At 45.8% G+C, this 66,476-nt stretch overlaps 1 protein-coding gene across 1 annotated transcript; it reads left to right on the top strand.

Moving 5' to 3' along the window:
• The first annotated feature begins 22,455 nt into the window (after positions 1–22,455).
• LOC309554076 (nuclear factor interleukin-3-regulated protein-like) lies at positions 22,456–35,948 on the top strand. The gene is made up of 2 exons (XM_082255610.1): positions 22,456–22,592; positions 34,535–35,948. The coding sequence occupies exon 2, from the start codon at positions 34,881–34,883 to the stop codon at positions 35,922–35,924; it is 1,044 nt and encodes a 347-aa protein (XP_082111736.1). The 5' UTR covers positions 22,456–22,592; positions 34,535–34,880; the 3' UTR covers positions 35,925–35,948.
• Positions 35,949–66,476: the final 30,528 nt, after the last annotated feature.

The raw sequence follows: 66,476 nt of genomic DNA on the forward strand, positions 1-66,476 counted from the left end.
TGAATCGAAGGGGATAAGCTTTTGCAGTTGAATTATGTATTTCATCCCTCTATTATATCTGCACATTAGAGCATAAGCTCTGCAGCCCAGTATTTTATGTGCCTCTTTTAGTTTTGCACATTAGAGCATATGCTCTCCAACCCAGTGCACAATACATCTCTAGTATATATCTGTATATTACAACTTGAGCTATGCAATTCACTGTATTATGTGCCTCTATTATATACTGTATGTATACTAGAATATTTTCTGTGAAGTTCACAACACAATGTTCCTCTGGTATATCTGTATATAAGAGCATAATCTCTGCAGGATACTGTGCAATAAGGTTTTGCTATATCTGTATATTACAAAAAAGCACCCAGCCTAGTGTATAATGTATATCTGATAGACTGAACAGTATATGTACTGTATGTTAGAACATAGGCTTTACAGTGCACTTGCAATGTTCCTTTATTGTACTGTATCTGTATATTAGAGCATAAGCCCTACAGTCTACTGTACAATAAGCCTCTGATACATATATACACTCAGTGGCCACTTTATTAGGTACACCTTGCCAGTACTGGGTTGGACCCCCTTTTGCCTTCAGAACTGCCTTTATTCTTTGTGGCATAGATTTAACAAGGTGTTAGAAACATTCCTCAGAGATGGAGATCTGGTGAGTGTGGAGGCCATTAGAGTATAGTGACCTCATCGTCATGTTCAAGAAAGCAGTGGTGAGATGATTGGAGCTTTGTGACATGGTGCATTATCCTGCTGGAAGGAGCCATCAGAAGATGGGGACACTGTAGTCATAAAGAGATGGACATGGTCAGCAAAAATCCTCAGGTAGGCCGTGGTGTTTAAACGATTTGGTACTAAGGGGCCCAAAGTGTGCCAAGAAAACATCCCCCACACCATTACACCACCAGCCTGAACCATTGATACAAGGCTGGATGGATCCATGCTTTCATGTTTACTCCAAATTCTGACCCTACCATCTGAATGTCGCAGCTGAAATCGAGACTCATCAGACCATATAGCATCAAATCAAATAAACTCTTGGCATATTGATCTGGTTAGTTAAGTAGCAGAGGGGGTTGTTAATCAGTTTCAGCTGCTTTAGTTGTTAATGAAATTAGCAACAGGTGCACTGGATGGACAACAATGAGATACGTACCTCCAAAACAGGAATGGTTTTACAGGTGGAGGCCGCTGACATTTTTGTTTCCCTACTCATCTTTTCTGACAGTTTTTCACTAGTTTTGGCTAGGGTCAGTGTCACTACTGGTAGTATGAGGCCATACCTGGACCCTATAGAGGTTGCACAGGCAGTCCAACTCCTCCAGGATGGCACATCAATACGTGCCATTGCCAGAGGGTTTCCTGTGTCTCCCAGCACAGTCTCAAGAGCACAGAGGAGAATTCAGGAGACAGACAATTACTCTAGAAGAGCTGGACAGGGCCGTAGAAGGTCTTTAACCCATCAGCAGGACCGGTATCTGCTCCATTGTGCAAGGAGGAACAGGATGAGCACTGCCAGAGCCCTACAGAATGACCTCCAGTAGGCCACTGGTGTGAATGTCTCTGACCAAACAATCAGAAACAGATTCATGAGGGTGGCCTGAGGGCTCGACGTCCTCTAGTGGGTCCTGTGCTCACTGCTCGGCACTGTGGGAGCTCGATTGGCATTTGCCATTGAACACCAGAACTGGCAGGTACGCCTCTGGCACCCTTTGCTTTTCCCAGATGAGAGCAGGTTCACCCTGAGCACATGTGACAGACATGAAAGGGTCTGGAGAAGCCGTGGAGAACATTATGCTGCCTGTAACATCATTCAGCATGACCGGTTTGGTGGTGGGTCAGTGATGGCCTGGGGAGGCATATCCTTAGAGGGACACACAGAAAATGGAACCCTGACTGCCATTCGGTATCGGGATTAAATCCTTGGACACATTGTTAGACCCTACGCTGGTGTAGTGGGTCCTGGGTTCCTCCTGGTGCACGATAATGCCCGGCCTCATGTGGTGAGAGTATGCAGCCAGTTCCTGGAAGATGAAGTAATTGATACCATTCAATGGCCCCCAGGCTCGCCTGACCTAAATCCAATAGAATGCCACATTATGTTTCAGGCCCACTTGACACCAGCAGGTTGCACCTCAGTCTGTTTAGGAGCTCAGTGATGCCTTGGTCCAGATCTGGGAGGAATTAACCCAAAACACCATCCGTCATCTCATTAGGAGCATGCCCCGACATTGTCAGTCATGCATACAAGCATGTGGGGGCCATACAAACTACTGAGTACCATTCTGAGTTGCTGCAATGAAATTTCAACAAAATGGACTAGTCTGCTGCATCATTTTTTCACTTTGATTTTCGGGGGGTCTTTGAATTCAGCCCTCTGTAGGTTGATAATTTTCATATCCATCAAACGATGTGGCATCCTTTCCTTCCTAACACATTACCCAGTCCATATCAGTATAGATATCCAGCATAAGATTAATTTTTTTTGAGCAGTGTATATGCATACTGCATATATATGTTTTATATACTGTGTGTGTGTGTGTGTGTGTGTGTGTGTGTGTGTGTATATACTGTATGTATATATATATATATATATATATATATATATATATACAGTGGGTACGGAAAGTATTCAGACCCCCTTAAATTTTTCACTCTTTGTTATATTGCAGCCATTTGCTAAAATCATTTAAGTTCATTCTTCTTCCTCATGAATGTACACATAGCACCCCATACTGACAGAAAAACACAGAATTGTTGACATTGTTGCAAATTTATTAAAAAAGAAAAACTGAAATATCACATGGTCCTAAGTATTCAGACCCTTTGCTCAGTATTTAGTAGAAGCCCCCTTTTGATCTAATACAGCCAGGAGTCTTTTTGGGAAAGATGCAACAAGTCTTTCACACCTGGATTTGGGGATCCTCTGCCATTCCTCCTTGCAGATCCTCTCCAGTTCTGTCAGGTTGGATGGTAAACGTTGGTGGACAGCCATTTTTAGGTCTCTCCAGAGATGCTCAATTGGGTTAAAGTCAGGGCTCTGGCTGGGCCATTCAAGAACAGTCACGGAGTTGTTGTGAAGCCACTCCTTCGTTATTTTAGCTGTGTGCTTAGGGTCATTGTCTTGTTGGAAGGTAAACCTTCGGCCCAGTCTGAGGTCCAGAGCACTCTGGAGAAGGTTTTTGTCCAGGATATCCCTGTACTTGGCCGCATTCATCTTTCCCTCAATTGCAACCAGTCGTCCTGTCCCTGCAGCTGAAAAACACCCCCACAGCATGATGCTGCCACCACCATGCTTCACTGTTGGGACTGTATTGGACAGGTGATGAGCAGTGCCTGGTTTTCTCCACACATACCGCTTAGAATTAAGGCTAAAAAGTTATATTTTGGTCTCATCAGACCAGAGAATCTTATTTCTCACCATCTTGGAGTCCTTCAGGTGTTTTTTTAGCAAACTCCATGCGGGCTTTCATGTGTCTTACACTGAGGAGAGGCTTCCGTTGGGCCACTCTGCCATAAAGCCCCGACTGGTGGAGGGCTGCAGTGATGGTTGACTTTCTACAACTTTCTCCCATCTCCTGACTGCATCTCTGGAGCTCAGCCGCAGTGATCTTTGGGTTCTTCTTTACCTCTCTCACCAAGGCTCTTCTCCCCCGATAGCTCAGTTTGGCCGGACGGCCAGCTCTAGGAAGGGTTCTAGTCGTCCCAAACGTCTTCCATTTGAGGATTATGGAGGCCACTGTGCTCTTAGGAACCTTAAGTGCAGCAGAAATCTTTTTGAAACCTTGGCCAGATCTGTGCCTTTCCACGATTCTGTCTCTGAGCTCTTCAGGCAGTTCCTTTGACCTCATGATTCTCATTTGCTCTGACATACATTGTGATCTGGAAGGTCTTATATAGACAGGTGTGTGGCTTTCCTAATCAAGTCCAATCAGTATAATCAAACACAGCTGGACTCAAATGAAGGTGTAGAACCATCTCAAGGATGATCAGAAGAAATGGAAAGCACCTGAGTTAAATATATGAGTGTCACAGCAAAGGGTCTGAATACTTAGGACCATGTGATATTTCAGTTTTTGTTTTTTAATAAATCTGCAACAATGTCAACAATTCTGTGTTTTTCCGTCAATATGGGGAGCTGTGTGTACATTCATGAGGAAGAAGAATGAACTTAAATGATTTTAGCAAATGGCTGCAATATAACAAAGAGTGAAAAATTTAAGGGGGTCTGAATACTTTCCGTACCCACTGTATATATATATATATATATATATATATATATATATATATATAAATAAATGGGAGCAAGAGAAAGGGAAGGAAAGGACCATAAAACCTTGCTCCCCCGGCGCTCAAACTAATCAAAGCTAAAACTAAGCTGCTGCTATATAATAAAAAATATGCAGAAAGGTGTATACATTAAGTATTAAAGCGTATAGCTCTAAACCAGTCGTCGCTAAATGGCGGCCCGCGGTCCAGGAGCGGCCCGCACGATGCTTCCGCCCAGACCCGTCAGGCCGCCACTGTAAGTAGGCATTGGTTTGCTGGGACCGCGGGTGTCCCAACAACCAGTGACATTCCGTGTGTGCGCCCCGCCCCCTGCTTCTTTCTTCGGCTCCCTCCTAGCCAGCCGCGAGTTGGGCTGTGACATCATGTGCGGGCCCCGCCCCCCTGCTCCTAACTGCGGCTCCTGACTCTCACACTCAGCCTATCCGTGAGCTGGGGCGTGACATCACATGCACGCCCTGCCCCCCTGATGTTCGCTGCTCCTGGCTCCCGCATTTTCCTCTCCAAAAGGTATGTGGGGCACATTTTTATAAAATGCAGACTGATGGGCATATTTTGTTAAGGGGCACACATTTGTGTCCATTAGAGTGCCCCATAAAATAAAATATGCCTATTAGAGTGCCCCCTAACATAAAATGTGCCCATCAGCGTGCACCTTATTTTATGTTAAGGGTCACGCTCATGGGCAAATTTTATGTTAAGGGGCACTCTAATGGGCATATTTTATGTTAAGGGGCACTCTAATGGGCATATTTTATGTTAAGAGCAACGCTGATGGACACGTTTTGTTTTGCCCATCAGCGTGCCCCTTAACATAAAATGTTCCCATTAGAGTGCCCCCTAACATAAAATATGCCCATCAGAATGCCCCCTAACAAAATGTGCCCATCAAAGTGCCCCCTAACATAAAATGTGCCCATCAGAATGCCCCCTAACATAAAATGTGCCCATCAAAGTGCCCCCTAACATAAAATGTGCCCATCAGCGTGCCCCCTAACATAAAATGTGCCCATCAGCGTTCCCCTTATTTTATGTTAAGCGTCACGCTGATGGGCACATTTTATGCTAAGGGTCACGCTGATGGGCACATTTTATGCTAGGGGGCACGCTGATGGGCAAATTTTATGCTAAGGGTCACGCCGATGGGCACATTTTATGCTAAGGGGCACGCTGATGGGCAAATTTTATGCTAAGGGTCACGCTGATGGGCACATTTTATGTTAGGAGGCACTCTGATGGGCACATTTTATGTTAAGGGGCACTCTAATGGGCATATTTTATGTTAAGAGCAACACTGATGGACACGTTTTGTTTTGCCCATCAGTGTGCCCCCTAACAAAATGTGCCCATCAGAGTGCCCCCTAACATAAAATGTGCCCATCAGCGTGCCCCTTATTTTATGTTAAGGGCGACGCTGATGGGCAAATTTTATGCTAAGGGTCACGCTGATGGACACATTTTATGTTAAGGGGCACTCAAATAGGCACATTTTATGTTAAGAGCAACGCTGATGGACACGTTTTGTTTTGCCCATCTTTCTGAGTCATAGCACAGACTTCAGATTCGGACCTCGGCCCAAAGAAAATTTTACCGACCGGACCTCCTTGAATTTCAATTCATTACCCCTGCTCTAAACTATGACACACTAGCAACGCTATATAGTCCACAGAGCAAATTAACTTCAAATAAATATATGCAAGGGAGAAAAAAGTTCATGCATAAAGTCCCAATGACATCCAAAGAGATGCAAAGTCCCAAGAGTGTGAATCCTCAAAATTCGTCACCAATGGAAAAAACAGGGAACCTCCACCTCACCGCTGTGTACACCCCTATGGTAGGGAACTCACCAGATTGAAGCTGTTTATGCCCCAAACAAGATGGTACATAAGACCTCCCGATCACCTCCAAGGGTTAGATAGTGGCAAGAACTTCAAACAGGTAAGTAGGTATCTGCCAACCGATACTCTCCTCAGCATAGCAAACTGTGATGCATTTAAAATAATGGGGTCACATAGCGTAATCCTGCATAATGAACTGTATTTCCTCACACATAAAATCCCTCAAACATTGCACTTACAAACGTATGCATATAGAAAGCGTTGAACAAAAGATGAAAGACCTGCGTCCTGTAGCCGTTCCCCGTCCTGATGGCCCGCTGCTCGGTACCTAGCTGCGAGCCTCCGGGTCCGGCGTGTGATGTCAGCTTCCTACGTGACCGCGTGACCACGCCCTGACGCGTTTCGTCAGCAAATGACTTCAACCTAGGTTCAAAGATCTAAGACTTTTTCTATGTACACAAAAGGCTGATTTCTCTCAAATATTGTTCACAAATCTGTCTACTGTAAATCTGTGTTAGTGAGCACTTCTCCTTTGCAGAGATAATCCATCCAACTCACAGGTGAGACATATCAAGATGCTGATTAGACAGCATGATTATTGCACAGGTGTGCCTTAGGCTGGCCACAATAAAAGACCACTCTAAAATGTGCAGTTTTACTGTATTGGGGGGGGGGGTCCGGGGGGGTCCAAAACCAGTCAGTATCTGGTGTGACCACCATTTGCCTCACGCAGTGCAACACATCTCCTTGGCATAGAGTTGATCAGGTTGGTGATTGTGGCCTGTGGAATTTTGGTCCACTCTCCTTCAATGGCTGTGCAAAGTTACTGGATATTGGCAGGACCTGGAACACGTTGTCGTATACGCCTATCCAGAGCATCCCAAACATGCTCAATGGGTGACATGTCCGGTGAGTATGCTGGCCATACAAGAACTGGGATGTTTTCAGCTTCCAGGAATTGTGTACAGATCCTTGCAACTTGGGGCCATGCATTATCATGCTGCAACATGAGGTGATGGTCATGGATGAATGGCACAACAACGGGCCTCAGGATCTCGTCACAGTATATCTGCGCATTCAAAATGCCATCAATAAAATGCACCTGTGTTCGTTGTCCATAACATACGCCTGCCCATACCATAACCCCACCGCCACTATGGGCCACTCCATCCACAATGTTGATATCAGCAAACCGCTCACCCACACGACGCCATACACGCTGTCTGCCATCTGCCCTGTACAGTGAAAACCGGGATTCATCCGTGAAGAGAACACCTTTCCAAAGTGACATCACATCAAATGTGAGCATTTGCCCACTCAAGTCGGTTACAACGACGAACTGCAGTCAGGTCGAGACCTCGATGAGGATGACGAGCATGCAGCTGAGCTTCCCTGAGACGGTTTCTGACAGATTGTGCAGAAATTCTTTGGTTATGCAAACCTATTGTTGTAGCAGCTGTCCAGGTGGCTAATCTCAGACGGTCTTGGAGGTGAAGATGCTGGATGTGGAGGTCCTGGGCTGGTGTGGTTACACATGGTCTGCGGTTGTGAGGCTGGTTGGATGTCCTGCCAAATTCTCTGAAACTCCTTTAGAGATGGCTTATGGTAGAGAAATGAACATTCAATTCACAGGCAACAGCTCTGGTGGACATTCCTGCAGTCAGCATGCCAATTGCACGCACCCTCAAAACTTGCCACATCTGTGTGATTGTGCTGTGTGATAAAACTGCACATTTTAGAGTGGCCTTTTATTGTGGCCAGCCTAAGGCACACCTGTGCAATAATCATGTGGTCTAATTAGCATCTTGATATGTCTCACCTGTGAGGTGGATGGATTATATAATTCTGTTCAGTGTATATATATATATATATATATACACACAGTACATATGCAGTACATATACAGTTACGTGTGCGGCATTCCATTTTATCTGCATAAAGGAACATATACTCTGCAATCCTCTGCTCTATATTATATCTAGACAGACAACATACAAGAAAAATTGGGAAGGAGGGTACACCAAGTACTCTCTTTTTGCTCCAAAGTCTTTACTAGCGCCACATCCTTCATTGCAAGACACTGAAAAATACATCAAATCCCTAAAAGAAAAAAACTAATAGGACTATAGGCCCCTTTCACACGGGCTTTCTGATCCGATCCGCCTGTCAGTTTTTCGGATGCTCCATGTACCCCTATGAAGCGGCGGATGTCAGCGGAGACATCTCCTCTGACACCCGCTGCTATCCGATCCGATCCTGTCCGTGAAACCCTTTTTTCCATCCGCCTGGAAGATCGGATCAGATAGGATCGGATGAAAACGGACAGGCGGTCCGTTCTCTTCAGATCTCCCCATAGAAGACAGCGGGGATCTGAGAACTCCGTCTCTGCAAACAGAGCGGAGACGGAGCTGTCATCCGCCTGCTCAGTGGTTATTGGCAGATCGACCTCTCGCTGAGCAGAACAGACTCCGTCGGGCGCACCGCCCGTGTGAAAGGAGCCTTAGGGTACCACACCAAAAAAGTTATATTAAAACATTTTTTTTAATTTTACAAACAATAAAAAAAAGGTTAAAATGCAAAACGAAACACGTAGGTAACAATAGAGAAAACTGCCAAGACATATTTGTTATAAATAATATATTGTTATAAATAATAACTATGCCACCTCAGTGATCATAAGGGGCTTATTAAATAGATACCCCGTTGTGTTTCACAGGACAATGCCCGCTTCCTCAGAGAGAACTGGTATAATTTTCTAAGATTACAAACAGAGTAATGAGCATCATACCGTATCATACACATTAAATAGATAGCATAGTTGTATACCTGCTGAGAATGCTCAAACTGCATATATCTTGATCCCAAGTTCAAGGAACCGCGATTGCGGTGTATGAGAGGGACCCAGCCATGGATGTATTTTTCAGTATTTTACACAGAATCTGATCTTGGGACTTTTTTCGGAGGCTGCACTACGTATTTATTTTTTGCTTTTTCATACTAGAAGCTTGGCAGAGGCTTGGTATCTAGCTAATCTCAAGATTGTCTTCTATTGGTGCAAAGTGAACAATAACCATACTGTTGCATATTTATAAAACAAATTAAAATGTTTAATTACAGATTAAATATCACCACTCCCTCTAGAAGGAAGGATTTAGTGACTGATGACGGAATGAGGTCTGCAGTGTCAGACAGACACTAAAGCTCATGTTAATTTAAACCACTTAAGCCCCAGGCCTATTTTGGACACTAAAATTTTGGGGGGCTAAAATTTTTTATTTTTTTTCCTATTTATTTTATTTTTTGTTTTAATTTTAGCACAGGTGTTTAAAAAACAGGTACTCCTTATGGAGGGATCGAGGGTCTAAAAGACCCCAAAACCCTCCACTACACTTCCATGTATTCAAAACGCCGAAAACTGCATTTTTGAATACACTCACTTTTTGAATCTGCCGCCTTTAGCAGCTGAGTAACCCGGAAGTGACGTCATGGACGCTGCCTCCGGGTTATGTCATAGGAGACCCGATCGAAGCCGCATCTGGCTTAGATCGGGACTCCATCCAGCTGGCGGATGCGCCGGCTGGTTGCTCGGGTCTCCCGTTGGGACGGGAGACCCGGGCAGACCGTGGAAGGCAGGGGGGGGGGGATGTCCCCTCCCGCTCGCCATGGTAACGATCTAGCGGCTCCTGAGCCACATCGGTCGTTACTGCTGGAAAGCCGACCGCCGGCTCTAAACAACGGTACCTGGATGATGACTCTAGCTAGAGGCATCATCCCGGTATAGCCCCGCAAAGTCAGCAGACGTACGGGTACGTCACTTTGCGGTAAATGGTTAAAGGGAAACTCCAGTCAAAAATGAAATGTTTCCAATTAATATTATGTTAAATATCTTTATCTTTGATATTATTCATTTTCTGGCTGGCTGCTTGTGTAGCTTAGAAAGTCTTATCTAAGCTAAACAATCAGCTTCTTCCTGTGCTTCACCGACAACACTATCTCCTTATATCTGAATTTAATAAGCTGTTTTTCACTTCCTGAAAAGGTTGTCGGTCTTTCTTAGACAGGCAAGCCTAGACCTGCCCAGCCCCACCAACATCCATCCTATCCTTCACCATGATCTCCTCCTGTCTTCATTGCCTTGTTTAGGCCAGCAGTTTCCCCTGAGAGCGAGGGGGGGGGGGGGGGGGGTTATGTGACCGACACAATATATGAAAGAAATCAGGTACAAAGGAACGTTTTTGAAAGTTTAGAAAGATACAGATTCATTTCTATTGCTTATTACATGTGAGTAATGAGTTTTAGGCTCTGTTTCCACTAGTGCGACTTGTCATGGCCTTAAGCTCCCTTTCCACTAGTGCGACTAATCATGGACACCCGTTCCCATCTATGCCACTTTGAAAATCAGTGACTTTGAAAAGGTACCTGTACTACTTTGACGCTACTTTTATTGGGACTTTGATCCAGAGAGTGTAAAGTTGGATCAAAGTCGCATCAAAGTTGCACTCTAAATCACAATAGTGAAAACATAGACTTTGAGTGCAGCTTTGATCCACTTTTACACTCTCTGCATCAAAGTCGCATCAAAGTAGTGCAAGTACATTTTCAAAGCCGCTGATTTTCAAAGTCACATAGATGGGAACGGGGGAAATCAATGGGCTGTGACTTGTCATTTGGACTGTGTGTCCAAAGTCGCATGACAAGTCACACTAGTGGAAACGGAGCTTTAGTCTATGTTTTCACTATTGTGATTTAGAGTGCAACTTTGATTCTACTTTGATCCAACTTTACACTCTCTGCATCAAAGTTGCATCATAAGTCGTCACATCAAAAGTTGCATCAAAGTAGTGCAGGTACCTTTTTCAAGGTCGCTGATTTTCAAAGTCCCATATTTGGAAACGGGTGCCATTGATTGGTCACACTAGTGGAAACATAGACTTAGTGTGGTTGCCTGTACTATGATGATTGTAGACTGTGAGCTGAGACCCCAGAGCACTTCCAGCTACACTGACCCCCCACCGTGTCCAGCTTCCTTCTCCTATGGGAGTCTGCATCCAAAGCCCAGCACAGCTATACTGTATATAGGACGCCCCCCCCCCCCCAGCAAAGCTATACTGTATATGTGTGCCTCCCCCCAGCATAGCTATACTGTATATGTGCAGCTCCCCCCCAGCACAGCTAAACTGTATATGTGCCCCTCCCCCCAGCACAGCTATACTGTATATGTGCCCTCCCCCCCCAGCACAGCTAAACTGTATATGTGCCCCTCCCCCAAGCACAGCTATACTGTATATGTGCCCTCCCCCCCAGCACAGCTAAACTGTATATGTGCCCCTCCCCCGCAGCACAGCTATACTGTATATGTGCCCCTCCCCCCAGCACAGCTATACTGTATATGTGCCCCTCCCCCAAGCACAGCTATACTGTATATGTGCCCCTCCCCTCCCCCCAGCACAGCTATACTGTATATGTGCCCCCCCAGTACAGCTATACTGTATATGTGCCCCCCCAGTACAGCTATACTGTATATGTGCCCCTCCCCCCAGTACAGCTATACTGTATATGTGCCCCTCCCCCCAGTACAGCTATACTGTACATGTGCCCCTTCCCCCCAGTACAGCTATACTGTATATGTGCCCCTCCCCCCAGTACAGCTATACTGTATATGTGCCCCTCCCCCCAGTACAACTATACTGTATATGTGCCCCTCCCCCCAGCACAGTTATACTGTATATGTGCCCCTCCCCCCCAGTACAGCTATATTGTATATGTGCCCCTCCATCAAGCACAGCTATACTGTATATGTTCCCCTCCCCCCAGTACAGCTATACTGTATATGCAGTGGTGGGATTCAGCCGGTTCGCACCGGTTCCATAGAACCAGTTACTAACTTTCTGCAAGTTCGCAGAACCGGCTGTTCCCTCTGTCTAAGGACGTGCAGTACAATTGAATGTCCCCTGCTCAGCCAGCGCAGCCGCAGACGTGGCGGCCGGGGAGCAGAGCAGTGCGCCCCGACCCACCCATTCTGTGACAATAGTGAATGAAAATTCGCTATTGTCACACGGATCCTCTGCCTGGCCAATCAGGGAGCGGGTCCTCCCGCTTCCTGATTGGCCGAAAGGCAAACCCCATGCCATTGGACGAGGAGGCGGGAAGACTGAGGACTCGGAGACGCGGGGAGCCGGGGACTGAAGAGAAGCTGCGTGACCGTCCGTGAGGTAAGTGCATGGGTCTCGCGGGGGGATCGCTGGCACTCTGCAATCATTGGGGCCAATGCTGTGGGCACTCTGCAATCATTGGGGGCAATGCTGTGGGCACTCTGCAATCATTGGGGGCAATGCTGTGGGCACTCTGAAATCATTGGGGGCAATGCTGTGGGCACTCTGAAATCATTGGGGGCAATGCTGTGGCACTCTGCAATCATTGGGGCAATGCTGTGGGCACTCTGCAATGATTGGGGGCAATGCTGTGGCACTCTGCAATGAGTGGGGGCAATGCTGTGGTCACTGTGCAATGATTGGGGGCAATGCTGTGGGCACTGTGCATTGAAAGGGGGCAATGCTGTGGGCACTCTGCAATCATTGGGGGCAATGCTGTGGGCACTCTGAAATCATTGGGGGCAATGCTGTGGGCACTCTGAAATCATTGGGGGCAATGCTGTGGCACTCTGCAATCATTGGGGCAATGCTGTGGGCACTCTGCAATGATTGGGGGCAATGCTGTGGGCACTCTGCAATGATTGGGGGCAATGCTGTGGTGCTCTGCAATGATTGGGGGTAATGCTGTGGGCACTCTGCAATGATTGTGGGCAATGCTGTGGCACTCTGCAATGATTGGGGGCAATGCTGTGGCACTCTGCAATGATTGGGGGTAATGCTGTGGGCACTCTGCAATGATTGTGGGCAATGCTGTGGTCTCTCTGCATTGAAAGGGGGGCACGCTGGTTACTGTGCATTGAAAGGGGGGCAAGCAGCGCTGGTCACTGTGCATTGAAAGTGGGGTATGCTGGTCACTGTGCATTGAAAGGGGGCACGCTGGTCTCTCTGCATTGAAAGGGGGGCATGCTGGTCTCTCTGCATTGAAAGGGGGGCACGCTGGTCACTGTGCATTGAAAGGGGGGCACGCAGCGCTGTTCACTGTCCATTGAAAGGGGGGCATGCTAGTCACTGTGCATTGAAAGGGGGGCACGCTGGTCACTGTTCATTGAAAGGGGGCACGCTGGTCACTGTGCATTGAAAGGGGGGCACGCTGGTCACTGTTCATTGAAAGGGGGCACGCTGGTCACTGTGCATTGAAAGGGGGGCACGCTGGTCACTGTGCATTGAAAGGGGGCACGCTGGTCATTCTGCTGGGAAAGTCGGAACTGGTTACTAAAATTTTTGAATCCCACCACTGTGTATATGTACCCCTCCCCCCCCAGTACAGCTATACTGTATATGTGCCCCCCCCCCCCCCCGCCTCCCATGTCCTGTGTGGATGGGTCTTTTTATATTTCATTTATCTGATGAATTAGGATGTACAATGCATCCTTACTGATGAGAGAACACTGGGCGGGGACCTATGTTCAGCTCCTCCCACTCCATATACGCCCACTGGCTACACAGGAACATTGCCCCTCCCTGGAAGTGACGTCACTGGCTTTCAGTAACCACACCCACTTGCTGCTCTTGGAGACTCAGCAGGAAGAGGGATTGAAGTCATGTGACAGCACTGAATACTGCAGAATTCAGGTAGAAAAACTGGGATTTTTTTATTTTGACACATAAGGCTGAACTCACATTCATGATTGCAGGGGAGAATTTAAGGTATTAGCCTGGACTTCCGCTTTAATGAATGATAAAGCAAAACCTCTGCTGTATTCCCAAAACTGGGTCCAGCTTTTTTATACGAGTGTTGGGGAGCTCTCAGGATGCATCAGGATATTTTGTAGGGTAATGTATTTGCTCCTCTTTTCTCCCATTTTTGGCTCTGATGTTGCAATCTCTTTTTTCTAACTTACCCCAGACCAGTGCTATCCAACCTTTTTTCAGTCAAGGCACCCTTAGAAATTATAGACAATCTCAAGGCACCCCATTCTAAAATGTAAAAAACTATTCTAATAGCTTTACATAATGCAGCAACGTCCACAAGTAGGACACTCAACATTAGAGGTGATTTATTCTTCCAAAGCAAATACACGTTTGCACACTGGCACTGACTAGTATTCCTATGTTTCTCTTCTCCCTCAATTTCTCTCCATCAGTCAGCTAATGTCACCCCAGTGCTGAGGGAGAGAGGCAGAGGAGGGTCAAGCAAGGATGCTGTGGAGGCAACAGACATCCTCCATATTAACTGATGTCAGGGCCGCTGATAGAAATCATGGGGCCCCGTACAGCCTAGCTGACGGGGCCCCCTTAAGCCCCACCCATGGCCCCACCCCAACCCCGCCCCTGGTCACATCCCAGCCCCACCCCCGGCCCCACCCTAGGCCCCGCCTTTAAACAAAGTGCAGTTTTGTCTTCAAGTGATATTTACCTTCCTCCAGACAGTTTTGGGTTACTTCAAATGAAATGGAATCAGTATACAGAGGTTTACTTTTTCTGAGAGATATTAAAGGAACACTCTAACCACCACGACCACTTCAGTGATCTGAAGTGGTGATGGTGGTAGGAGTCAGATACACTGCACATGCTGGGATATTTACAGTTATGTGCTGGGGGATAGTTGCACCCCTAGTACCTGTGACTTAGGTAGCTAGAACATGTCATGTCGTCCTTATTCATACGTGTATGAACAAGGACATGACATATTATGACAAAACACAACTAGTTATTAAAAAACATATTGTAACAATTGACACACGCTAATGCACATACCTTTTCTAAGACTGCTGTCGGTTACTGCAGGCGGGTAATGCTGGTGGTTACTGCTTGCGGGTAATGCTGGTCATGCGGGTACTCTGGAAGAAGCAGCGGCTGCAGTAGAGAGCAGAGCTGCTGCTTCCTGTATCTAAAACCAAAAAAAAGAGACTAAGCGCTGTGATAATCATGTGCCTATAGCTGCCAGAGAGGATCAACCTAGGGACCGTGAGGATGCTAGGAAAATGCACACAAAAGAGTCGCTTGGGAGTCTCACCAGGAGACGCTTGGGGCTGTGATGAAAAATACTAATGCCATTGCAAATAAAGTAAAACAACTTACTGTTTATTAAGATGAACAAGGGAAACAGTTAAAATAATAATACTGTCATGTGCTTTCTGCTTCACTGACCCTTTAAGACAAGCCGAGTGTTCTGGTCAGTGGATAGAGCCGAATAGGAGCCAATCCTGCAGCTGTCTAAAAAAGGCTGGGAGTGCTGGGAGAAAAAGGACAACCTGTTCCTTGTAATGCTAACCCCAGTGGACTGTGTAACATACCATGGGGGACTTCCAGCGGTCCGCTTGTAGACACACAAAGGGCTCTGTCCAGGCAAAGAGGTGGAGGGGAGATCAATGGCGATGGAGCCGAACACTGCAGCTGGAGGATGACGTCACCGCTGTGAGCCGACCGACAATCCGATGGTATGGGACAGGCCGCACTCGGCTACTGAAGGCCGTGTGATGCTTGGACAAAGCCATCCCATACCACCAGAGTGTCGGTCGGCTCACAGCGGTGACGTCATCCTCCGGCTGCAGTGTTCGGCTCCATCGCCGTCGGTCTCTCCTTCGGCAGACATCCTAAGTCTCCTGCGGCAGCTGGGAGATCGCACGGCAGTTGCGGGTGTCCGTGAGCCACCAGCCAAAGGTGGGAGACTCCCGCAAGTCGCGAGAGACTTGGGATGTCTGTGATCGGCTCCAATACCCGGAAATGTAGAATCTCATATATATATATATATGATCCTGTGCAGCGCGAAGGCCCTGTAGCAGTAAATCTGCTACGGGGCAGTCAGCAACTGGTTAAGATCATCAGCATTATGATAACTCTGTCGTGTGTATGGTAACATCCATGCCATATTGTGCTTCAGAGACAGTGCCATCCATGCCATTGATGCAATGCCATAATGCATGTGCTGCAGAGATGGTGCCATCCATGTCGATGCAATGTATGTGCTGCAGAGACAGTGGCATTCATGCCGATGCCATGTATGTGCTGCAGAGACCGTGCCATCCATGCCAATCCAATGTATGTGCTGCAGAGACCATGCCATCCGCTGTAGAGCACCTACATGGCATTGGCATGAATGACACTGTCTCTGCAGCACATACATGGCATCGGCATGGATGGCATGGTCTCTGCAGCACATACATTGGATTGGCATGGATGGCACGGTCTCTGCAGCACATACATTGCATCGGCATGAATGCCACTGTCTCTGCAGCACTTACATTGCATCGTCATGGATGGCACGGTCTCTGCAGCACTTACATTGCATCGGCATGAATGCCAGCAGACAGTGCCATCCATGCCGATGCAATGTATGTGCTGCAGAGACTGTGCCCTTCCAATGCCATGTATATGCTGCAGAGACAGTCCCCCCATGCTAATGCCATGTATGCGCCGCAGAAACAGTGCCCCCCCTTCCAATGCCATGTATCATACATGGAATTGGCATGGGGGGGGCACTGTCTCTGCGGCACATACATGATATATGTGCTGCAGAGACAGTGCCCCCCCATGCAAATGTCATGTATGTGCATCAGAGACAGTGCCCCCACCCCATGCCATGTATGAGCTGCAGTCAGAGACAGTGCCCCCCATGCCATGCATCATACATGGCATGGGGGGAGGGCACTGTCTCTGACTGCAGCACATACATGGCATGGGGGGGGGCACTGTCTCTGTCAGAGACAATGCCCCCCCCCCCCCCATGCCATGTATGTGCTGGCGCTGCAGCTAGAGACAGTGCCCTCCCGCTCCCCCCTCATGCCAAAGCCATCCCCCAAGCACACACCTGTTGTAAAACACTTGCGTCCTCCTCCTGTCTGGACTGCTGAACTCACACTTTAAAAAGCAGCTGCCTCCTCCTCTGATTGCTACACAGCCTACTACAGTCTACACCGCTGTAGCTTCTAAGCTGAGTTGGGCTGTCACTCACTGAGTCACTCACAATCACGAGTCTCACACAGCACAGGCAGCCTCTGTCTCTCGTCGCAGGATGAGTGGAGAGCAGAGCAGAGCTTAGTGCCGGCCGTGGGCGGAGCCGCGGAGGATAATAGATCCCTCCGCCAGAGAAGGTATAGGCATTCAAGGCAAAGTGAAAGTGCAGACAGGCGGCCGGGACTTGAGCCGGACGGCGCCCTCCGTCAGCGTAGAACGCGGCGCGGGGCTGATGACATGATGCGCCGGCGCCCGAAATAGAAAAAATAGTCCCAGACTCCCCCCAGCACACAACATCGCAGAGGGGCCATAGAAAGAAAAAAAAACACACACACACAGGCGCAGCCTAAGATGCATGCAGTAAGGCTTTTTTTTTTTTTTTTTGCGCTGTTTAGAGATTTCACCGGGCCCCCCTACTGAGCTGAGGACTCCGGGCCCGGTACAACAGGGCCGGTTGTACTGGCCTATCAGCGGCCCTGACTGATGTCATTGGTTGTTAGGATGCCGGTGTCTAGAAAGTCGAAATGGTGCTCAATGAAAACCTGTGGCTTTGTGTAACTAAAAGGCAGGATTGATCCACATGCTGGTTTGTATACAACTCTGTTCAATTTGTAGGCATTTTGCCAAGGCACCCGGGTTGAAAAAGGCTGCTCCAGACACATGATGGTATTTATTTGTTGTGGGTACAACATTTTTCCAATAGGTAAAATTACATACTATATACCAATCAGCCATACCATTATGACCATTACCAGGTGAAGTGAATAATATTGATTATCTTGTTGAAAGTGGGTGGAATTTATTAGGCAAAAAGGTGAACATATTGTCCCTGAAGGTGACATGTTGAAAGCAGAAGAAAATGAGCAAACATAAGGATTTGAGTGACTTTGACCAGGGTCAAATTTTATTGCTAGACCCGGGTTTTTAACCATGTTTCAGTCAAGGCACCCTTTAGAACGATGCACAATTTTGGGGCACACACTCATTCACACCAGGAGGTGTGTCCAAGCACCCACGCAATTTTGTGTGTTCCCGCACATTGCATTTTTTTAATGGGTGTGAACATACGTGTATTTGCTAGATGCATAGGGGTGCCACTAAGAATGAATGATACCCATGAGCAACTGCAAAAGGCAGTACATTTTTCTGCAGGATGGGAAAACATGCAATTTCATCTGTGTTACTCCCTGTTCCCAAATCCCCACTCCTAGCACAAGCCCCAGTCCCAACCCCCCCCCCCCCCCCCAAATCTCCACTCCTAGCACACAACACCTGTTCCCAAATCCTCACTCCTACCACAACCCCCCTCCCAAACCCCCCTCCTAGCACAAGCCCCATTCCCAACCCCCCCCCCAAATCTCCACTCCTAGCACACAACACCTGTTCCCAAATCCTCACTCCTACCACAACCCCCCTCCCAAACCCCCCTCCTTGCACAAGCCCCAGTCCCAATCCCCCCCCCCCCAAATCTAGAATCCTAGCACAAAACACCTGTTCCCAAATCCTCACTCCTACCACAACCCCCCTGCCAAACCCCCCTCCTACCACAAGCCCCAGTCCCAATCCCCCCCCCCCAAATCTAGACTCCTAGCACAAAACACCTGTTCCCAAATCCTCACTCCTACCACAACCCCCCTCCCAGCACAAGCCCCAGTCCCAACCCCCCCCCCCCCAAACCCCCCTCCTAGCACAAGCCCCAGTCCCAATCCCAAATCCCCCCTCCTAGCACAGAACACCTGCTCCCAAATCCTCACTCCTACCACAACCCCCCTCCCAGCACAAGCCCCAGTCCCAATCCCCCCCCAAACCCCCCTCCTAGCACAAGCCCCAGTCCCAATCCCAAATCCCCCCCCCCCCCCCCCAGCACAGAACACCTGCTCCCAAATCCTCACTCCTACCACAAACCCCCCTCCCAAACCCCCCTCCTAGCACAAGCCCCAGTCCCAATCCCAAATCCCCCCTCCTAGCACAGGACACCAGCTCCCAAATCCTCACTCCTACCAAAACCCCCCCTCCTAGCACAACCTCCCCAAATCCCCCCTCCTATTACAGACCCACACATCCCCCATCCCCCTCTGACCAAAGACCTGCCCCACAATCCACCTCCTAGCACAAGCTCCCAGCTCCCAAACCCCCCCCCCCTCCCATCAACCCCCCCTATCCCCCAACCCCCCCAGCTCCCAAACCCCCCCTCCTAGCAAACCCCCCTATCCCCCAACCCCCCCCCCCCCCAGCACAAACCCCCTGCTCTCAAATCCTCCCTCCTAGCACAAACCATCATTCCTAGCACAAATCCCCCTCCCAAAAACCCCTCTCCTAGCACAAGCCCCCCAATTCCCCCCTGCAAGCACAAACCCCCCCTAAACTCCCCTCTTGGCTCAACTCCCTGAATCCACCTGTTTCTTCGCACAAATTCCCTGCTCTCAAATTCCCACTCCTAGCATAAACCCAACTCCCTACACCCCCTTTCCTTCTAGCAAAACTCCCCCCCCCCCCCCACACACACAAAAAACACCCCACTCCTAGCAAAAACCCCGCTTCCAAAACCCTTCCCTCCTAGCACAGTGTAGGGAGGAGATAGGGGCAGTAATAAAACCCTGCACACTGAGATGTGAGTGTTACCCTGTGTAAAGTCCGGTTGGTAGAAAGCGGGTAGGTGGGACGTCTTGCCAGCAATGGTACACATAGCAGAAAGGAGGAGGTAATAGCCGGGAGGAGGTGCGGGGTGTGCTCTCTCTCTCCTCTCTGTGCACAGGACTTTACACAGGGTCGCACTCAGACCTGAATAATGCTGGGGACTCTTTGCCGAACCCAGTTGAAAAACTCTGGGCTAGACGACTGGGTCAGATCAACTTAAAAAAACTGCAGCTCTTGTGGGATGTTCACCATCCACAGTGGTCAGGGGTGGGGGGTCGTTGGAAGCCGTTCCTGTTGGGAGAACACAGTGATTATTGCTAGTGGCGGCAATATTCACATGAAATATCCGACAGGCTGGTGGTACAAAGGTTAATTGATCAATCAACTTGGGTACATTCAGCCTGCCCATACATGGTTCGAATCTCGGCCGGTTCAGCGGAGTCACAGAGGGTTAGTTTCAAGCATAGGGTTGGGAATATAGGGAGGATAATTGGTAAGGATACCGGGAAGTTAAGTGTGAGAGTTAGCGTTAGGGTTATGATTACAGGGAGAACTGGTTTCAGGGATAAAGGGTACAATATAGGGAGGGTTAGTGTGAGGAAAAGTGTTAGGGTTGAACTTTAATCGTTGAAGGGACAGTTAGTGTGAAGGATAGTGTTAGGGTGACAGGGATGGTTAGTGTGAAGGATAGTGTTAGGGTGACATGAAGGGTTAGTGTGAAGGATAGTGTTAGGGTTACATGGATGGTTAGTGTGAAGGATAGTGTTAGGGTGACATGAAGGGTTAGTGTGAAGGATAGTGTTAGGGTTACATGGAGGGTTAGTGTGAAGGATAGTGTTAGGGTTACATGGATGGTTAGTGTGAAGAATATTGTTAGGGTTACATGGAGGGTTGGTGTGAAGAATAGTGTTAGGGTTACATGGAGGGTTAATGTGAAGAATAGTGTTAGGGTTACATGGAGTGTTAGTGTGAAGGATAGTGTTAGGGTTACATGGAGGGTTAGTGTAAAGGATAGTGTTAGGGTTACATGGAGGGTTAGTGTGAAGGATAGTGTTAGGGTTACATGGAGGGTTAGTGTGAAGGATAGTGTTAGGGTTACATGGAGGGTTAGTGTGAAGGATAGTGTTAGGGTTACATGGAGGGTTAGTGTGAAGGATAGTGTTAGGGTTACAGGGATAGTTAGTGTGAAGAATAGTGTTAGGGAGACATGGATGGTTAGTGTAAAGGATAGTGTTAGGGTTACATGGATGGTTAGTGTGAAGGATAGTGTTAGGGTTACAGTGATAGTTAGTGTGAAGGATAGTGTTAGGGTTACAGGGATAGTTAGTGTGAAGGATAGTGTTAGGGTTACAGGGATAGTTAGTGTGAAGGATAGTGTTAGGGTTACATGGAGGGTTAGTGTGAAGGATAGTGTTAGGGTTACAGTGATGGTTATTGTGAAGGATAGTGTTAGGGTTACATGGAAGGTTAGTGTGAAGGATAGTGTTAGGGTTACATGGATGGTTAGTGTAAAGGATAGTGTTAGGGTTACATGGATGGTTAGTGTGAAGGATAGTGTTAGGGTTACAGGGATAGTTAGTGTGAAGGATAGTGTTAGGGTTACATGGAGGGTTAGTGTGAAGGATAGTGTTAGGGTTACATGGAGGGTTAGTGTGAAGGATAGTGTTAGGGTTACAGGGATGGTTATTGTGAAGGATAGTGTTAGGGTTACATGGAAGGTTAGTGTGAAGGATAGTGTTAGGGTTACATGGAGGGTTAGTGTGAAGGATAGTGTTAGGGTTACATGGAGGGTTAGTGTGAAGGATAGTGTTAGGGTTACATGGAGGGTTAGTGTGAAGGATAGTGTTAGGGTTACATGGAGGGTTAGTGTGAAGGATAGTGTTAGGGTTACAGGGATGGTTATTGTGAAGGATAGTGTTAGGGTTACATGGAGGGTTAGTGTAAAGGATAGTGTTAGGGTTACATGGAGGGTTAGTGTAAAGGATAGTGTTAGGGTTACATGGAGCTTTAGTGTAAAGGATAGTGTTAGGGTTACATGGAGGGTTAGTGTAAAGGATAGCGTTAGGGTTACATGGAGGGTTAGTGTGAAGAATAAAGGAAAGTTTAACTTCACATTTAGAGAGACAATCTGGCAACACAGCAAACATTCATAAAATGCAAGAAATAAGGGCTGTGAAATCTCTGACATCTGATTAGTGGTGTGGCAGATCATGTCTTTTCCCAGAAAACATGGATGATAAAAGCTACTCCTCATCCAAGTCCCTACCACTGTCAGTTCATTAGGACCTAATGACATTGAAGACCGTTCACCATTCACTGACATCACTAGCTGCCCCTGAATTAATAAATGCATTCTCAAAGAGTAGTCAGTAGGTCCACATTCATGTATACAAGGTGCAGCCTAAGTAGCACAAAAGCACGTCTCCGCAGATTAGATTGTAAGCTCTGCAGGGCAGACGGTGGGTTCTATTTTTACGGGCTGGGTTTATCCCTCCATTTGTGTGTCTATAGCTTCTCTCCCTTTCTCCTCCTTGTCTCTCCTCAGCCCCCATCCTTTGTCAGACACACAGATTGTGACGTTTGGTTATGCAATGTCTGACCCACTAACACACATTCTCAAAGAGAGAGAGAGAGAAACAGAGAGGGGGAGAGGAGTGATGCCAGGAAAGTAGAGCACACACACACATAACAGGAGGAGGAGATAGAGAGAAATACACGCTCACAAAACAACAGCAAGCCAAAAGCATCGCATTGACCTGCTGCTGAGACCAGCCAGGTAAGTGGCCACTGGCTTACACTCTGATCTACCTGTATGGGAGCTATAGCGAGAATTGGGTAACTTCTATCCTTGTATCCCTTCCCTTTCCATGTGCAAGGCAGGAAGGCGTGCTTTGGCTGTTTGTAGAGTAGCAGTGACAGCAGCAGGTGAGTTATACAATCCATCAAAAGTATTTTGTTCTCAACCGGAGAGCTATACTCTAGTAAGGGGCCACTCCACCCATAATTGATATTTCTGTTATGAGTGGAGGTTGCTGCACTCAATGACTCATTGGCTTCTCCTATGGCTTGCAAAGCCGAAGGCGGTAAGATCTCTAGACTTTAGGTTACAAGTTTCCTCTAACCACCATGGAGTCCCAATCAGAAATGGAAGTCTCACTCCTCCAAATGTATTATATGGGTACTCATGCTTTAAAACTGGAGGCAGCCAGCTTTTAGAGCACTGAAATCGTATAATTTCTATATGTTTTCATTTACTATAAAGACTTCGCACTTGTGCCAATGTCGTCTGTTGGTCTGTGGAAACAAAAATTTGCTGAGCCACCAGCTAACAAAGGTCAAACACTTTTTTTGTTTGATTTGTGTACAATTAAAAACTCTAAAATTAGCGCAAAAAAAAAAAAAGTCTGTGAAGCATGTGCCAACTTAGATTTGGGCAAAACCTTGCTGGGGTGAGGGTGCAGAGAGTCACATCAAATGGCAAAGTCTAGAAGCCGGCAGGATCTTGTAAGTGAGCCAAAGCAAGCTGTGCACTCATTGTTAGAACAAACAAAGCCAAAAGTTTGGTGTCAGCATGCACTCCATGACCACCTGGCTCCTGAAATTAGTCTGCTGGAAGAACCTACTAACTACCTAGCTCCTGGAACCAGTTAAGTGACAGAGGGAGTTTTTAGGTGCCATGGCTATTTGACCCTGAGAATTAGTGTAGTTCATTTTTAAAGGTGCCACGAGTATCTGAGGAAGGAGTTTCTAAGAAGTTCTGTTGTGACTGCCTTACTTCTGGAATTTGTCCAGTTGGGGAATTCTTAGGTGTTGTGACTACCCTACTTCTAGAATGAGTCCAGCGGGGGGCTCTTAAGCATTGTGACTACTTTATTTGTGGCATTTGTCCAGTGGGGGGGTTCTTTGGCGTCGTGACTGCTCCATTTCTGGAATAAGTCCAGTGGGGTGTTCTTAGGGGTCATAACTATCTTACATCTGGAATTAGCTCAGTGTGGGGGAGGGTTCTTATGTGTCTAGACTACCTTACCGCTGGAATTGTACCAGTGGGGTGGTTCTTGGGCACTGGGACTGCTCTACTTTTGGAATAAGTACAGTAGGGGGGTTCTTTGGCATTGTGGCTGCTCTACTTCTTGAATAAGTCCAGTGGGGGGTTCACAGGGGTCATAACTACCTTGTGTCTGGAATTAGCCCAGTGGGGGGGAGGGTTCTTAGGTTCCGGGACAACCTTCTACTACTTCAGAAATGAGTCCACTGGGGGTTTCTTAGGGGTTGTGACTACCTTACATCTGAAATAAGTCCAGTGAAGGGGTTGTTAGGTCTCGAGACTACCTTACTCCTGGAATTAGTCCAGTTGGGGGTTCTTAGGTGTTGCGACAACATTATTTATGGAATTAGTCCAGGAGGGGATTCTTGGGTGCTGTGACTACCTTACTCCTGGAATTAGTCCAGTTGGGGGTTTTTAGGTGTTTTGACTACCTTACTTGTGAAATTAGTCAAGGAGGTGGTTCTTGAGTGCTGTGTCTACCTTACTCCTGGAATTAGTCCAGTTGGGGGTTCTTAGGTGTTGTGATTACCTTACATTTGGAATAAGTCCAGTGGAGGGGGTTGTTAGATGTTGAAACTATCTTACTCCTGGAATTAGTCCAGTTGGGAGTTCTTAGGTGTTGTGACTAGCTTACTTGTGGAATTATATCCACTAGGTGGTTCTTGGGTGCTGTGACTACCTTACTCCTGGAATCAGTCCAGTAGGGGGTCCATAGGTGCCATGGGGACTTTACTTCTGAACTTAGAAGTCATGACTACCATACGCCTGCATAAAGTCCAGTGGAGGGTTCATAAGTGCCGTAACCACCAGGCTCACAGGATCAGTCCAGTAAGGGGGTTCTTATGTGATGTAAATAAGCCCAGAGAAGAGTGTCTTCTGGTATATGTTGCCCAAAGCAGCCAATAAGTTTTAAACTATTTTTCCTAGAATAGATTTGAAAATATAAGGACAGATCTGATTTCTTCCATGGATACCATACCCACTTCTCCTTTCCTAGACTTTTATACAACATTAACATTACAAGCCTTAAAAAAAATGCACGAAGGCCATTCAAGGTGGGCACCGATAGTGGAAAAATGTATCACTGCAACCTGCAACCATTTGACCTTATACAGGTTCAAAAAAGGTAAAATATCCACCAATTTCTCCCAACTCTATTGGTTTTGGTCCACAGGAAAGGGAAACTAACCCTCCTAAAATTTTAACACTTCTGCCATCACAGGCAGACATCAAATCTCTTATTCTATTATTTAAGATCAGTTATGTGACATGTACCAATCATATGTAAGGTGTACCCAGCTACATAATCATGACATCATTAACTATGCAGATCATTTATGAGGATAGAGAGCAATGTATAAACAGAAACCCATAGCTACTAAAGCTATATATACAGTAAATGCATTATAATTAATAGGTGTGTGTGTGTGTGTGTGTATATATATATATATATATATATATACAGTATGTGTGTATGTATATATATATATATATATATATATATAATCTCTCTCTCCTGGAAATGCCAACTGGCTGCCATGCTGATTCTAAGTTTTCAGCACTTTCTGAGGCCCTGACCCACAAGAAGTATTCAGAATGAGAGTTCTGATTCCATTCCGCTTGCTTTGGGTTGGGACAAACCCCAGAGACAGCCAGGAAGCAAGCACTTTCAGAAGGGAGTCAGCGATGGCTTGTCGCTGTATTTCTTTTAACATGGATTTCTATTATTATCTTTTGAAGAATATTGGCTGCATTCAAAAGCACATATTTCAAACTGCAAGTTTATTTACTTTTTAAAATTAATTGTGTAACATCCTGATTGTACAAATAAATGTTTAATCCATAGGTGTGTCTTTCTACAGTATTAGGAAGGTCTACCACTGCCATCATGATTGATGGTAGCCTGTGTGTAACAGACTAATCCCAATGGTTCCATCTCCACTAGGAGAGATGGAGGGGTTTATCCCTCCTCTGAATCATTTAGCTGTCTGTATAATCTGATCTCCCTTGCTAAAGCTGGATACACACCATACAACCTTTGTTGATAGATTTGCATTAGATTTACCTTCAACTATGTAGTGCAAGGGCCTGCCTGATTGCATACAAATTGAAAGTGTTTAGGTCTGACCTCATATTATATGGTTTTGGTAAATCTAAAGGAAAACATCCACAGAAAATTGTATAGTGTGTATCTAGCTCAAGGTCATCCCTTGCTGGCTGCAAGTGGCAAAAAGTAAAAAATATTCAAATGTAATATTTAATACTTACCTCTTTAAAAGACATAAAAAAGAAGGTATTTTTAGTATTGAACATAGTTTATAGTATTAAATATACAAATTATAAATAAATTGATTCATTAAATATAAAAAAAAGAAAATTTAAAAATAATGTATGTGCAATTAACACACTGCACAAATGGGCCCTAAAAGAAACTAAAACGACAAAGATGGTGCTTTAACTTGTACGGCAGGGATCCTCAAACTACGGCCCTCCAGTTGTTGCGGAACTACATGTCCCATGAGCCAGTGTAAAACTCTGACATTCACAGACATGACTAGGCATGATGGGAATTGTAGTTCTTGAACAACTGGAGGGCCATAGTTTGAAGACCCCTGCTGTACGGCATGCCATGTGAGCCCACAGCTATGTTGGGGTTCCCCGACTACAAGGACTCGGGAATGGCCAACTGTGTGCAACACTTGAAACTACTCCATTGTCAGCTGTCAATTCTCCACTGCCCTACAAAATAAAAAACGTGCAAGCATTACCCAACATTCCTGACACTTCCTGAAAATATGACTTTAGGGAGAACTATTCACGTGTCATTATTCCGCACACGTGCTGCTAGCTAATTACGGATCTCTCTCTCTCCCCCGCCTTAATTGACAAATCCTTTACCAGTCCTCTCTCTCTCCTGATCCCATCAGCATTACAAAACCTGTGTAATTCCTCTAAGATTTACCTATCTAATGTAGGTGGGAGTAATCACACAGCTGAGCTGTGCGCTCATTATTATGTAAACTCTTCACATACATACAATGAAGTATTAATCACATTATCTACTGATACTGAACTTCATGGGTATACAAGCTTGTAGGCTTAAGGCCCGTACACACTTGACGAAAATCGGACGAAATATCCTCCGATTTTTCTCTCTCTTGCTCAGCGGTCATAACCGTTTTTAGTTGACAGCGCATAATGTTCACAAAATTTCTCATCCGTTTTTTTTTTTTTTTTATTGGGACGTTTGTACCTAGACTTCCGGGTCGTCATCAACTTTAGATCATGCGCGGTCTTTCGTATCCGATTTTTGCATACACATTAAACTAAAATTGGTCGTGCTGGGGACGGACGATAAAAATTTTGGTGTTTGTCCCTCGGCATCGGCTGCTGAAAGTTGTGTACACACTAGCCGAAAATCGTACGATTTTACCTCGGACGGGAATTTTTCGGCAGATTTTCTACTAGTGTGAACCCCACTTTAGGCTGGCCACCAGTAGATTTTTTTTAGAAATTTTTGTTTTTCAAAACGCTCATTCAACAGGATGGAAAATGTTTCTTAAATGCACAAAATTAAAACTGTGAATGTAGTGTTCTTTTAAGAAACTCCATTTATTCCTAAATTGAATGTTAAAAGCAAATGAACTACTTTCGAACAAAATTTGTCAAGTCCATGATTGCATTATTGAATGTACTGATGAGATTTTTCGTACGAGCATTCGTACAAAAATTGACCAGGGTATGCCCACATTTAGTTAGAGAAGGACTGTAGAAAGCAGTCGTGACCCCAGAGCATCCAATCAGATTATATTATTATGGACTGGTATGAATATGGAAAGATTTTTCAGAAGGGTTGACAACGATTCAATAAAAAAAGTCTTTATTGAAGGCCACCAGTAAATGAACAGTATATACCTCCAAACATCTGAGCTTTAGGTTGTAGCAGATATTTTTTTAGAATGGAATATTTTATAAATGGGCAAACTAGTGTATGTTACTCTAACCAAAAATGTAAGTAAGTTGCTGCTTGCTTTCATTAGATACAAGTGATTTCTGGAGGATTGATTGGTTGCCATCGGTAGGAACAAGTTTCAGAAACGGGTGCTAGGATGAGTTATAGGTTATCTCTCTTAGGCCGTTTTATTTCACGTGTAATGCTGTAAGGGCGTGTAACACAAGAATGTGAGAAGGATATGGTGCATTCTTGTCATAATGCTAAAGGCAACAAAACATTAGGTAACCCAGTTTGCCTTGTTTTTGAATGGCTCTCCAGAAAACCTAAAGCCCAGCTCTACCTTTCAGGAAGATTTGGTAATGTAACACAAGGCAGCAAAACAGCACTCAACTCCGTCAATGGTATAAATCCATGTCAAGGCGGTTCTACTCTTTGAACTATTCATGCTTTTCATGGGCTCCCATTCATCAGAGGGATGGTTGACTCCCCAGGTCATCCACATTAGGCCTAGCCCCTATCTCATGGTTCCATGTGCTAAACTACCAAAGAAAAGTTATCTATACCATTCTGCTCCAAGCTGATCTACTTGAGAAGCCCTGTTTGCCCAACACTTAACTCATGTTTTTTTTCCCCATTTAACACCTCCCCATCCTTGAAACCCCTAACCAGTATCCCATTATACAAATATTTGTTTACTTCAGTCTTCAAACCAGTCATGTGGTATCACAGGTTCTTCCGTAGAGAGGCCAAGGCCTCCCCTCGTATGGGAGAGAAGGTGACTCTGAGTGCTAGTTCCAAATATTATACGGGCAGAAGGGACTTTAATGAAGTCTCTGACATGGATTGGTGGTTGGTGTTTGGTAATGGACAGATCTATGGCACAGCTTGGCATATTAGGTACTGAGTGGATGGATCATCTAAAGCTCTTCTGGAGCCAAATATATTTACAGTATGGTAAAAAGAAAAGCACCAGAAAAGTCACCAGTCACAGGACAGGGCCACAAGGGTCCTTGACTGTGACAAGAGTCACTAGTCACAGGGCAGTACCATGGGGAATGGGGTTCTGTGAGGGCTTCACTTTATTCCCACCATCAAAGAAACCTCTGCTAGGATAGTAGACTTTCGCCTAAAGACTTAGAATAAAAGCCCCTTATAAATGACATATCAACATATATGTAAAGGGATGAAATCAAATATTTGTCACTTTTTAAAATTAATTTCCAGAAACGGTTGTGGATTTTTTAGAAAAATATGTGTAGTATATCTTGCACTGGATTTGTAGCAGCCTCTGACGTTTTTTTGGATAGGGCAGGTTCATTTTAACTGTAAAACCAAATGGTAAAGAATAAAAACAGGAACCCCAGGGCATCCAACTGTTTATGACTAAGCGAATATGATTTCGTGAAACGCGTCAACTGTATTTGTCCCCTGTCTCTGATTTTTGTCACTGTGGACTCTTTGAACCTACAATAAATGTTTTTTAATCATTTTCAACTTTCAAGTCGGTGTGCGGTTGCTTACTTCTTAATTGTGCAGCTGTCGGGATTGCGGATCTAACCAGCACCCTGCTTGATTGTCAGGACATTCTTACACCGGAGCAGTTTTCCTTTCCTTCTATGTTTTGCTGTGGTACCATTATTAATAATCAATTCTCCTTCTTTGTGCCTGGGGGATCCCCAGATCTGAGATAAATAAAGTAATTAGCCCCTCAACTTCAGATCCATCTTGGCGTTTGACACCCATCCTCTTTATCATTAATATCATAAGAGCCGCTGAACAGCCTATAATGGCTCCTTCGTTGGTGTGTGGGTTGGCAGAAGACTTGGCTTTTATTGTCAAACATGACATTTTACATTTTCAATAATTTTTGCTTCCTGACTCTTGTGACTGTCTCACTGCAGAAGTCTGCACATAACTTAAAATCGACTTACAGGCATCTCCTGCAATAGGAGTTTCATGTTTAATGAGAGATAGTCGAAGAACTTGCACACGTACAAGGATGCCAGGTCTGTGGGTGTTAATAAAACACCAAGACTGATCATGTTAATTTGAAGGCAGACCTTTCCTCTTTAGCAGTCAGAACTAGCAAAACATTTCACTTTAAGATATTAAGCACACAGGTCTATAAATATGAGCCTGAATAATGTGTGCCAGCGTGTGGGTATCTGCTCTGCCTACGCAGTGCAAAAGTCAGTACTAATGTTCAGAGTACAGTGAATCGTGGCAGCCAATCAACGTTCTGCCATCAGCGCAGCTTAAGAAGCATTCTGATTGGCTGTGAAGTTACTGAACTTTGCTCTTCGCCTTATCAATTAGGAAGACAGCGGCAGATGGGTCACTGGCATCGTACAGTGCTGTGTGACAGATGGTGACCAGAATGCAAAACATTTTGCATATTTTACTTCTGATTGTATTTCCATTATAATTTTCCCATGGGTTTGGCTGGGCACAGAAGTCTGTATAATGTAAAGTTATGCAACTTTTACAAAAGGTCATATTTATAGACTACCCATGGTGCTAGCTTATCTTGTATACCCCTTTACCTAGGTGCCTTCATTGCCTGTAACCCTTAAAACAGGGATCCTCAAACTACGGCCCTCCAGCTGTTGCGGAACTGCACATCCCATGAGGCATTGTAAAATTCTGACATTCGAAGACATGACTAGGCATGATGGGTATTGTAGTTTCCGAACAACTGGAGGGCCATTGTTTGAAGACCCCTGCCTTAAAATATATAAACATTGTCAAAAAATCTCCTATTTTTTTAACTAAATGTAATTGAGATATTAAGTATGAATTATCACTTGCAAAGCACTAGGGCTCATGCACACAGCCGCAAAAAGTGGCCTTTTTTGGTCCTCTGTATGGACCATATTTTACACATGTAAATGTTTATGCTAACAAACCTACTCTATAGGAGTACAAGAGCCAACCGCGCCAAATTAATGGAGGATGCTAGACTTTAATAGTTGCCTGCATCCTAGAAATGGAGGATGCTAGGCAGTAATATCTGCCTGTATCCTAGCACCGAAGGATTCTAGGCAACAAAAGCCGCCCTATGACCTAGCAATAGGGGATGCTAGGTGGCAACAGCATCCTAGCAACGGAGGACACTAGGAAGCAACAGCCACCCAAGTCCTAGCAATTATGGATGCTAGGCAACATTAGCCACCTGTATTCTAGCAACTGATAATGCTAGGCCTGCACCCTAGCTACGGAGGACATAAGGCTTTAATAAACCTCTCTGTCGTAGCAAAAAAGGGACACTAGGCAGCTTCTGCCAGCAATGTCCAGAGACAAAAATCTCCAGAGACATCTAGTAGGTTTGACATTTTTCACCGTTACCAGTAAGCTTAATCATTCTTGGCATTAAAGGGTTGCAGTTTTTTTTTACATTGCTGAATACCTGGGAAGGCATTTGGGTATTTAATGGTGAAAGGGACCCTAGCGGTAGAGGATGCCTGATGCTTGGCATCATTGCCTCTGGCTAAAAGTCCAAAATGGACTAGGTTAACCAAGTCTCTGGTTCAGCAAGTCCATTTTGGGCTTATGGTGCATAACAGTGCAAGGAGTAAAGCACTGCCCACAGGTAAAATCAGATTTATTAAATTGCTTTTGGTTAACACACTTCTGCACTATTTTCTGCATAAGCTTGTATGTATTTTGCAGTTAACTGGTTCCAGTTATTACATAATGCTGGCAGTCAAGCACTGGCTGGGTTGATTGCAGGCCTATGTCAATAAATGGGTGGCAGTTGCCGCATATAAACACCAAAAATCGATTGTATCAAGGAGCAAGTCTCTACCGGTACAGGGCACCTCGCCCTTTGTAGTGACTGGGTATTCATTATTGTCTTTGGCAGACCAGTACTGGATGGGTTTGTTGTGGTTTAGGGCAGATAGTTTGTGGCACTGAATGAGTATCTGTTATTGCATTTGCTCAAAGCCTGGCACTGATGGGGTTTGTGGAGGTTCAGGGTGTATATTCTCTTTTGCTTATTTCTAAGAGCTTGGCACACAGAAATGGTTTTGTGGTATTGTTGGGTACATAGACTGCCATTGAATATATGTTCGCTATTGCATGCTTTCAAAAGTCTGGCACTGAAATGGTTCATGGTGTTGCAGGGTACACAGTCTCTACCTTTGAATGCATGCTCATTATTGCTTGTTTTTGAAAGCCTGGCAATAAATGGGTTTGTGGTTTTGCAGGGTGCAAAGTCTTTGCCATGGAATGCATGCTCGGTATTACGTATTTTTGAAAGCCTGGCACTGAATGGGCTTGTGGCGTTGTATGGTACATAATCCCTGGCACTGCACATGAACATATATTTGTTATTGCATGTTTTTGGAAGCCTGGCATTGAATGGGTTTGTGGCAAGGAACAGGTCTCTGGCCGCCTAGGGCACTTGGTCCCTGGCAGAGTGCCCTCAGGTCTGTTTATGAAATCCTGACCTAGTTTTCATGCCTTGCGCTTGTTGGTCACATGGCAGGGAGATTAGGCACGTGGACCGTACAAGGAGGGAGGGTGGAGGGAACAGGGTGTGTACACACATACTAACACACTGACACACATATGTGGACAAGACAAGGGTAAACTTCCAGCTTTATGTCTGGGGGGCAGATTATAGAAAACCCATTGTCCCAGTAACCCTTCCCCTGCTGCTTTATAAGCATGACCTGAAAAACCGACAGCCTAGCGGGAGTCACAATTCCTACTGACAGCTCTTGTAAAGAATAGCTGAAATCAATGCATATCTTTAAGGGGGTTTTCCAACTGAACCTGTTATTCCTAGAGCATTGCGAAACAGATGTATTGTCTAATTCTCTGGGTTGTGTGCTTTCCATTCTGAAAATCATTTTTGTCCTCTAGATCAAACGATGCTTCATTGTTTGCAACTGCTAAAGATGTTCAGCTGTGACTTGATTCCCACAACTGACATAGGTCTACCTGAAATAAGCCCCAATTCTCACCTAAGTGATTTGAAGCGCGTTTCAAATAGCGCTTTAACGCTCAGCACCAGATTTCTTTGTTGTGCCCATTCACATTTAAGCGATGTGCTTTAACTCAAGTCTCACAAGTCACAAAAAGTACAGGTGCTTCTTTGGGCCATGTTGCATGTTTTTGGTCCCAAGAGGACCTAACAAATGTGTTCAATGTGCAGTTTCGGGCCAAACATCCATCTACCCTAAAATACCCGAGCCTGAAAGCACCTGGAAAGAAAATGCACAAAAACAAGCAAACAAAATAAATGCTCATGCTCAAGTATCCAGGCTAAGTCCAACCAAATATATTCCAGGTGCATCAAGGCAAATGGTGTTCAAAGTCTAAGCGCCGGTTCACATACACGCGACGCTACTTCCCGGGGCGACCTCCGAGATTGCGGTGCGAGCAGCGCGCCGCGACTTCGGAGCGGCTGCCACGGACTTCATAACATTGAAGTCTATGACGGTCGCCTCCTGGTCGCCCCAAAGAAGCTCCGGACCCTTTTTCTAGGTCGGAGCGACTTGTGTCGCTCCTATTAGAATGGGTCCGCAGCTTCCCTATGGGAGGCGACCTGCGGCGACCTGTGAGGCGACCAGGTCGCCTCACAGGTCGCCCTAGTGTGAACCGGGACTTAAGCCTCGTACACACGCAACGAATTTCCGCCGACCGGTCGTCCGTCTTTTGTCCAGAGTGGTGTCTGTTGGTTGGAATGTGCTCTAGACTGCACACGAATTTTCCCTCACGACAGATTTCTACTTCAGAAGTGATGTCATGTGTTGGATTGCTTTGTATGTGTTCTTTCATCTCTGAGCATGCCTAGTCTTGCTCATAAGATTTTTCCCCATCGAAATCTGTACTAATGATATGAAAATCGGACGTGTTTTGATGGTCGACAAAAATGTTATAGCCTGCACACCAGGATTTTTTCGGCCGAAAAGTCGGAGTCGGTTGTCGGAAGCATCATACTAACAAGTCGAAAATGGGCAAATCGGTCGTCGGACAAAAATTCCACTCGTGTGTACGGGCCTTTATTCTTACATTTCCTACGAAAAAAATTTTTAAGTAGAAAAACGTGTCTACTGCCAGCATGCTGTAGAAAAGAACCCTTGTTCTCTATGTAGAAGCAGTGGTCTCTCTACAAAGGTCAGACACACAACCCTGTCAAACCTAAAGCTCAGCAATCAGCAAATCTAATGTTCCCTGGTAGTAGTTTTTCACATTCAACTGGACTTGTTCTGCACTACTAACTCCTACTAGCTATACCATGACCTAGATATAGTACATGAGAACATTCACAGACTCATGCTACCTGCTGATTGGGGAGTTCTAGCTTGGACTCAGTAGGGGGTATGTTGGGCAGCTACAGAGAGACCACTGTGTCACTAGTTCTGTAGGTCAGGAATCTATAAGAATCTCTTGCACGTGTTTTTCAGTTGCGTATTTTAACAACTTCAGGAATTACCAGTTAGGAGATGAATAGAGAGCTTGCACGTGGACTTGGGAGACACCTGTCTGTCTAAATGTATGTTTGTGTATATATAGTTCTGTATGTAATAGGATAACAGATTACAAAACACGAGTAATTAAGGTAATTAACATTCAGAAGTAAACCAGGTCAAACGTGAGCCCATTCCATGCCAAATAGCAGGTTCATATTATGTAATGTTGTTGGGGGCGGGGTTCCAAAATACCACTTTCCCAAATGTCTTATATTTTTTTTTTGTATCCTCTCTAGGCGTGTCCAGGAGAGCAAAACCTGCCGAAGAGGGAAGCAGAGAATTATTACCTGACAAAGGAGAAAGAGAGAACTCAAATCCAAGAACAGCAGAGATCTGACTCATTAATCCAAGAGACCGTGGGAGTTTGTAATGCGGCGGTTGATCTGGTAGAGAACGAAACAGTTCAAGAATAAGATGCTTAAACTGCATGGTGAGCCCAAACAAGAAGAAAACAGTCCTAGTTTTCAACTCAAGGGACGGTGCTTCACCTAAATTCTTCTTGCCAGAACCCCAACTTTGTTCTATATCTACCAATAGCACAGACTTGGCTGTGCAGGAATCTTGAGGAAGACCTCAGTGAACATGGAATCTCCATTGGACAACTACTCACAAAGCATGGAGCAGCAGCATTCCCGGGGAAGAACTCCAAGTGGCCAATCTGGATCCCTATCTGGCCGTCGCAAGCGGGAGTTCATCTCCGATGAAAAGAAAGATGCCAGTTACTGGGAGAAGAGGCGGAAAAACAATGAGGCAGCCAAGAGGTCACGGGAAAAGAGACGCTTCCATGACCTAGTGCTGGAAGGGAGGGTGGCAGCACTGGATGAGGAAAATGGACGCTTGAGGAATGAATTATTCCAGCTGAAACTGCGATATGGGCTCATTTCAGCTGCTTCATTCATCGAGGCGAGCCACGGACTTGGCAATCACAATACTGCAGATGGCGGACCTTTGCTATGCAACTCCAGGAATACAAGCTACACGTCCCCGTACTTAGCCATGAACTCAGACTCCTCAGAGGCAGACAGTGGAGGGGGTGCAGTCATGGATAGTTATTCCCCACGCGGTTCACTGTCTGACCTCTCTGATCAGTCTTCCCGGGATAGTCCGGTGCCTGCCTCCTATGGCCAGGGGAGAGCCATGGAAAATGACTTTGCCAATTTGTGCCCAGTGGAAAACAATCAATCCTCAAGATTAGCAGTGCCAAGGGGGGGAGTGATACTGTACCGAGTCGGTGGGCTTACTGTTGACCCCCAGCACAGGCACATTGTTGCTACAGAAGAAGAATCGCTGAAACACCAGGCCTCAGAGTACAGTGCCCAATTGCCACGCTCCTCCATTTTTGCACATGCGGACAGTTTACAAACTGCTTACCATCATATGGAGAAGTCCCCTGGGGTTCACGTCTCCTCAGACCTTTTGTCTCCCAAATCCCCCCAGTCAGAGTACCAGAGTGAGGACAGTGGTAGTGACGAGGGGGGATCCAACTGTTGCTCCTTGGAGTGCCCAACCTATCACGAGCCAGCGGCTGGCGTCAAACTGCCCCACAAATTGAGGTTGAAGTGTCGAACACATGGACATGAGGGGTGGGGGTCAGATAATGGTCAAGGAGTCGAGGTGCAGAATTAATTATCAGCCGGTACTCTGCTATCCAGTTAAGCCAAAAAAAAAAAAGACTTGGCCACCAATCCAACCTACTAATATCCACAGGTGCCACTTTGTGACTGTTGTTTTAAAGACTTATGGCTGATCCTTTTACTACTGTTACACTGCTGAAAGCCGGGGGGCATGGTGTTACAGCCATGGGGACTGGCACTATTTTTGTATATATGTATGTTATGTGTATAGTTAAATAAACATGTTTAAACCTATATAAAGCGTATAGCTTATGTGTTAAGAAGCTAAGATGCCCAATACAGTTATATATGGTTATATAGGGTAATAGGATGAGTTATAAGAAGGTGATGGGAGGGGGTTAGGACACTAATTAAAGAAAAATGGATAGACAAAACTGCCAATGCCCAATTATTAAAGGAGAAGCCTTGACACTTTTTTTTTAAACGGTCAGTACACAAAAACGCTATTTTCATTAGCAGTGGACAATGGTGGAATGAGTAGCTCCCTGAGTTCCTTCAACTCTTTAAGATTCTGGTTCAAGGGTCTGCTTGACTTGGTTCTTAGCTCTGCTCCTGTTTACCTTGGAGAGCTGGTGAATCACTCCAATTTTTTAACCAACAAAAATGTAAAAGTTCAACAGGGAGTCCTTGGCCTGCTATAATGGCTGCAGTTACCATGTGAGTCCCAGAAGGTAAGTGCCAATTTCACCAATAGACTGCTCAAGAGGTATAAGGACATTTCAGGGGGTTTAACTGTCCGGCATCTACCAAAAACCGAACTATGAATCTTGGGCAGGGCCGCTGATAAGGAAGTACAGCCAGCCCTCCTGTACTGGGCCTGGGCCCCATCAGTTCAAAAGGGGGCCCAGGCACCTCCTGAGCAGGAGGGCCAGCAGTACTGTCTTATTGCTGACACTTGTGACACTGGTGCAGTGCTGCCAGCTTCACCTTTTCTTGCTGTGCTGCAGGAGGATCTTCTCTAGTATCTGCACTCACTGCTGTCTGGGACCCCTGAGTACCCCTTTTTTTCACACAGGGGCGTTATTTCACCATCCTAAATGAACACAGTGAGTGATCGGTACCGATCGCCGTTGCATTTGAGCAAAAATATAATTTGATTTTTTTCAGAGGAGGGGGGCCCTGTCAGGTAGGCTGTACGGGGCCCCTTGTGATTTCTATCAGCAGGCCTGATTCTTGGGTGCACTGACTTTTTGAAACACAAAGCTCTATAACATGCTAATTATGAACAATTAACACTCTTAACACCTTTTCTCTGCCATAGGAGGAACAATTTTATGGAGTGCCAGGGATTTACAAAATAAAGGAAGACAGAACAGTTGTAGTACACTAGACATAAGGGTTGGGAGGACTCTGCTCATGAGAACTTACAATATATATATATATATATATATATATATATATCTATATATATATATATATATATCTATATCTATATATAGATATCTATATATATATATATATACCCTGTTTCCCCGAAAATAAGACATAGAGTGATATTTGGGGATAGCTGCAATATAAACCCTACCCCGAAAATAAGCCCTTGTAAAATCCTTGTAAAAACATGTAATCCGCTTTGTAAAAAGATGATATAATGTGCAGTGCGTCTTCTTTTGTAACTTTATTGTGGAAAATACCTTATTTACAGCGCTGCTTACAAATGGAGACTCACTGGATATTATATAATGTTTTTATAAAACAGATTGCATAATTTTACAATGATTTTAACCAAGGTTTATTTTTGGGATTTTTGGGATTACAGAATGTTTTTTACAGAACTTTACAGAATTTTAAAAAATATTTTATTGTATTATTCCAGGTTTTTTTTTTTTTTTTAAAACAGAGAGGGGTAAATGACACAACACAAGGACTGTGCTATCTATCATGCTTTCAAGGATCAGGATATATATATATATATATATATATATATATATATATATATATATATATATATATTTTTTTTTTTTTTAAGATTGTCCTTGTACATACAGTAAATAAATAAGACATCCCCTGAAAATAAGCCCTAGTGTGTCTTGTGTAGCCAAAATGAATATAAGACCCGGTCGTATTTTAGGGGGAAACGGTATGTATATATATATATAGATATATATATATCTATATATATATAGATATATATATCTATATATATATATATTTTTTTTTTTCTACTTCTTGTAACAGGGGGACAATGCGGTTTGTTTTGCAGTGAAATCACTCAGCAGCATTGTCACCCTATGGACAGGGTCTAGTTTTAAATAGACTTTATATAAGAGACAAAATAAACTTCAGCTAGCATTTTTAAGTAGTTACAGTATAGGTTTCAAAAAGTTTTAATGTTATGAATAAAAGCTGGTCCTCATAAGCACCCATGGCAGTGTCCTAACTTCTGTTACTGAAACTGGACAGCTTGACCTGGTACAGGAAGTGAAAAAATAACATCTACTAGCAGGATCAGTAGGTAACAAAACCATAAAACCATAAAACTCCTGTTTTAATGAACAGTAGCATAGGGACATAAGTTATGGCATGTAGCCATGTTATGTATAATTTTTTTTTTTTTACGGGCTTATTTAAAGGAATTCTGTGTTGGGTTAAAATGTAAGTTCCCTTTGCTGATGTCCCCTTTTAACAAAAAATAGTGCCCTGGCTAATCTAATGGCTTTATGAGCATAACAATCCGAAAGACAGAAGGAGATCATCAATGGCAGCTTAGATGTTTATCAATTTAAAAATGAGTTTTTTGAGCCTGTCAATATTTGTAAAATACATGCCTTCCAACTTTCTAAGATGGGAACGAGGGACACCTCTTAGCAAATGTATGTAGGCATAGGACACACCCCTTGCCACGCCCCTTTAGAGGTGAATTATACAAAAAAAATAGTTTAAACCAAGAAGTGTTTTTTTTTTTTTTTTACCACTACTATTCCTTTATACTGGCTTTGGAAATTACCAAATGCAGCAGTTAAGAAATTGGATGAAAGGTTTAGCATTGGGAAACCCGTTTTGATAAGAAAATAGTGCATTTTGTATACATTTTATATACAACTATAGAGATCAGACCAAAATGAGGGACAAATGAGGAGGAAAAAGGGACTTTGCTCCAAATGGACGACAGTCCCTCGAAATCAGGGACAGTTGGGAGCTATGAAAATATATGATGTGGCCCTTGTACTGAATAGTTTGGAGACCCCTGCCATGAACCTACTAGATGCCTGTCTGTCTCTGACATAGAAAAAGCATGCAGATCGAAGAGAGTGATACTAGAACAACTTCAATCTCGTTCAAGGTGAGTGGTTCATAGTATGGAAGCCATAGGGATCATCATAACAGCCAGTAAATTAGCATTTTTGAGAAAGAGAGGTCAGCAGTTGCAGCCTCTGTATTCTCTCAGCGCATGTTTCCTGAAAACAGGCCAAATCATGCTTAGCACAGGTTATGCAACCTCTGATTCGGGGCTGTTTCAGTGAATGGAGGTGGCAGACACCTCTGTAGATGGCTATAGAGGAGTGGAGGTTATGCAGCCTCTGATTCAAGGTTGTTTCAGTGAATGGAGGTGGCAGACACCTCTGCAGATGGCTATAGAGGAGTGGAGGTTATGCAGCCTTTGATTTGGGACTATTTCTGTGAATGGAGGTGGCAGACACCTCTGCAGTTGGCTATAGAGGTGTGGAGGTTATGCAGCCTCTGATTCAGGGCAGTTTCAGTGCATGGAGGTGGCAGACACCTCTGCAGTTGGCTATAGAGGTGTGGAGGTTATGCAGCCTCTGATTCAGGGCAGTTTCAGTGAATGTAGGTGGCAGACACCTCTGCAGTTGGCTATAGAGGTGTGGAGGTTATGCAGCCTCTGATTCAGGGCAGTTTCAGTGCATGGAGGTGGCAGACACCTCTGCAGTTGGCTATAGAGGTGTGGAGGTTATGCAGCCTCTGATTCAGGGCAGTTTCAGTGCATGGAGGTGGCAGACACCTCTGCAGTTGGCTATAGAGGTGTGGAGGTTATGCAGCCTCTGATTCAGGGCAGTTTCAGTGCATGGAGGTGGCAGACACCTCTGCAGTTGGCTATAGAGGAGTGGAGGTTATGCAGCCTCTGATTCAGGGCAGTTTCAGTGCATGGAGGTGGCAGACACCTCTGCAGTTGGCTATAGAGGAATGGAGGTTAGGCAGCCTCTGATTCAGGGCAGTTTCAGTGCATGGAGGTGGCAGACACCTCTGCAGATGGCTATAGAGTAGTGGAGGTTATGCAGCCTCTGATTCAGGGCAGTTTCAGTGAAGGGAGGTGGCAGACACCTCTGCAGATGGCTATAGAGGAGTGGAGGTTATGCAGCCTCTGATTTGGGGTTTGTTTCAGTTTCTCGCAATGTGCTGGCCTCCACACCTGAAATCCATATCCTGGCATCGCTGAGGGTGCCACAATGATGATATTTGTTCTCTCCAGGTGCCCCGGGCATTTTGTAAATTTCCTTCCTCGGTGTCTCTATATAAATCATCTGGCTGAGGCTGCCAGCTGGGGTTTCAGCCTTAGTAGGTCAGGTATATATGGGTCATATTCCTGTCCAGCTGGCAGGGGGCCCGGAATACGGAGCCAGGAGCAGGCAACGCCCCGAATACACAAAAAGAGACCAGAGAGGGAGACGTGCCGGAGGAAGGTATATACAGGATCCCGTCATAAAGGTGATCCTGGAGGATTAAACCGAACACAGGAAGACCAAATCCTGAGGAATTATTAGAGAGCACCCAGATACACATTGGCCTAGTGACCCGGGAGAAATGACTTCTTAGGATATGTTGATCTCACTGTCCGATTTAACCCTGAAAATGCTGCACCACTGCATCGCAATCAAGTGCATTGCACACAGTTAAATGGCGGTTGCGGCATGCCTCCATAGACTTGCATGAGTTGCATTTAGTGGCGGTAACGTACACTGAATGTGACATGCTGTTCGATTTTTGCCATGGCTGCGATGCGCCGCATCACAGCAGTGGCATGTGTACAGCCCTGAGCGGCTGCATGCCCTTGTTCAGGCAGGCTGTTGGGGGGGCAGTAAAACTGCAGCTCAACTGCCTAGTTTTACTGTCTCCTAGCCGCATGTGTGAACAATCCTTTGGGCTTTAAGAAAGTGTTGAGGATATGTCACAAAGCACTCTGACTTTTTAAAGGCAGTACACAGCAGAAGCTGTTTGCCTTTGGATTCTCTCTAATTGAAACTCTGTACAGCCCATCAGAACATAGCAGGCAGAGGGTAGAAAGAGGAGGGGTCACTACTTTGATCATTCAGGTAATTCACATTCCCAGCTTTGCTCACCGGTTCAGGTGCGATTCAGGTGCAAATTTCTACTTGAATTTGCACCTTAACCAGACCCAAAATTCCACAGGACCCTTTTGTGAGACGGACTGTGGCCGCCCCGGACATGAGTGAACCAGCTCATTTGAAAGCTCTCGGATTCACATGTTATGCGAATTGGATGCAGGTAAATCCAAATCACATATTTGTGAACCGAGCCTTAAGTGACTCTGTCAGAAGGGAAGGACAATGGCTGCCATTTCAGGTCTCCTGAAGAAAATACCACCTGGCTGATTATGTATATCTCCAGCATGCCGGAAATGATTGTGAGAGAGTGCGAGAATACGATATCTCGGTACTCGATTCCGGTCAGTGACTGTACTTGTTTCCGGTTGGTGGAAAGCCAGGAAACTAGCATTCCGAAAAGGAGAGGTATGCAATGGCAGGGCACTGGCATTCTTAAAAGTAGGGTACAGGAATGGCAGGCCCCATAATTGTCACATGACAGGGTCCCTTTAAGGGACTCTATTGGCTCAAAAAACAATGTAGCCAAAGCTTCTGCAGGAAAGCAAGGGAACTAGCATTCTCAAAAGGAGAGTTCAGTGAGGGCAGTCCCAATGGACTCTAGACCCATTAGTCCAGTCCCAAGGAACTCTATTGGCTCAGAAATCATTGAAGCCATAGCGTCTGTAGGAAAACCAGGGAACTAGCTATACCAAAAATAGAGTTCAGCAATGGCAGGCTCCTAAATTGTCACATGACAGGGTCCCTTTATGGGACTCTATTGGCTCAGAAAGCAATAAAGCCAAAGCTTCTTCTGGAAAGCCAGGGAACTAGCATTCTCAAAAGGAAAGTTCAGCAATGGCAGTCTCCATGACTCTCACATAGCAGAGTCCCGTTAAGGGAATCTGTTGGCTCAAAAAACAATTAAGCCAAAGCTTCTGCAGGAAAGCCAACATTCTCAAAAGGATAGTTAAGGGGTGGTAGTCCCAAGGGACTCTATTGGCTCAGAAAGCAATGAAACTAAAGAATCTGCAAGAAAACCAGGGAACTAGCATTCTCAAAAAGAGAGTTCAGCGAGGGCAGTTCCAAGGGACTCTAGACCCATTAGTCCAGTCCCAAGGGACTCTATTGGCTCAGAAAGCAATGAAGCCATAGCTTCTGCTAGAGCACCAGGGAACTAGCATTCTCAAAAGGAAAGTTCAGCAATGGCAGTCTCAATGACTTTCACATAGTAGAGTCCCATTAAGGGACTCTGATGGCTCCGAAATCAATGAACCCAAAACTTCTGCAGAAAAACCAGGGCGCTGGCATTCTTAAATGTAGAGTTCAGCAATGGCAAGCCCCAACATTGTCACATGACAGGGTCCCTTTATGGGACTCTATTGGCTCAGAAAACAATGAAGTCAAAGCTTCTTTTGGAAAGCCAGTGAGCTAGCATTCTCAAAAGGAGAGTTCACTGAGGGCAGTCCCAAGGGACTCTAGACTCATTAGTCCAGTCCCAAGGGATTCTATTGTCTCAGAAAGCAATGAAGCCAAAGCTTCTGCAGGAAAACCAGGGCACTGGCATTCTCAAAAGTAGAGTTCAGTAATGGCAAGCCCCAAAAATTGGTACATGACAGGGTCCCTTTATGGGACTCTATTGGCTCAGAAAGCAATGAAGCCAAAGCTTCTGCAGGAAAACCAGGGCACTGGCATTCTCAAAAGTAGAGTTCAGTAATGGCAAGCCCCAAAATTGTCACGACAGGGTCCCTTTATGGAACTCTATTGGCTCAGAAAACAATAAAGCAAAAACTTCTGCAGGAAAACCAGGGCACTGGCATTCTCAAAAGGAGAGTTCAGCGAGGACAGTCCTAAGGGACTCTAGACCCACCAGTCCAGTCCCAATGGAGTCTATTGTCTCAGAAAGCAATGAAAACAAAGTTTCTGCAGGAAAACCAGGTCAGTGGCATTATCAAAAATAGAGTTCAGCAATGGCAGGTCCCAAAATTGTCACATGACAGGGTCCCTTTATGGGACTCTATTGGCTCAGAAAGCAATGAAGCCAAAGCTTCTGCAGGAAAACCAGGGAACTAGCATTCTGAAAAGGAGAGTTCAGCAATGGCAGTCCCCATAATTGTCATATGACAGGGTCCCTTTAAGAGGCTTTACTGGCTCGGAAAGCAATATTGGAAGGGAAATAATTCCGTATAGAAATATGGTTTTGTTTTCTCTCCAGTTAACCTACTTCTCTGCAATATGTGCTCTGCCCCTCCTCAGTTCAGTTATGTAACCGCGTTACACAATCCATCCCTCCGGGCAGCACAGCGAGTACACAGCACAGCTAAGATCATTACCGACAAGAACACTGAGCACCAACAACCAGACAGACTGTGGAGGATTTCATCACAGATAATCTACAATGCACAAGCACTATCCCCATACACATGCCCCAATTATCGAGGGATCATTAGCTATCAGACAACGAGGGGGAGAAGGAGAAGATTTTCTTCTTCTGCAAAGCTGACACATCACTAAAGCTGGCCATACACTAGTAGAATTTTGTTCAAAATTGTCCATTTTAGGATCATTCACTGGATTTTCACATTGTTAGCGGGGGTCACATCGACGATCATTTTTTACCACAATGATAAGAAAACTTGAAGGAGCAGGATGGAAATTTCTATCAGCGGATGTCGTTTTCCTTCAGGAAAGTCCACTGATTCCAAAATTGAATGTTAACCAGTTCCCGACTGCCAGCCGCAGTTTTACTGTGGCAGGCTGGCTCTCCTGCGCGAACTGACGTAGCTCTATGTCGGTCGCGCGCCTGGTGCTGGGGGGTATCTGCTCTCCCCAAAACCAGGCACCCGCTCCCTCCAAAACCAGGCATCTTCTCCCCCAAAACCAGGTACCCGCTCCCCCCAAAACCAGGCACCCGTTCCCCCCAAAACTAGTTATCCATTCACCCCAAAACCAGGTACCCGCTCCCCCCAAAACCAGGCACCCACTCCCCCCAAAACCAGGAAACCGCTCCCACCCAAAACCAGGTACTCGCTCCCCCCAAAACCAGGTACTCGCTCCCCCCAAAACCAGGCACCCGCTCCGCCCAAAACCAGGCGCCCCCTTCCCCCAAAATCAGGCGCCCCCTTCCCCCAAAACCAGTGACCCGCTCCCCCACAAAACCAGGCACCCGCTCCTCCCAAAACCAGGTATCCGCTCCCCCGAAAACCAGTCACCCGCTCCGCCCAAAACCAGGCGCCCCCTTCCCCCAAAACCAGTGACCCGCTCCCCCACAAAACCAGGCACCCGTTCCTCCCAAAACCAGGTATCCGCTCCCCGAAAACCAGGCACACGCTCCGCCCAAAACCAGGTACCCGCTCCCCCCAAAACCAGTGACCCGCTCCCCCCAAAACCAGTGACCCGCTCCCCCACAAAACCAGGCACCTGCTCCCACCAAAACCAGGTATCCGCTCCCCCCCAAAATCAGGCACCCGCTCCCCCCAAAACCAGGCACCTGCTTCCCCCAAATCCAGGTACCCATTCCCCCCAAAACCAGGTACCCGCTCCCACCAAAACCAGGCACCCGCTCCCCCCGAGACCAGGTACCCGTTCCCCCCCAAAACCAGGTATCTGCTCCCCCCAAAACCAGGCACCAGCTCCCCCCAAAACCAGGTACCCGCTCCCCCTGAGACCAGGTACCCGCTCCCCTCGAAAGGTGCTAAATGTGGGAGCGGATGGGGGAGGAGCAAACAAGAGGAGCTTCCTCGTTTGGGTGGGGCTCCGCTTTAAAGTAAAATTCCAGCCTAAAGCTTACTAATCTTAAAAATGTTCCCTCCCCCTCCTAACAACTACACAGACTACCTGTGCAAGGGAGATGAATATACTTTCCTATTTTCAGCCTGCTCTGGTCCGGTTATGTGATTCCCTGTGTCAGTCAGCGGCTTTTTATGGAGTTGGGGTACACAATAAAAGGGGTTGAGGGACTGGGGTGCACAACGGAGGGGGTTATATGGAGTTGGGGTACACAATAAGGGGGTTGAGGGACTGGGGTGCACAATGGAGGGGGTTAAATGGAGTTGGGGTACATGATGAAAGGTGTGGAGGGACTGGGGGTGCACAATGGAGGGGGTTATATGAAGTTGGGTTACACAATAAGGGTTTGAGGGACTGGGGTACACAATGGGGGGTTATATGGAGTTGGGGTACACAATAAAGGGGTTGAGGGACTGGGGTGCACAATGGAGGGGGATATATGGAGTTGGAGTACATGATAAAAGGTGTGGAGGGACTGGTGGTGAACAATGGAGGGGGTTATATGAAGTTGGGTTACACAATAAGGGTTTGAGGGACTGGGGTACACAATGGGGGGGGGGTTATATGGAGGCAGGGTACACAATAAAGGGGTTGAGGGACTGGGGTGCACAATGGAGGGGGATATATGGAGTTGGGGTGCACAATAAAAGGGGTGGAGGGGCTGGGGGGATACAACGGAGGGGTTGTATAGAGTTGCAGGGCACAATGAGGGGATGAAGGGAGTGGGGATCCAAAATGGGGGCTATAGAGTGGGGGTGCTCACTTATGCAGGTGCATAAAGTGGTGGTGCTCAAGCCGGATTGTGTATGGATTGGGGTGCATCTCATGGTGAGAAAAGGAAATGTGTGTAATATTGACCCCAATATCTGGGGGGGGGGGGTTGTGTATGGAGTTGTATAAATGGGCAGTGTACTGTTAGTGGGTGCATACTTTGTAAGGGTTGTATAGTTGGGTGGGGTGTAGAGTGAAGAGGGTGCACACTCTGGGGACAGTGGAGAAGGTAGTGTAGAGGTAGGTGGGACCCCTCACTCTGGATCACACTCTATGGGCCCCCCAGGGACAACTGGTGCCACACTGCCTACCCATCTACACATACTCCCATCAAACCTTCTCCAGGGGGCAGCCCAGTGCCTGATTACCCAACTGGACAGCTCCAGAGGCCACCCTGTGTTGGGTGCTTCCAGCTGGGCATCAGTCTCTGGTCGCTCCAGGGGCCACAGGAAGCACCTCTATGAGTGGAACTCAGTCAAGGCACATATTTTTCTACTATGTATCCTTCTACTATGTGTCCTTCTACTATGTGTCCTTCTACTATGTGTCCTTTTACTATGTGTCCTTCTACTATGTGTCCTTCTACTATGTGACCTTCTACTATGTGTCCTTCTACTATGAGTCCTTCTACTATGTGTCCTTCTACTATGTATCCTTCTACTATGTATCCTTCTACTATGTGTCCTTCTACTATGTGTCCTTCTACTATGTATCCTTCTACTATGTGTCCTTCTACTATGTGTCCTTCTACTATGTATCCTTCTACTATGTATCCTTCTACTATGTGACCTTCTACTATGTGTCCTTCTACTATGTATCCTTCTACTATGTGTCCTTCTACTATGTATCCTTCTACTATGTATCCTTCTACTATGTGTCCTTCTACTATGTATCCTTCTACTATGTATCCTTCTACTATGTGTCCTTCTACTATGTGTCCTTCTACTATGTGTCCTTCTACTATGTGTCCTTCTACTATGTATCCTTCTACTATGTGTCCTTCTATTATGTGTCCTTCTACTATGTGTCCTTCTACTATGTGACCTTCTACTATGTGTCCTTCTACTATGTGTCCTTCTACTATGTGTCCTTCTACTATATGTCCTTCTACTATGTGTCCTTCTACTATGTGTCCTTCTACTATGTGTCCTTCTACTGTGTATCCTTCTACTATGTGTCCTTCTACTATGTGTCCTTCTAATATGTATCCTTCTACTATTTGTCCTTCTACTATGTGTCCTTCTATTATGTGTCCTTCTACTATGTGTCCTTCTACTATGTATCCTTCTACTATGTGTCCTTCTACTATATGTCCTTCTACTATGTGTCCTTCTACTATGTGTCCTTCTACTATGTGTCCTTCTACTGTGTATCCCTCTACTATGTGTCCTTCTACTATGTGTCCTTCTACTATGTGTCCTTCTACTATGTATCATTCTACTATGTGTCCTTCTACTATGTGTCCTTCTACTATGTGTCCTTCTACTATGTGTCCTTCTACTATGTATCCTTCTACTATGTGTCCTTCTACTATGTGTTCTTCTACTATGTGTCCTTCTACTATGTGTCCTTCTACTATGTGTTCTTCTACTATGTGTCCTTCTACTATGTGTCCTTCTACTATGTGTCCTTCTACTATGTATCCTTCTACTATGTGTCCTTCTACTATGTGTCCTTCTACTATGTATCCTTCTACTATGTGTCCTTCTATTATGTGTCCTTCTACCAGGTGTCCTTCTACTATGTATCCTTCTACTATGTGTCCTTCTACTATGTGTCCTTCTACTATGTGTCCTACTACTATGTGTCCTTCTACTATGTGTCCTTCTACTATGTGTCCTTCTACTATGTATCCTTCTACTATGTGTCCTTCTACTATGTGTCCTTCTACTATGTGTCCTTCTACTATGTATCCTTCTACTATGTGTCCTTCTACTATGTGTCCTTCTACTATGTGTCCTTCTACTATGTGTCCTACTACTATGTGTCCTTCTACTATGTATCCTTCTACTATATGTCCTGGTAAAAGTTATCACTGAGAGTGGAAGTAAAATAAATTTTGGGTTGTCACCAGAACAGGAATAGAGTGGAAGTCTTTCAATGGGGACACTAGTTCTGGTGACAACCAAGGATTCCCACAATTTGGAGGGATTTCCTCTCACTTCCTGTTTAGGCTATGGGACAGGAAGTAAAGGGAAATCCCCTCTAATGGCAAAAAAACTGACAGAGATTGTAACCCTCTCTCACACTATCCAAAATGAAAAGGTTTCGTCTTTATTTCTACTTTAGTCTTTTATTACCCACACAACGCATATATACTGTAAGGAGGCAAAGAAGGTGGGCTTTAAAGTAGAATTATTTGAAAAACTTTTATTTTATTTTAGATAGAGTAACGGAGGGTTATAACCCTTATTTTCTCCATCTGTGTCCCATAGCAGAGATTTAACTTCACTTCCTGTCCAATAACCAAAACAGAAAGTGAGGGGAAATCTCTGTTAATTAAAAGAATCCCTTGGGGACCCCAAAACTAGTGTCCCCATTGTGTCCCCAAAACTAGTGTCCCCGTAGATTTCCTCTCTATTACTTTTATGGGGACAACTGAAGATTTATGTTTTACCATCTGTGTCCCACTGGGGAGATTTCCCTTCACTTCCTGTCCCATAAGCAAACAGCAAGTGAAAGCAAATCCCTGCAAATGAAGGGAAATCCTTGGGGACCCCCAGATCACCAGAGCTAGTGTCCCCATTGGAAGATTTCCTCCCTATTACTTTTATGGGGACAACCCAGAATTTGGGATCTTCTCTTACTTTCACTTATGATAATGGTAAACATAACAAATAGAGAGGGTCAATCTCTCTAACGGGGACACAGACAGCAATAAAAAACGACAGGGGTTCTAATCCCTCCCTATTATATCCAAAACGAAAAAAAGTTTTGCTTTTAGTTGTATTTTAACCGGTAGAGGCCAGTGCGTTGGGGGCACAGGGCGCCGCCCCACCTATCCATGTGTCCGGCCTCCTAATCTACATGCGGGGCGCCGGACGCATGGAGTTCAATGGGGTTTTTTTTCTTCTGAAGCACGTGATTAGAGCTAGAGGCTCAAATAGGCTTCAGAAAGGGTTGGACCCGGGGCGCAGAGCAGTGCGCCCTGAGCCCACCCATTGCGTGACAATAGCAAATGAATATTCACTATTGTCACACAGATCCTCCTCCTGGCCAATCAGGAAGCGGGTCCGAGACCCGTTTCCTGATTGACCGAAAGGCAAACCTTTGCCATTGGCCAAGGAGGAGGACTCGGGAGACGCGGAGGACTGAGGAGAAGCCGCCACTGCATCAGGTAAGTGCACTGGTCTCTCTGCACGCTGGTCACTCTACATTGAAAGAGGGCACGCTGTGGTCACTCTGCATTGATGGGGGCACGCTGTGGTCACTCTACATTGAAAGAGGGCACGCTGTGGTCACTCTACATTGAAGGGGCATGCTATGGTCACTCTGCATTGATGGGGGCACACTGTGGTCACTCTGCATTGATGGGGGCACGCTGTGGTCACTCTGCATTGATGGGGGCATACTGTGGTCACTCTGCATTGATGGGGGCACGCTGTGGTCACTCTGCATTGATGGGGGCACGCTGTGGTCACTCTGCATTGATGGGGGCACGTTGTGGTCACTCTGCATTGAAGGGGGCATGCTGTGGTCACTCTGCATTGATGGGGGCACGCTGTGGTCACTCTGCATTGATGGGGGCACGCTGTGGTCACTCTGCATTGATGGGGGCACGCTGTGGTCACTCTGCATTGATGGGGACACACTGTGGTCACTCTGCATTGATGGGGGCACGCTGTGGTCACTCTGCATTGATGGGGGCACGCTGTGGTCACTCTGCATTGTAGGGGGCACGCTGTGGTCACTCTGCATTGATGGGGGCATGCTGTGGTCACTCTGCATTGATGGGGGCACGCTGTGGTCACTTTGCATTGAAGGGGGCACGCTGTGGTCACTCTGCATTAAAGGGGGCACGCTGTGGTCACTCTGCATTGAAGGGGGCACACTATACTTTGATTACTGAAGGCCCCTTTCACACTTTTGTGACCTCAAAGTCATGCAATTTTTTGCCGCGTTTTTTGCCGCAAAGCAATGCCTATTACATTTTTCTGTTTGCGCCCCCCCCCCCCCCAAATTTTGAGCACCAGCCGCCACTGATTTTAACGCCTACACACCGCACATATGTGTCTATGGGCACCAGAGAGTGCAGCAAGCCAAAGGCAGCTCAAAGTTGGCTCCCGGTGGGACCGGCTCGCAATCATGTGACCACTGTGACAGCCAATCAGAGGGGTCATATGAGCAGCCAATCCTTATGGGGGGGGGGGTGTACAGCCCTTATTAAAGGGACACCAGGACTGAGCAAGAAGCAGTTAAAGATTCCAGTGGATGAAGCATGCACCTGGGACGTGTCGTATGTTAGATGCCAATTATAATCCAGCACAGGGAGAAGCGATCTCGTGTGATTATTCCGCCCTGCGGAGCTGACGCTCACAAGGAAGCTGCTTTATCCGCCTCCCACAGTTAGTTAGGTCACAACTGTGCTAAAACAATAATGATTTTGATTATTCAGAGATCCAAGCTTAGCAGGATATTAATAACCTCCTCGCCCTCGCCCTGACTGTGAGCCAGACAGACACACGTGAATCCGCGCCTCGTGAGCCCGGGAGCACCTAACGCCTACTAACTGACTGACCTGTATATGAGAGCGCGCCAGGGCCAGACGGCCTGACCTGAGCAGATTATCTGCGGGGAGGGAGAGGAAAATCAGAGAGCCCGCCGGGGAAAGGGGGGGAGACTGACGAGACGAGGGGGGACCAGGATAACAAGGGTCCATGTGCTACCACTCTGCCCGCTGTAATGATCAACAGGTACTCCTGGTTTTCTTATAAAGTCGGTTTGATGTAAGACCTTCCAGGTTGTCTTTCTATAAGATCACCAAACCAATAATAAATTGCAGCAAACAGATAGGATTCTCATTCTCTTCTGCTAGTAAAATAGTTCACTTGCAGTGAAGCCTCCCCGTTCACATGGGGACTTTTTATCGCGCGCGTCGGGACGTGCAAAAACACAAGCGTCATCAAAGGCAATGCTATAGACCAGGGACCTCCAATCTGTTCACTACAAGGGCCACGGGGTATTTATTACACATATTCCTGGGCTGAAAAAAATCACTTCCCCCATCAAATAACAGTCCCCCTTTGACATAAGAAGCTCCCCATCACAGCACAACATCACAGTCCCCCCTTTTACATTGGAAGTCCCTCTATTCACATCAGAGACCCCCCTCCCCTACACATCAGAGTCCTCTGTTTCACATCAGAGCCCCCCCCCCCCGCCCTCTACACATCACAGTCCCCCCTTTCACATTGGAAGTCCTTCTTTTCACATCAGAGACCCCCCTACACATCAGGGTCCCCTCTTTCACATGAGACCCCCCCCCTCTACACATCACAGTCCCCCCTTTCACATTGGAAGTCCTTCTTTTAACATCAGAGACCCCCCTCCCCACACGTCAGAGTCCCCTCTTTCACATCAGAACCCCCCCCCCCTCTACACATCACAGTCTCCCCTTTCACATTGGAAGTCCCTCTTTTCAAATCAGAGACCCCTCCCCCCCCCCACCCCTACACATCAGAGTCCTCTGTTTCACATCAGAGACCCCCACCCCACCCCTACACATCAGAGTCCTCTGTTTCACATCAGAGACCCCCACCCCACCCCTACACATCAGAGTCCTCTGTTTCACATCAGAGACCCCCCCTCTACACATCACAGCCCCCCCCTTTCACATTGGAGGTCCCTCTTTTCACATCAGAGACCCCCCCCCCCCATCTACACATCACAATCCCCCCCTTTCACATTGGAAGTCCCTCTTTTCACATCAGAGACCCCCCTACACATCAGAGTCCCCTCTTTCACATCAGAGTCCCCTCTTTCACTTTAGAGACCCCCCCCACACATACACATCACCGTCCCCCCTTTCACATTGGAAGTCCTTCTTTTTACATTAGAGACCCCCCCCCACACACATCAGAGTCCCCTCTTTCACATCAGAGACCCCCCCCCTACACATCACAGTCCCCCCTTCACATTGGAAGTCCCCCTTTTCAAATCAGAGACACCTCCCCCCTCCCCCCCACCCCTACACATCAGAGTCCTCTGTTTCACACCAGAGACCCCCCCCCCCTCTACACATCACATTGGAAGTCCCACTTTTCACATCAGAGACCCCCCCCCCTACACATCAGAGTCCCCTCTTTCACATCAGAGACCCCCCCTCCCCCACACACACATCACAATCCCCTCTTTCTCATTGGAAGTCCTTCTTTTTACATCAGAGACCCCCCCCCCCACACACACATCAGAGTCCCCTCTTTCACATCAGAGACCCCCCCCCTACACATCACAGTCCCCCCTTTCACATTGCAAGTCCCTCTTTTCACATTAGAGCCCTCCCTCCCTCCCCTACACATCAGAGTCCCCTCTTTCACATCAGAGACCTCTCTCCCCTACACATCACAGTCCCCCCTTTTACATTGGAAGTTACTGTTTTCACATCAGAGACCTCCCTCCCCTACACATCAAAGTCCCCTATTTCACATCAGAACCCCCCTACACACTAGAGTCCCCTCTTTCATATCAGAACCACTCCCCCCCCCCCCTTCATGTCATAGTACCCAATCATCATAGTATAGGGATTGTTACTCTCTCGCTATCAATATGTGTATCTGTCAATAAGTGGTTTGGCTGCTGCAGGCACTCTATAGCTTATCTACAGCTTTTGAGCAAAATTGAATAGTAGGTAAATGGTGCTGCGCTGCCAATTAGGTATTGTAATGTTCTATATATCAAAGTGCGGGTGACTCAATAAAACTTATTTTTTTTATAAAAGAAACTGCTCGAATTTCCTATGTCATCACACTTTCATCTATAGAACATTACAATACCGAATTGGCAGCGCAGCACCATTTACCTACCATTCTACCCAATCATCATAGTGCCCAGTCATCATAGTATCCAGTTATCATAGTACCCAGCCATCATAGTGGTGCCCAGTCATCATAGTATCCAGTTATCATAGTGCCCAGTCATCATAGTACCAAGCTATCATAGTGCCCAATCACCATAGTGCCCAGTCATCATAGTGCCCAGCTATCGTAGTGCCCAATCACCATAGTACCCAGTCATCATAGTGCCCAGTTATTAAAGTACCCAATTATCATAGTACCCAGTCATCATGGTACCCAGCCATCATAGTGCCCAGTCATCAAAGTATCCAGTTATCATAGTACCCCTTCATCACAGTGCCCAGTTTTCATAGTACCCAGCCATCATAATGGTGCCCAGTCATCACAGTGCCTAGTCATCATAGTATCCAGTTATCATAGTACCCAGTCATCATAGTACCCAGCTATCATAGTGCCCAATCACCATAGTACCCAGTCATCATAGTGCCCAGCTATCATAGTGCCCATTCAAGATAGTAACCAGTCATCATAGTGTCCAGTTATCGTAGTACCCAATCATCATAGTACCCAGTCATCATGGTACCCAGCCATCATAGAGCCCAGTCATCAAAGTATCCAGTTATCATAGTACCCCTTCATCACAGTGCCCAGCCATCATAGTGCCCTATCATCATAGTGCCCAGTTATCATAGTGCCCAGTCATTATAGTCCCCAATCATCATAGTGCCCAGTTATAGAACCTCATCTTCATAGTGCCCAGTTATCATAGTGCCCAATCATCATAGTACCCAGCCATCATAGTGCCTGATCATCATAGTGCCCAATCATCATAGTGCCCAGTTATCATAGTACACCATCTTCATAGTGCCCAGTTATCATAGTGCCCAGTCATCATAGCACCCAGCTATCATAGTGCCTAGTCATCATAGTACCCAGTTATCATAGTGCCCAGTCATCATAGTACCCAGCCATCATAGTGACCAGTTATCATTGTGTCCAGTCATCATAGTGCCCAACCATCATAGTGTCCAGTTATCATAGTGCCCAGTTATCATAGTACCCCTTCATCATAGTGCCCAGTTATCATAGTGCCCAGTCATCATAGCACCCAGCCATCATAGTGACCAGTTATCATTGTGTCCAGTCATCATAGTGCCCAACCATCATCGTGTCCAGTTATCATAGTGCCCAGTTATCATAGTACCCCTTCATCATAGTGCCCAGTTATCATAGTGCCCAGTCATCATAATACCCAGCCATCATAGTGCTCAGTTATCATAGTGCCTAGTTATCATAGTGCCCATTCATCATAGTGCTCAGTTATCATAGTGCCCAGTCATCATAGTGCCCAATCATCATAGTGTCCAGTTATCATAGTGCCCACTCATCATAGTGCCCAGTCATCATAGTGCCCAATCATCATAGTGCCCAGTTATCATAGTACACCATCTTCATAGTGCCCAGTTATCATAGTGCCCAGTCATCATAGCACCCAGCTATCATAGTGCCTAGTCATCATAGTACCCAGTTATCATAGTGCCCAGTGATCATAGTACCCAGCCATCATAGTGACCAGTTATCATTGTGTCCAGTCATCATAGTGCCCAACCATCATAGTGTCCAGTTATCATAGTACCCCTTCATCATAGTGCCCAGTTATCATAGTGCCCAGTCATCATAATACCCAGCCATCATAATGCCCAGTTATCATAGTGCCTAGTTATCATAGTGCCCATTCATCATAGTACCCAGCCATCATAGTGCTCAGTTATCATAGTGCCTATTTATCATAGTGTCCATCCATCATAGTACCCAGCCATCATAGTGCCCAGTTATCATAGTGCCCAGTCATCATAGTGCCCAATCATCATAGTGCCCGATCATCATAGTGTCCAGTTATCATAGTGCCCAGTCATCATAGTGCCCAGTCATCATAGTGCCCACTCATCATAGTGCCCAATCATCATAGTGCCCAATCATCATAGTGCCCAGTCATCATAGTGCCCAGTCATCATAGTGCCCAATCATCATAGTGCCCAATCATCATAGTGCCCAGTCATAATAGTACCCAGTCATAATAGTACCCAGCCTTCATAGTGGTGCCCAGTCATCATAGTATCATATGATATAGTATCATAGTATCCAGTCATCATGGTGCCCAGTCATCATAGTGCCCAGTCAATCATAGAGGCCCAACAACGGCTATATTTTTCACAGGAAAGATTCACATTAAAGTGATATTAAACCGTAATTCTTTCTTCACCTGTTCCCGTCGGCCATATGCATACAGTATATGCAGTGCTGGGCATGTAGGCTTTAATGTGGAATTAAACTCCACTTTTTTCAATTAAACTAACTGCGTATGCGTGAGTGACATCATCGGCTGGTGCAGATATCTGCATCTCCTTGATGGCACAGCTTTAGAAGATTTAGAGAATACATATGATATCCTTTAATACGGGTAAGGTTAAAATATTGGGTTTAATAGCGCTTGAACACCAAGCTGCTGCACATACGCGTTGATTCACGGGGAACAGTAACCAGGCTGTATTGGGCCGCTCCTGATGCATAGTTATCTATATCTTTTAATCCTTACCTATGTTCCCATTTAAGCTGTTGTCATGGCTGCTGCCCCAGGTTTCTGGTTTCAGGGTGGCTCCTTTGTCTTGCAGCGTCCCATGGAGCCCCCCTTATATGCAGGGACTACAGTTGTTACTGCCTACACTGTATGCAACAATAGATACACACAGCCCCATAACCTAGGAAGACAAGGCACTCCCTGCTCCTCCCCCCTCTCTTCTCCAAACTAACAATCTGGCTCCAGATTGCGCTGTCCACTGTTGCCTCTTTCCTGTGCAAGCTGGAAGTTCAGGGAAGCAGCCCTAAGAGAGCAGGAGCCAGCAGCAATAATCATTGTAAACAGCAAGTGCTGGGGTAAGAACGTAACCAAATAGTTTACTGGAGAACATTTATTTTATTGTACTCCGTGTGCTAAACTAAAAAAATGCTGAGGATTTAATAAATGGGTCAGGTTGAAGAAATGAAATCAGAAGCTATTTACAGGAAGAACGATGTAAGCCATAGAAGTGTCAGTGCCAAGGGCAATGTGCGGGTATTACACAACTCCTGGCCGGCATCCAGCCCAGCGAACACGAGACCTGCCGGTCACCTGTAACAGGTAACTTGCCCAGCCGGTATCCGAAATGCGCTGCCAGCAGAGAACAGGAATACCACAGCTTCCTTCCCAGAATCCTCTGCTGAGAACACGAAGATAATAAAATACCTGGACGGCGAGCTGGACGGACGGGTTTATGGGGCTCTCAGTGGCAGGGATGTCACAAAATAAAAAAAACGATCTATTTGGCATGTGTAAGAGTTTTATCTCACAACTGCATGAAATGTCTTCCACTTCTAAGGGATCTTCCACTTCAGTATTACTCAAAAGCAGGATATTGTGTAAGTCTCCATTCATAGACACTATATTGTCAAAAGTATTGGGACGCCTGCCTTTACACGCCCATTAACTTTAATGGCATCCCAGTCTTAGTCCGTAGGGTTCAATATAGAGTTGGCCCACCCTTTGCAGCTATAACAGCTTCAACTCTTCTGGGAAGGCTGTACACAAGGTTTAGTAGCGTGTCTATGGGAATGTTTGACCATTCTTCCAAAAGCGCATTTGTGAGGTCAGGCACCGATGTTGGATGAGAAGGCCTGGCTCGCAGTGTCCGCTCTAATTCATCCCAAAGGTGTTCTATCGGGTTGAGGTCAGGACTCTGTGCAGTTCCTTCACCCCAAACTCGCTCACCCATGTCTTTATGGACCTTGGTTTGTGCACTGGTGCCCAGTCATGTTGGATTCAATAAGCCAACGTTTCTGTATTAACCGCTTCCGGATCACCCACCCCCACTCGTCAGCGGGGACTCCGATGCACGGGGCAGGCGGCTCCGATTGCCGCCTGACACCCGCGATCGCTCCCCGCTGAGAGAGAAGGATGGTCGGCTGTTGTAAACACAGCTGACCGTTCTTCTCTCTGGAATGATCATAGAGCTCCTGTGATCCTTCTATATAGGATCACAGATCTCTATGATAATTTCACAAGCCCCTCTCCCCACAGTTAGAATCACTCCCCTAGGCTCACATTTAACCCCTTGAGCACCGACAGTGTTAACCCCTTTCCTGCCAGTGTCATTATTGCAGTAACAGTGCATATTTTTAGCACTGATTACTGTAGTAATGTCACTGGTCCCCCCAAAAGTGTCAAAAATGTCAGCTAGGGGTCCGATCTGTCTGCCACAAAAATCGCAGATCACCGCCATTACTAGAAAAAAAAAAAGAACAATAAAAATGACATAAATCTTTCCTGTGCTTGTCCGCAAACCAATCAAAATACGCTTATTGCGATTTTTTTTTTTTACCAAAAATAGGTAGCAGAATACAAATTGGCCGGAAATGTTAAAAAATTTCGATTTTTAATTTTTTTTTTTTGAGGGGGGGGGGGGGGGTGTTATATAGCAGAAAGTGAAAATTATTATTATTTATTTATTTTTTTCGGAATTGTCGCTCTTTTTTTATTCATAGCGCAAAAAATAAAAACCGCACAGGTGATCAAATACCACCAAAAGAAAGCTCTGTTTGTGGGAAAAAAAGAACATCAATTTTATTTCAGTACAGCATCGCACGACCGCGCAATTGTCAGTTAAAGTAACGCAGTGCCGAATCACAAAAAATGGCCTGGTCATTAAGGGGGCAAAGCCTTTCCGTCCCGAAGTGGTTAAAAATCCTTTTTTTTTTTTTTTGGTCTTATGTAATATTCTAATTTTCGGAGATACAGAATTTTGGGCTGTCACTAGCTGTAAGCCACAATCATCAAAATTAAAAGAAAGAAAGGCTTGAAATATATCATGTGTACGGGCCTTTAGTCCGTAGGGTTTAATATTGAGTTGGCCCACCCTTTGCAGCTATAACAGCTTCAACTCTTCTGTGAGAGCTGTCCACAAGGTTTAGGAGTGTCTATGGGAATGTGAGGTCAGGCACTGATGTTGGATGAGAAGGCCAGGCTCGCAGTCTCTGCTATAATTCATCCCAATGGTGTTCTATCAGGTTGAGGTCAGGACTCTGTGCAGGGCAGTCAAGTTCCTCCACCCCAAACTCACTCATCCATGTCTTTATGGACCTTGCTTTGTGCACTGGTGCACATTAATGTTGGAACAGGAAGGGGCCATCCCCAAACTGTTCCCACAAAGTTGGGAGCATGAAATTGTCCAAAATGTCTTGGTATGCTGACGCCTTGAAGTTGTTCTAAAGTCAGAAGGTTTTTTATCTTAATGTATTCTATGCAATGCTATGCAATAAGATAAAAAAACCTTCTGTGAGCAGCAGCCCCCCTCATATACCTGAGGTCCATCTAGATCCAGGGATGTTGCATGAGAGGCTCGGCTGTCCAGGACTCCCCTCCTCATTGGCTGAGACAGCAGCGAGGCACCATTGGCTCTGCTGTAAATCAAAGTCAGTGAGCCAATGAGGAGAGAAAGGAGGTGGGGCCAGGTTTGCGGCTCCATGTCTGAATGGACACAGGGAGCTGCGGCTTGGGTGCTGTCATAGTGAGCTGCTTGTTAGGGGGGGGGGGGGGCACTCAACGAGAGGGAGGGGTCAGGAGCACCAAAGAGGGACCAAAGAAGAGGAGGATTTGGCCCTCAAAACCAACTGCACAGAGTAGGTGAGTATAACATGTTTGTTATTTACAAAAAAAAACTTAAAATGAGACTTTAGTATCACTTTAGGAGTTCCCATCACTGGAACTAAGTGGCCAAGCCCAACCCCTGAAAAACAACCCCACACCATAATCCCCAGTCCTCCACATGGGCGTCCACAAAGGGGGGGCAAGTCCCCCCCCCCCCCCCGAAATCTCAACTTCCCCTTTAAAGTGGATGTTAAGCCACTTTATACCATCTTGTCTGGTCTGTTCAATAATCCTGTGTGCCCCTGTGTCTGTGTCTTAAAAAAATAAGCCGTTCTTTACCAGTTTTCAGAGCGCCAACTGCTCATGTGTGTGTAAAGGCAGGCGTCCCAATACTTTTGGTAATCTAGTGTATGTGCGGCACAATTCTGGGCACGTGTTCATTTGAATGGCCTGCTCTATCCACGAGAAACGCGGAGAAAGGAGTCCTCGACCCTTTTTTTTTTTTTTTAATATTGCACTACACCTAGCCACAAGGTGCTGCGGCACCATGCTTTTTGTTGTGCTTAAAATTGAACTGTGAGTGCTGATGTGTGGGGATGCCTTTAAGAATTGGCACCCTGCCACGTCTGCTAAAGTGCAGCACGTCTCTGTGCAGGTTGCGAGCGCACACGTTCCTGACACTACTGTGTACTTAACCACTTCTTACCCGCCCGCCGTCAAATGACAGCGGAGCGATGTATCCATTGTTCTGGGACGCCGTCATATGACGGTGCACCAGAACAGCTTCTCTTGTGCGCCCCCGGGTGGGGGCGCAGAGCGGCGATCGTGGCCGCGCCGTGTTGCTAGGACACGGCATGACCCCAATCTCGGTAAAAAGCCAATGAAATGACTGTTTACCCAAGTGATGGGCTATGTCCAATCACAGCCCTTCACATGTAAATAAGGAAGTGCCATTATTCGGCTCTCCTCACCTCACACTCTGACAGTGTGAGGCGAGGAGAGCCGATTAGCGGCTCCTCCTCGCAGGGGAGACAAGGACATGTAATCAGAGCACTGATCATCAGTGCCCTGATTAGAGAGAATCAAAATAAAGTGCCAATCAGTGCCCACCATCAGTGCCCACCATCAGTGCCCATAGTACTACCAGTCAGTGCCCATCAGTGCCTGCTCATCTAGGCACTGATGAGCACTGACTGACAGCACTATGGGCACTGATTGTGGGCACTGATGGTGCTGCCCATCAGTGCCATCCATCAGTGCCCATCAGTGCCGCCTCACAGTGCCCATCAGTGCCACCTCTCAGTGCCCATCAGTGCTCATCAGTGCTGCCTATCAGTGCTCATCAGTGCGGTATATTAGTACCTCCTCATCAGTGCCCATATGTGCAACCTCATCAGTGCCCATAAGTGCCACCTCATCAGTGCCCATCAGTGCAGCCTATCAGTGTCCATCAGTGCAGCCTATCAGTGCCCATCAGTGCCACCTCATCAGCGCACATCAGTGAAGGAGAAACATTTTTTATTTTCAAAATTTACTCACAGATAATAAGAAAAACTTTTTTTTTTTTTTTCAAAATTTTCTGTCTTTTTTCTTTTTCTTTTTGTAAGAAATAAAAAACCCAGCGGTGAATAAATGCCACCGAAGAAAAGCTCTATTTGTGTGAAAAAAAAATGATAAAAATTTCATATGGGTACAGTGTAGCATGACCGCATTATTGTCATTCAAAGTGTGAGAACGCTGAAAGCTGAAAATTGGCCTGGGCAGGAAGGGGGTGAAAGTGCCCGGTAGGCAAGTGGTTAATGCAATAATTACATACAGTATATGTATACTGAAATAGCAGATTCATTTCCTTACACTCGACGCGTTTTGTGAGGCAATGCTCACTTCGTCAGGAGATAGTAGTAATTAATAAGGATATCTAGATAAGAAATAGGATGTCTGGCCTGCTAGTCCTAGAACCTAGTCATGACCATGCTGGAATGTGGGACTTTGTAGGATTTGGTACAAGTAAAAGAGGTAAGCATATGTGAAAAAATATATACATCGTTTTATTCACAGAGACATATTAACCGGTTGCCGACGGCCGCAAGTACATACACTGCGGCGGTCAAAGTGGCTCCCAGGCAAAGTGACGTACCGGTATGTCACTAGCCTGGGAGCCAATAGCGGACGAGCGTGCTCCTGCCTCGGCTCGTTCACGGACACCTCCCTGCTATGTAGGACCGTAGATCTCTGCTGTTACACACACAGCCACATCCCTGCACAGTTAGAAGCACGCCCCTAGGGACACACTTAACCCCTCCCTCTCCAATAAAGTTAACCCTTTCCCTGCCAGTGTCATTTTTACAGTAACAGTGCATATATATAGCACTGATTACTGCAGTAATGTCACTGGTACCCCCAAAAGTGTCAAAAATGTCATTCAAGGGTCCGATCTGTCCGCCGCAATGTCACAATCCCGCAAAAAAAATCGCAGATCGCCGCCATTACTCGTTAAAAGAAAAAACACCAAAAATGACAAAAATCTTTCCCTTAGTTAGTAAATGCAATAACTTTTGCGCAAACCAATCAAAATACGCTTACTGTGATTTTGTTTACCAAACATAGGTAGCAGAAAACAAATTGGCCAAAAATAAAAAAAATTTTGATTTTTACATTTTTTGGGGGGAATTTCATATAAAAAAATTTGAAAAATATTGTTATTTTTGCAAAATTGTCGCTCTTTTTTTTTATAATAGCGCAAAAAGTAAAAATCGCACAGGTGATCAAATACCACCAAAAGAAAGCTCTATGTGTGGGGAAAAAAGGACCTCAAATTCGTTTAGGTAGAGCATCGCACGACCGCACAATTGTCCGTTAAAGTCACACAGTGCCGAATCGCAAAATACCCCCTGGTCAGGAAGGGGGTAAAATCTTCCGGGGCTTAAGTGGTTAAAAACAACAACAATTTGTCCAATCATAATACAGACAAGTTGATTGACATGTACATAGGTGATTGAATATTTAGAAGTTTGCCCATTCTACGCGTTTCGCAGTTTGATCTATACAATCATTGCTTCGTCAGGAATGTAGGCAATTAATTCCTTGGAAGACTTGGAATAAGTACAAGGGAAGGGAAAAAAAGAGGGGGGAAAAAGAAAAAACAACTAGTGATGCCAATCATAACTTTAACATGTTCATTTTTAAATTTTTAATTTTTAGGAAATAAGGGACACAGTTGAATACAACAGTGCCTATTGAACAAATACATGCTTACCATACTTCATTTAGTCATCAAAATATGTATTAATCCAGTAGGATATGCCCTAATATCCGTCCTATCCGGGAGCTGTAGAAAGACAGCCTACTCTCCTCCAATGATCAGACTTGTCACGACACCCTCCCCCCACACTGCACAGCCTTTACACTGAGAAGATCAGTGTGCTTCTGTTTCTCCTGTCCCCTGCTCCTATTCCGCTGAGAACAGAGGAAATGTGATCACTTATAAAAAAAAAAAAAAAAAGGGGGCGGGTGTTTTTAACCACTTGCCGACCACCCTATAGCAGTTTTACTGTTACTGGGCAGCCACTGTGCGCAGGATCACGTATATATATGTGATCCCGCAGTTCCAGGTAGCAGGCGCCGCTGCTGGCTCGCACAGCGGGAGCCGATCAGCAGGTACCGCAGACTCGATGTCAGCTGCCACCCGCTGATCATGCGTTAAAGAGGCAGAACAGCAGTCTGCCTATTTGTAAACAAGGCAGATCGCTGTTCTGTCAGTAGGGAAAACATGGATCCTGTGTTACTGCAAAGCAAGGACATGGATCCCGGTCTTCCCTTAGTAAAAGCACCTCCCACACAGTACACAAACACTGGCTAGGCACACAGTTAACCTTTTGATCGCCCCTGATGTTAACCCCCTTCCCAGTCAGTGTCAATAGTACAGTGACAGTGCATATTTTTAGCTCTGATGATCACTTTATTAGAGTCACTGGTTCCCATAAAAGTTTCAATAGTGTCAGTTAGGTGTCTGATTTGGCCGATCGCCGCCATTACTAGTAAAAAAAAATAATAAATCAATTCCATAAAAATATCCCATAGTTTGTAGATGCGATAATTAATCAATATACGCTTATTAGGATTTTTTTTTACCAAAAATGTTTAGCAGAATACATTTTGGCCTAAATTTATGAAGAAATTGGATTTTTTACATTTTTTTATTGGATATGTTTTATAGCAGAAAGTAAAAAATATTGTTTTTTTTTATAATTGTTTCTCTTTTTTTTGTTTTTAGCACAAAAAATAAAAACCGCAGAGGTTATCAAATACCACTAAAAGAAAGCTCTATTTGTGTGAAAAAAGGACATAAATGTATTTAGGTACAGCATTGCGCAATTATCAGTTTAAGTGACGCAGTGCCATATTGCAAAAAATGGCTTGATCAGGAAGAGGGGTAAATCTTCCGGAGCTGAAGTGTTTCACAAAGTGGGGATTTACATAAAACCTTTTCAATCTGATTAGGACAATAAGCAAACAAGCGTATTCTTCATCTTTTGTGAGATCTGCAGGTGTGTGGCAGGCCAGTTGGCGGCGAGGTGAAGAAGAGATGACATTGTGCGTTCTCCAATTATTTCTCTCGCTGTTTTCCAAACACGTGACGGTAAAAGTCACCCGCAGCCGCTTTTCTCCTAGGCTTCCCGAGCCCACAAAGAACGGCCATTGTTTCTGCTGAAAAGGAGGACACTCGATGACATTAAGTACGTTCGGTGTGAAAACAGAGATCAGTCTCTGCTGTCATTCGGATGGCTACAGCTGGAGGAAGCAGCATGTGTTAAAGTGGAACTCCGGGCAAATTCAAAAACGACAAATGTGATGCAGTCTGTCAGTAGCATTAACACAGCAGTTTTTGTTTTTCTAAATCCACCCTGTAATCTATTTTCATTACCTGCCAATCCTGCCAGTAAGTCTGTTATTTTTCAACTTCCTTTAACCACTTGCATACCAGGCCAATTCTGGCAATTCTCTCCTACACATCTATTTAGACAGATAGAGCTTTCTTTTGGTGGTATTTAACCACTTGCCGACCGCCGCACGACTATTTACGTCGGCAGTCAGCCCCTCACAGGCAAACTAACGTAGGGCTACGTCGCTTGCTTGTGAGGGTCTAGGGAGCGAGCGCGTGCCCCCGGAGGCGCGCTCCCGCGTGGTCACGGACCCCCCCCGCGCGTGTGACCAGCGGACCCGATGTCCGCCGGCCACTCGGCGATCGGCGGGGGAGAGGGAGAAAGTCAGGCAGCTTGTGTAAACAAGCCACCTGTCATTCTCCTCGCTGTAAAGACACTGATCACATGGATCTACTATGTAGATCCGTTGATCAGTGTCCTTACAGCTCAAGCCACAGCCAATCACAGTAGAAAGCACGCCCCTAGGGACACACACAGCCCCTCCCTCCCAAATAAAGTTAACCCCTTCACTACCAGTGTATTTTTTACAGTAACAGTGCATATATATAGCACTGATTACTGTAGAAATGTCACTGGTAACCCCAAAAGTGTCAAAAATGTCAGTCAAGGGTCCGATCTGTCCGCCGCAATGTCGCAGTACCGCAAAAAAAATCGCAGATCGCCGCCATTACGCGTTAAAAAAAAAAACAACAAAAATGACAAAAATCTTTCCCTTTGTTAGTAAACGTGATAACTTTTGCGCAAACCAATCAAAATACGCTTTTTGCGATTTTTTTTACCAAACATAGGTAGCATAAAACAAATTGGCCGAAAATGTTAAAAAATTTTGATTTTTACATTTTTTTGGGGGGGAATTTCATATAAAAAAATGTGAAAAATATTGCTATTTTTGCAAAATTGTCGCTCTTTTTTTGTTTATAGCGCGTGATCAAAAAATCGCACAGGTGATCAAATACCACCAAAAGAAAGCTCTGTTTGTGGGAAAAAAAGGACGCCAAATTCGTTTAGGTACAGCGTCGCACGACCGCGCAATTGTCCGTTAAAGTCACGCAGTGCCGAATCGCAAAATACCCCCTGGTCGGAATGGGGGTAAAATCTTCCGGGGCTTAAGTGGTTAATCACCACTGGGTTATTTATTCTTAAAAAAAAAAAAAACTAAAAAAGACCGAAAATTTTTCTTTGTTTCTGTTTGAAAATTTTGTAAATAAGTAAATTTTATCCTTCACTGATGTGCGCTGATGAGGTGGCACTGATGGGCACTGATGAGGCAGCACTGATGAGGAGGCACCAATATGCAGCACTGATGGGCACTGATAGGCTGCACTGATATGTAGCACTGATGAGCACTGATAGGTGATATGGATGAGCACTGATAGGTGGCACTGATGGGCACTGATAGATGGCACTTATGGGCACTAAAAGGTGGCACTTATGGTCATAGGCGTGCGCACAGGGTGTGCCGGGTGTGCCTGGGCACACCCTAATCACCTAGGGCACATTAGCATTATCGCTCTGTTTGCCAGTGAGGAGATGGGAAAGATCTCCCTCGGACCTGCTCTGCCATAAGAGAAGTGCCACACACTTCTATTTCACTTTGCCAGCAGGGAGAGTACTGTACCGGGGCCATATACATGTAGGCAAACACATGCATGTGTATTTAAACTTTGGGGTGCACACCCTAATGCAATAGGCTGCGCACACCTATGCTTATGGTCATGGATAGGCAGAACTGATGGGCACTGAAAGGCAGCACTGACTGGCATCTCTTATGGCCACTGATTGGCATCACTGATAGGCACTGACTAGCATCACTGCTGGGCACTGTTGGGGCTGCACTGATAATCAGGGCACAGATGATGAGTGCCTTGATTATCTGTAAAAGTCTCCCCTGTGGGAAATGCTGCTGATCAGCTCTCCTCTCCTCACACACTGTCAGTGTGAGGAGACATAAAGCCGAAAACTGGCATTTCCTTGTTTAAATGTGATGATATGTGATTGGATGCTGTTGATCACATGGGCAAAGAGCCGCATCATCTGGTCTTTACCAAGATCAGGGATGCGCTGTGTCCCAGGTACACAGCGTGCCGCTGATCGCCGTGCTGAGCAACCCCACTGATAAGCAGGCACTGATGGGCACAGAAAGGCAGCACTGACTGCCATCACTGATAGGCACTGATTGGCATCACTGATAGGCACTGATTGACATCACTGATAGGCACTGTTGGGGCTGCACTTATAATCAGGGCACTGATTATCTGTGCAGGTCTCCCCTGTGGGAAATGGCGCTGATCGGCTTTCCTCTCCTCACAGTCAGTCAGCGTGAGGAGAGGAAAGTTGAAAACTGGCATTTCCTTGTTTACATGTGATCAGCTGTGATTGGACGCAGCTGATTGCATGGGTAAAAAGCCTCGTCATCGACTTTTTACCAAGATCGGGGATTCACCGTGTCCCAGGGATGCAGCACGCCCCCGATTGGCGCGCAAGCGCGGCAAGAGTGGGTTGACGTCATATGACGTTATCCAAGAACAAAGAACGGCAGGCAGGTGGGAGGTGGTTATTAATGTCTTTTTTTTTTTTTTTTTACACTGTTTCTTTTATAAAAATCTGATCACTTTTATTGCTGTCACAAGGAATGTAAACATCCGTTGTGACAGCTATAGGCAGTGACAGGGACTCTTTATGGAGGGATCTGGGGTCTATTAGACCCCAATTGTCTCCTGTGCCCTTACAAGTTTTTAAAGCAGAACTTAAGTCAGCAGAATGCTGACCCATACCTTCCAGCGATGCAAGCATAATTTTCCCTGTGGGCTTCTTTTGGATACCGGACTTATGATTGGCCAGCATGGAATGGCATTACTCTGGTCTATGCACACAGGAGTCATTCACTCTGAGACCATCAGTGCATCAGGAATGACCACGCATTCGGAGATCAGTGTACTCCCAATAGAAGGCTGCCAACAGGCAGGGTCGCCAACCTCCATCTGCATCTTTTGCTGACAAAACATGCAAAATTTACTGACGGAGCACATTGTTTTTACTGACAACCTGAAAAATGTCAGGATTCCTATA

Source organism: Pelophylax lessonae (genome assembly GCF_965119305.1).
Source record: "Pelophylax lessonae genome assembly, chromosome: 4".
Taxonomy (NCBI): Eukaryota; Metazoa; Chordata; class Amphibia; order Anura; family Ranidae; genus Pelophylax; species Pelophylax lessonae.

Coding starts and splice junctions, on each gene's coding strand:
- LOC309554076 (XM_082255610.1), top strand. CDS start 34,881: ATGGAATCTCCATTGGACAACTACTCACAAAGCATGGAGCAGCAGCAT.